Source organism: Colobus angolensis, unplaced genomic scaffold (genome assembly GCF_000951035.1).
Source record: "Colobus angolensis palliatus isolate OR3802 unplaced genomic scaffold, Cang.pa_1.0 Scaffold27, whole genome shotgun sequence".
Lineage (NCBI taxonomy): Eukaryota > Metazoa > Chordata > Mammalia > Primates > Cercopithecidae > Colobus > Colobus angolensis.
The window spans coordinates 4,170,976-4,227,898 of NW_012115932.1; the positions used below are offsets into that span (position 1 = coordinate 4,170,976).

The following is a 56,923-nucleotide window of genomic DNA, read 5'->3' on the forward strand; positions in this document are numbered from 1 at the left end:
CTAGACCCTCTACACCCTCCTCGGGTTCAGGTTGTAGGATGCCTAGAACCAGACTCAACACCAGGGAATGAGGAGCTTTTCAAAAGTGATTTGCCCATACAGTTCTGCCAAGTGACAGGAAACTGTGATGAGGTTGAGGATTAATACCCCGTTAGCCTGTCACCCCGAGGCCCTTGATCTCCATGTCTTGAAGCTCACACATTAAGTGTGTTTTATGGGATAAGAGAGCCCCAAACAGAATATGGACATTTCACATGAGGAAGTCATTTCGGATCGCTGTCAGGATCAGCTTGAAAACCACTTGGGGTGGGGATAAATGAGTGGTGGAAGCTTGCAAGGGTGTCAGCAAAAATAAACACCTGTGATGAAGTTGAACTTGTTTTTAAATCAGGGCCAATCTGAGGCAAAAGTATAAAGTAGATGGAGAATGTTTAAAAAATAAAAACAAATCCCACCATTTTCCAGAGCCATCTTTGGGCTCTTTCTGAGAAATTCTTTTTTTATTTGAAACGGAGTCTCACTCTGTTGCCTAGGCTGGAGTTCAGTGGCACAATCTCGGTTCACCATAACCTCTGCCTCCCGGGTGCAAACAATTCTCGTGCCTTAGCCTCCCGAGGAGCTGGGATTACAGGCAGTTGTCACTATGCCCGGCTAATTTTTTTTTTTTTTTCGTATTTTTAGTAGAGACGGGGCTTCCACCATGTTGGCCAGGCTGGTCTCGAACTCCTGACCTCAAGTGATCCACCCGCCTCGACCTCCCAAAGTGCTGGGATTACAGGCGTGAATCACTGCGCCCGGCCTCCTTCTGAGAAATTCTTTTTGGGTCTCTGTCTCTGGAGTAGGGAGAGAAGACTGTTGGGGAGCCACAGAGTTCGTCGGGAGCACCCTCAGATGCTGTGGTTGAGGAGCTGGGCCTGCAAAGTGACCTTCAAACCCACACTCTGCTCCATTCTCAACGCCACCCCGGCCTGAGGTCAGCTGTGGAAGCGACACCAGGACAAGGCAGGCACACACAATGTTCTCCCTTAAAGGGCAGAACTGGAGTCTTTCCTGTGTTAGTTTTCCCCTCAGCCCGGGCCAGGGCTTGGCAAAGCTGGCTATGGGTTAGAATCGGCTGAGGAGTTTTTATGAAAGCGCATGGCAGCTGTGCCTGAAGGAGGTTCTGCTGCTGAATGAGGTTGTGGTGCCAGATAGATCTGACTCCCCACCTGGTTTGGGGACCCCGGGTGCATTCTCCAGCCGTGCCTCAGTGAGTGCTCAGGACATGTCTGCTGAATTGAAATAGATCTTCAACGGACTGAACAACAACCTGCTTTGTGACAGGGAATCTAGAAAACAGCCTGAGACGAGGGTGGATCTCCCAGCCTCCATGCCGCAGGCCTGGAGGTTTGTGTAGTCGACGTTCTCCCCCTAGTGGCACGACTGAAGATGACAGGCAGGAGGGAAAAAAAGCCTTTCCACCGGCGAGGCCTGGCTGCCAAAGGCTCCAGAGATGCGGATGGACACCAGGATCCAGCTGCTCTTGCATGACTCGCCCTCCCTTACCTCGCCCTGATCCCGGCCTTGTCAGATCTCATCTTTACTTAACATTTTGATATTTTATCATAGAGTTTTTCAAAGTGTGTTCTAAATGAGAAAATACCTCTGGATCAAGGGCGATTTGAGAGCACAAAGATGCACTGGGTTCTGTGGTGCTTACATACGTGGAGACCTACAGGTAGGCCCTGGTTGCTGAAGCCCATGGCAATCAGCCATAGCTAGGAAGAAGAGCTGGGGCCCAGTGCATCTGGGAAGGCCACCACCTTGGAGCCCCTTCCTCATCTGGGCCACCATCCCACATCATCAGCCTGAGACCTCCAAGTGGCTCACCACGGAGGCAGCCATCCTCAGAAGAGTCAGGGGATAAAGGAGAGCTCATCCTTGACATCACTAGCTACCAGAGACCTGCCTCAACTGCATCATCTGCTTCTGCCCACCCTGCCACAAACCCACCATCTGCAGCAACCTTAGACCACATCCAAGGAAGAAAAGACCCCAGCCCTGGGCCCTGGAAGGTCTCTGTTATCATCTGCCCCACCCTCTACAAAAGAGTGCCGAGTCTTCCCCCATCATTCCCACACTCTCCCTGAGGAGTCCCTGGCAGATGCCAAGGGGACATCGGTTCAATATGGGCCAAAAAGTGGCAACCATAGAGCTCTGCGGTCCAGCCCATCTTGCTGAGTTTGGATTTATTACCTGGGCTACAAAGGGTTAAGTCAAATGCCTTCAAATGCCTATATCCCTGGGAGAAGGAAGAGGAAGAAGCAAAAGGCTCTCCTAAAAGTTGTATTTGTAAGAAAAAGAAAAGGAAAAAAGAACTGTTCACTGGCTAAAGCTGACCCCTTCCCACAGGGGTGCTGCAGGGGACCCCAACCCACACGTCAATCTGATTGGATCAGAAAGCCTTTCCTGAATTTTTCAGACCCACCCCAATCCCAAACCATTTATGGTCCAGAGAAAATGGAGTTATTTTAAATAAACCCCATTTTACTTATGGAGATAGCCACTCCTTCCAGAACCATCCCATGCAGCTATTGCTGTCCCTGAGTATCTCTCTAGGCGGGCAGCCAGAGAAAGCTGCTAGGGACCTGTGGCTTCAACTGAAAATTCTCTCCAGCAAATTGTTTCATGGGGCTCTCAGTACCTGCCTTTTTTTTTTTTTTGAGACAGTCTTATTCTGTTGCCCAGGCTGCAGTGCAGTGGCATGATCTCAGCTAACTGCAACCTCCACCTCCCAGGTTCAAGCAATTCTTCCACCTCAGCCTCCCCAGTATCTGGGATTACAGGTGCCTACCACCACGCCTGTCTAATTTTTGTATTTTTTGAGATAACATTTCGCCATGTTGGCCAAGCTGCTCTTGAACTCTTGACCTCAAGTGATCCATCTGCCTCAGCCTCCCAAAGTCCTGGGATTACAGGCGTGAGCCACCACATCCGGCCAGCACCTGGCACTTTTACTGCGGCTTCTTAAGCCCTCAGATCCCTGCATACTGGAAACACCTGGACTTGGGGTGAGATTCATTTGCGTGGGATCCATTCCTGCCATCTTAGAGCAGCAGTTCTCAGGCGTACGTGCATATCCTGGTGTATCTCATTCATTGAGAAGTGGACCTGCAAAAGATTAACTAATAATAAAGTGCTCAAGTCTGTGGCTGACTTGACTCATGCATTGAGCAGATTCAAGATGATCTGCTTATCAGTGTCATGCTCACTTTGCATTCTGATAAGCCTTTGTGAGCGGAAGGAGCTCTGCCAAGGCCTGGGAGGTTCTGTATTATCTTCCAGCCTCATGCCTCTTGCCTTGCTTCTCAGTTCTGACGTTGGCCCCTCCCTCTTTCCTGTCAAAGTCTTTGCACTTGCAGAGTCATTTGCTGGGAGACCTCTTTTCCGAGGCCTTTGCATTGCTCTATTTCCTTCTTTGGAACTCAGCTCAAAAATGGAACTTTTCCAGGTACTGACTTAGAGGGGTCTTAAGAGAGCCTTTGGGGAAGGGAGGTGAGAGGCTGGAAATTGCTTGTTCTTCGATCTACATGGAGGTTTCAGGGTGTGCACATAAGTAAAAATTATTCACTGAGCTGTCAACTTAAAATTTGGAGAGTCACTGTATGTAAATAAACCTAAAAAGGCAAACAAACAAACAAAAATAAACAAATTTCCACCTCTTCCCTGTCTCCTGTTATTCCTATTACTGTCAACCATGGCATGTTCATTTCTATCCTGGCATAATATTACATTATTTGCTTGGTTATTTGTAAATTGTATCTCCTGCTAGAATGTAAGCCGCATGAGGACAGATGCTCTGTCTTGTCCACTGCTGCGCCTTTCAGAGAATAGCATAGTGCCTGTTACATAGTAGATACTTTAAAAAGAAGTGAATAAATAGATGGTTGGATGAATAAAAAGGTTTGGATTTAATGATGGGGAAAAAAAGAGGCAGAGGAGGTCAGCCTGAGGCTAGAACTGCTCACTGGACCCCCCACTCCCAGCCTACAGTTGAGGGGTCTTGCTCTGTAAGCCCAAGTCCAGAAGCTTGCTCCCTGCCTGGAGGACCACACTGGCATGTCTATACCTCGTTGGGGTCATCCTGGTCGGCATAGATTAGGAAGCCCGTAAAGAGGCTGTCTGTCCAGTAAGGGTCGTAGAAGAGCCCATTCTGCTCTGAGTAGAAGATCTGCAGCCAGACTTCGTCACCCTGCTTGAGAGCCAGGATGGTGGAGCCCGAGGCCACATCGTGGTTGCCGGTGTTGGCATCAAAGGTCCGGATGCGGTACTGGCCGTTGTGCACCAGGCCGATGGCCAGGTGCTTGTTGGCCAGCGTGATGTCATAGGTGAAGTAGTAGATCCCAGGCACGCCGCAGACGAACTTGCCGCTGGAAGCATTGTAGTGACCACCCTCGTTCATCAGAATCTTGTCAAACTTGATGGGCAGCCGCTCCCGTGGGTAGCTCTTGGTCACTGCCACCGAGAAAGCTGACTTGGTATGGCCGCTGCCGCAGCTGCAGGGGCCTGGGAGGCCCGGCTCCCCCTTCTTGCCCTTAGGCCCCTTCTTGCCTGGTGTGCCATGCTTCCCAGGGGTGCCGTTGACCCCCTTGGGGCCACGGGGGCCAGCCCGCCCAATGGCCCCGGCTTTGCCCTTTGGTCCTGGCTTTCCCCGGTTACCTGTCCGGCCAGGTGGACCTGGAAGACAGAGCAGCTGATGTTATGGAGGGTCCTCACAGACCTAGGCAGAGGGGTGCTCCTTGGTGTTCCAATCTTGGAGAAGGAGTGCTTGGGTAATGGAAAGAACAAGAAGGCTTTGGAGACACATAGAAGTGGGCGTAAATCCTCATGCTAGCTATCTGGAAAATGGAAATGATGATACTTACCTTTAAAAATCACTGTGGATCAGGGCAAAAACTTCACACCCTTTCCTTTTCCTGCCTTCTAAGGAAGGGTCTGGTCTGTCTGCCAGATCAATCCTTCCATGGGCTGTGCTGGTAATGGGTTGAGAAGAGAACTAGAAAAAGCCTCTTGATTTCAACACATTGATCTTAGTAAAATCCCTGCCTAGTGCATACAAGCCCTGTGCACGTGTACAAGGATTTTATTTTTTATTATTTTTTTTTTTTTTGAGACGGAGTCTCGCTGTCACCCAGGCTGGAGTACAGTGGCCGGATCTCAGCTCACTGCAAGCTCCGCCTCCTGGGTTCACACCATTCTCCTGCCTCAGCCTCCCGAGTAGCTGGGACTACAGGCGCCGGCCACCACGCCTGGCTAGTTTTTGTATTTTTTAGTAGAGACGGGGTTTCACCGTGTTAGCCAGGATGGTCTCGATCTCCTGACCTCGTGATCCGCCCGTCTCGGCCTCCCAAAGTGCTGGGATTACAGGCTTGAGCCACCGCGCCCGGCCTGTGTACAAGGATTTTATTGCGGCATTGCTTACAATAGCAAAAAATAGGAACAACTAAATGCCCATCCAAAGGAAAATGATAAAAAAAAATTATAGTCCATTCATACTGTGGATTTCTATGCAGGAGTTAAAAAAAAAGAAAAGTAGAGTTACGTGTACTCTATGAAACCTTCTCTAACATATACTAAAAGGAAAGAGCAGGTGGCCAGACCCTTTATGTTAAAAGGACGCCAGGCTGAGCATGGTGGCTCATGTCTGTAATCCCAGCACTTTGGGAAGCTGGGACTGGAGGATCGCTTGAGGCCAGGAGTTTGAGACCAGCCTGGGCAATGTAGCCAGACGCTATCTCTACAAAAAATATAAAAATTAGTCAGGCATGGTGGCGTGCACCTGTAGCCCTATCTACCTGGGAGGCTGAGGTGAGAGGATCCCCTGAGCCCACGAGTTCCAGGTTACAGTGAGCTCTGATTGTGTCACTGCATTCCAGCCTGGGCAACAGAGTGAGACCTTGTCTCTAAAAAATAAAAATTAGGAAAACAAAAGGAATCCACAATGCTAAATATTTCTACACCCATTTAAACGCATAGAAGAGTGCCTGGCCTATAGCAAACATTCCCTAAATACTAGCTGGCATTCCCTGCAGAACAATTCCGCCAATTGTGTTATCCTTTAGAACGCTTTTTGATGTTTCATACTCATATTTCATAAAATGCACATTTCTCTCAATACAACATTTTTGGCTATTGATTATATAAAATCAATTTAGTTTATGTCCCTTCAACTCAACATTTTAAACAAAACCTATGTGGATAATGACTTGAGTTCACTGACACAAGGTTATGTCACCCATATGAACTGGGTGGTCAAGGAAGTAATGTTTCAGGCATTTTCCATCCTAACAAGTTACTTTGTTTCTTATACGTATGTATGTAGGCATTTCACTGTGTTTTAGAGTTCTGAGTTAATCTGTAATGCATCTGAATTTTTCCTATTTTATGTAATTCGGAAATAGGTTTCCAAATAGCATTTTGTTACTGAACACTTGATTTTCAGCAACAGAGTGCTTATGTTAAATGCCTGACAATGTCCAGTATTATTAAACACATATGTAAATACACAGAAAAAGGCCATGAAACATACACACCTAACCAATTAATAGTGGTTACCTCTGGAGGGTGAGGGGAGGATGAGAAGGAGTAGTAAGTAAGGAGGACTTTTGCTTTATGTGTATTGTTTGAATATATGACAGTGAGACTGCATTTGTATATTACTCATATAATTAAAAATAAACAAAAAGAATGGGAAAAAATAAAACTAAGAAAAGTCACAAAACTCTTGAAAAAATGAAAATAAACAAAAGGTGGGAAAAGGGACCAACAGAAGAGGAGTAGAGACAGAATCTTTTTTTTTTTTTTTTTTTTTTAGAGATAGAGTCTCACATTGTTACCCAGGCTGGAGTGCAGTGGTGCGATCATAGCTCACTGTAACCTCAAACTCTTGGGCTCGAGTAATCCTCCTGCCTCAGCCTCCTGAGTAGCTGGGATTTCAGGCACACACCACCACGCTTGGTTAATTTTAAAATTTTTTGTCCAGATGGTATCTCCCTATGTTGCCCAGGCTGGTCTCAAACTCCTGGCCTCCCAGTACTCCTGCCTCAGCCTCCCAAAGTGCTGAAATTACAGGCATGAGCCACCATGCAGCCCCCAAGTCATTTTGACTTGGGGTTTTTGGTGGGAGACAAATAGGTAAGAAAGCTTACCGGGAAGTCCTGCCATGAACTATATAATGTGCTTTCCTCTTCATTACCTTTTTCGAGAGACTTCAGGAAAAGTTGACTTTACTCTTGAAAGACTTTTCTGGAGGTGAATTTGTGTGTGTGGTGATGGGGGGCGGTTGGATGTTATCCTGAATTAGCCCCAGGGTGACAAGCTTTGTCTGGGTTACATGTGCTGGGTTCCCAACACCGCCTTCCTTGGTGTGGTGGCTTCCTTCTCTGCAGAGACTCAACACATAGCAGAAGAGATGGCCAAAGGCAGCCCCAGTACATGGTAGAACTTCCTGGTAAGCTTTATCTATTTGGGGAAAAAGTCAACAGCAGAGACTCTGTCTCTCAGGATCCATAGGCCAATCTCAGGGAAAACTCTAGCTGGCCTGCTTGGAGCAGATGTCCAGACCTGAGTCTGCTGTTGTGGTCAGGAAATTGGATATCATGACACCAGTGCCCAGCACGCTGGAAGACCCCCCCACACACATACCGCCAGTCAAAGCTATGATGGTCACTTTTATACTAATCTCCTGGGGAGGAGGTACTTTTGAAGGAATTAGTTTGGTGTGGTAGGAAAAGACCTGGATTTGCAGTCAACTATCTGTGTGTTATGTGAGCTCAATAAGTCAATTACAGGGTGCCTAACATTTATTGTATGTCTACGCTGAGACAGGTGCTGCATACACTGTTGTATTTCATCTTTACCACAACCCTGTGAGACAGGTGCTATTATTATCCATATTTTAGAGATGAGGAAACCATGGTTTGGAGAGAGGTTAAATAGTTTGCCAAAATCAGTGACCAGATTTGTTTCCAAAGTTCATGTTCTTTCAGGGATGATATTTTGCTCTCAACTGAATCACTCTGACTCTCGGTATCCTCATCTGCAACATGGCGAAAATAAGAATCCCTCTGGCACAGGATATGGATGGTCAGATGGGCAACATGCTCAAAAGTGCTTTGTCAATATGAAAATGCCATACAAATAAAAATTATTACATTTCTCTACTGCTTAAAATGTAGGCTTAGGGATGCTGCTGACACTGAAAAGTGCCTGGTTGCTGGGGTGAAAGTTTGGAGATATAAGGAATGTCACAACGGAAAGGTCTGTAGAGTATATCCATTCTGCTTGCCGTCTGCCTGGCATCCCTTCCTTTGGGGAGCTGCCGTTCACCATTTCATTTCATATGGTCCTAGCAGGGCTGTCAGTCACAATGACTCACACACACACACACATACACACACACACACACACACACACATACACACACACAAACATGCACGCAGGGGTGGCCCCATGAGCCTGCCCTGCAAACGGCGGCACCTCACCTCCTTGGTCAAGGGAGTTGGTCCAGGATACACATGTGGCCAAGGAGAATTGGCTGTTCTGAGATTTGCTCTGTGGATGAAGCCAGGAAGATGTGGGCCTGAGCCCAGCAGTTGCTATTTCAGAACTTCCAGCCTTTGTGAGGATGCAACAAACACAGAGAGAAGCAGAGCCCTGACAATGATATTTGAGCTCCTGGACTCAGCTATTCCTGGAGCTCGGCTCTTGGATGCCTCAGTTTTGTTTTGTTTTGTTTTGTTTTTTGTTTCGTTTTGTGTTTTGCTTTTTTTGTTTTTGTTTTTGTTTTTTTGGAGACAGGATCCCGCTCTGTTCCCCAGGCTGAAGTGCAGTGGCGCAATCTCAACTCACTCTAACCTCGGCCTCCCGGGTTCAAGCAATTCTCCTACCTCAGCCTCCAGAGTAGCTGGGATTACAGGCAAGCGCCACCAGGCCTGGCTAATTTTTTGTATTTTTAGTAGAGATGGGGTTTTGCCACGTTGGCCGGGCTGGTCTTGAACTCCTGGCCTCAAGTGATCCACCCACCTCAGCCTCCCAAAGTGCTGAGATTAAAGGTGTGAGCCACTGCGCCTGGCCTGATGTCTCAGTTTTATGAGCTAATACATTCCATTTGGGACTATAAATTGGGTTTCTGTCACTTGCAATCGTCAAGAATTCTGAGTAATATTTTGGGAGACTTTTCCAAAGTCACTTAGCAACCCAAAGGTGCACCAGGGACAGGAACACAAAATTCAATACCCATGTTCCTTTCAGAATAAACTGCTCTGAGGCTGGGCACAGTGGCCCATGCCTATAATCCCAGCACTTTGGAAGGGTGAGGTAGATGGATCACTTGAGATCAGGAGTTTGAGACCAGCCTGGCCAACATGGTGAAACCCTATCTCTACTAAAAAGACTCAAAAATTAGCCAGGTATGGTGGCGTCTGTAGCCCCAGCTACTCAGGAGGCTGAGGCAGGAGAATTGCTCGATCCCAGGAGGCAGAGGTTGCAGTGAGCTGAGATCACACACTGCACTCCAGCCTGGGCAACAGAGCAAGCCTCTGTCTCAAGGTGGGGGGAGGGAATATATATAATTATATAGCTCTGTTTATAAGTAAACAGTAATCTGATTTATAATGAAGAGGATTCATACTAGTTTTATCAACTTCATGACATCCCTTGCATGCCGGATGCTGTCAGCCAGGTGGGAACGAGAGGGGCAGGTGCAGGCCTCTTACCTTCTTCTCCACTGTCCCCCCTGTCGCCGTCCTGTCCATCTTGGCCATCTTTGCCAGGAAAGCCCATTCGTCCCATCATTCCTGAGGGCCCTGGGGCTCCTGGGGGACCGGGTGGGCCCTGGGGGCCAGGCAGGCTGCAGACTAGTTGAGGGGAGCCTTTCCGGAAGTCCCTGCGAGCAAAGGCGCCAAGCAGTGGGTCAGCAGCACAGGGGAGGGCACAGGCCAAGAGCACCCAGGGAATCATGGTGGTCACCTGTGGGAGGCAAGAGAGCTGTGACAGGTGAGTGTGGCCACCAAGCTGGCCTGGGTCTGGTCAGAGGGGGTGCACAGGAGGAGGCAGCTGGGATACACTCAACTGGATTTCTGTCTCTTGCTCTTTCCTGCATCACATACAAGTAGATGTGATGTAGACAGAGTCGTCATAGCTTGAGGAAGTATTTGGGTGAGTGGAGTCATTACCCAGAATACACTTTGAAGGGGTCTCGGGGGTGAGGCACTCATGATCAGACCATCATCCCCCAGAGTGGCTGAAATGGATGCAGACCTTATGACCCAGAGACCGGTGACTGGGAGGAGCTATGAATGGAGAGAAATGATCCATGGTTTCATCCAAATCTATGGCATGAATAGAAAGTTACAGTTCTACAAGCGTAGAAATGTTTGATTTGTAGGTGACTTTGCAAGTAGTCTGCTTCTCACGGGAGACTCAGGGTTGTGCATGAGGAGGGCTGAGGATTCAGTTACTGAGAAGAGGTCAACCATCACCTGAGCGACCTTGGCAGGCCGGTAGCAGCTCCTCCCCCAGGTGTTTCCTGAGCGCCAGGCATGTGCTAAGAGCTTTCCATTCGTTACTTGATCTTCACAATACCCTTAGAGAATAGATACAGGAGAGGAAGCGGAGGCTCAGAGAAGTTGAGCAATGTGTCTACATCACACTTTTCCCACCCGGGGCCTGTGGGCTGCATGCACCCCAGGATGGCTTTGAATGCAGCCCAACACAAGTTTTGTAAACTTTCTTAAAACATCATGAGATATTTTTTGCGATTTTTTTTAAGTTCATCACCTATTGTTAATGTTAGTGTATTTTATGTGTGGCCAAAGACAATTCTTCTTCCGACGTGGCACAGGGAAGCCAAAAGACTGGACGCTCCTAGTCTACATCACGCAATGAGTAGATGGCAGGGCTAAGGTTTGAACCAGGCCATCCAGATCCAGAGCCTGTGTCCTCCCGTCCCAGGCTAGACCGTGTCCTTAAGGCTGATGGCAGCAATAGCATGATCCCACCGGAGACCAGTGTGCTATACACCCAGAGGTATCTACTCCCTGCCCTCACTATGCATACGCAGAAACTGAGACCCAGAGCAGAAATAAGCAACTTGCCCAAGATCTCTCAACAAATCAGTTCCGTTGCTTTGCAATTAACAGCCTCTCTCTCAGGAATGAAACCAGGAGGGGGAACATCCCAGGCATGACTTCCTGCCATGGAGATAAACTATGAAATGGTAACTTGCTTTGTGACCTTAGGCAAACCCTTTTCCCTCTCTGGGCCTCAGTTTCCTCACCTGAACAACGGGCTGGACTAGAGCAGTGGTTCCTAAACTTCAGTGCGCATCACACTCACCTCGAGGGTTTGTTAACACACAGGTTGTTGGGCCTTATCCCCAAAGTTTCTCATTCATTAGTTCTGGGGTAAAGCTGGATCATTTGCATTTCTAATGAGTTTCCAAGTGTTGCTGTTGATGGAGGTTCAGAGACCTTGTTTTGGGAACCACTAGAGTAGATGGTCTCTAGGGTTCCTTCTAGCTGCAGTGCTGAACCTTTCAGACTTTAATCTGTTCTCTTTCCAGATGCAAAGCACTGTGGGCTTCATAGTCCTCACTCAGCCTGTGGCTATCCAATCAGAGCGTTTGAGTATTAGGGGGATCCTCAGCAGCTGTGGTCCTGGTTGCACGGCAGGGGCATTGCTCAGGCATCGACCTTTGGAACTCATTTTTCCTTCCGGGCCTTCAATCTCCTTTCCCTTCAGACTCTGCTTGGCTGCTGGCTCTTGGAGAGCCTGTCCAGGATTTTTGGCTGCCTCTGGCTGTTCCCCTCAGAAACAGGCTGACCATACCTCTCCTCCTGCCGGCTCCAGGATCTTTAACCCTGGAAACAGATGCTGAGGGGAAGGCCTGGGCTTGCAGAGAAAGGAAAATGTTCATTGCCCACATCCCAGCAGTGTGATAATCACAGGGCCCAAAATGGTTGTTTGGAGGAACAGAGGCAAGATGGTGCACTTCCGGGTTCTTCTTCACCACCAGCTCTTCCCGCGCGCGCGAAAATGCAGCCGGCGCCTGGGAAGGTGCAGATCAACTGGGCATGCGCCAGGTGATGTCAATCCAAAGAGACCAAGATTTTCCTGGTCGCACCTGCAGAACGTCCCCCGACATGCCCGTGCCCCGCCTATTGCCCTCCCACTCCTAGAAAAGCCGCTCTCTGCCAGTGAGCCACGCAGCCTTCCTGAGTCCTCACTCCTGTCGGGATGTCGGGACAGCAGGAATTCCGTCCGAGAGCCCCACTGGGGGACTCTGCTGGCCCTCTTTGCCGGAGGCCGACAGACCTCTTTCCCACACCTTAGGTGACCAAAATAAACTTGCAGTTTTGCTCCTACCCTTTGCCTAGTCGCTGGTTCTTTTGCGCCTGCTCGGCTGGTCTTAGAAAAACAAATCAATGGTAACTGCCAAAGAGCCTGCAAAAGGCTCTCACGGAAAAGATAGCTTTAAATGTCTGCCAGGCACAGAGATGCAGAGCAGTCTAGGCCTGCCCCAGTCATGAAACATCTAGAAATCCTCCTCCTGTCCCTGTACCTCCCCTCCCTTCAACTTGGAAGGGGAGCAGATGGCCTTGCCCGTTTCACACCTTCACTGGGGGAGCAGGAAGAAATCTCACCTTCGAATGGAAGGGTTGCCAGGGAGTGGAGACTTCAACCAGGGGGAGAAGGAGCTCCCCTCACTGACTAAATTACAAGTAGGGAGGGGTAGGAAAAAATAAGGATGCAGTTTGATTGTATTTCTGACGTCACACTTGCTCAACCTAGGTTGCATAAATATTAGTAGAGGTGGTAGGCAGATACGGCAAACATCGTGGAAACGTTACATAAATGACAGGTGCTTTTGGAAAACCATGGCCTAGACACTCCCCAGCTCCTGTGAATCACCATTTCTTTCCCTTGTCTACATGATGAGGGTCTTGGAAAACTATTTAGCCTTATTTGTGAGCTGCGGCACAACTGGGACCCCCAGAATAGAAACTGAATTTTTAAAGCAGGTTCGAAATGATTTGGAAAGTTGCACTCTACAAACATTTTGCAGTAGGGAGAGAGGCAGGAAGGAAGTGGAAGCAAGTCTTCAAGGCAGATGAGAATCCTGCAAACAGCTAGCCAAAGACAGGCAGAAAAGAGCCAGCCGGACGAGAGAGAGAGAAAGGGAACCATCTGTCACAGTTGACAACTCCCCTCTCTCTTCTGACCTCAATTCCCAGCCACACAGGCTCCACAAGAGGAAGGTGGATTTGCTTTCTTGCCCACAATGGCCTTGCACCAGCTTCTCTGGACAAAGAGGGAATGCCTCTCTGCAAAAGGTGGTTCGGGGCAGGCCCCAGTGCCTGGGTGGAGGGGTGTGTGTCTGAGACACACAGGGAGGAAGGGTTTTCTGAGCTGGAGCCTGAAGGCTCCTGGAGTCCCAGAGGAGTGCTGGGAGCTACAGCCAGGAAATGTTTTGGAAATAAAGGCGGGGAGACTAGATTCTAGTTCCAAACCTAGAGGAAGGGAGGGAGAGGAGAGTCTCCTTGCCTCCACAGCACCTCCAAGAAAAACAAGGCTCCAAATAGCCCTGCTCCCAGCTTGTGCCCTGCCCCACCCTCACCCCATTCTCTACACAATGGTGTGGAGAAAGCCTAGGGGCAGGGTGCTTCGAGGGGCACTAAGGCCCCGAGGAATCCAGGCAGATTAACTCTTCCAGGGCCTTTCTTTATTTTTCTTTTCTTTTTAGGGATGGGGGTCTTGCTCTGTTGCCCAGGCTGGAGTGCATGGTGCAAGAGCTCACTGTAGCCTTGAACTCCTGGACTCAAGTGATCCTCCTGCCTCAGCCTTCTGTCCCAAGTAGTTGGACCTACAGGAGTGTGCCACCACTGTCAGCTTGCACCTTTTAAATACATTTAGAATCACGAACTTGGGGAGGGCCTCAGGGAACCATCTAATCCAACCTCTTCAGTTACAGATGGAGAAACCAAGGCAGAAGCAAACCCACCTTATTACACACCTACAATGTTCCAGGCACTGTGTGAAGCTCTGTATCTACATTTTTTTTTTCTCACTTTGTCACCCAGGCTGGAGTGCAGTGGCATGATCTCAGCTCACTGCAACCTCCACCTCTCGGGCTCAAGTGTTCCTTCCTCCTCAGCCTCCCGAGTAGCTGGGACTATAGGAGCATGCCACCATGCCCAGCTAATTTTTGTATTTTTTGTAGAAATGGAGTCTTGCCATGTCACCTGCTGGTCTTGAACTCCTGGACTCCAGCGATCTACCTGTCTCAGCCTCCGAAAGTGCTGAGATTATAGGCGTGAGCCACCGCATCCAGCCTGCTGCATTGTTTTATATGAAGCTTACCTAAGTCCTATGAAGCTTACTTGAGCCCTTATTGTCTCTTTTTTTTTTTTTTTTTCAGAGGAAAAACCAGATACTCCAAGAAGTGAAGTTATCTACTCAGAGTCACACAATCAGGGATTAATGGAGATGGCGTTAAACTCATGTCTGTATGCCTCTGAAGACTATGCTTAATCCATGCCCCTTGCTTCCTGCCCCTGCTATTTTCCCCCCATTTTATAGAAGACACTGAAACTCAGAGAGGCTAATTTACTTATGTTTACACAACTAGTTAGTGGCAGAAGTTATATTTGAACTTGGGTTTGGCTGACCCTAGTACCCAAACGCTTTCCATTATGTCAGCATTTCTTATATTTTTCCTCCTAAATATCCCACATTACAGAAAAGACCTTGAAGCATATGCCAAAACCACATGTAGCCATAGAGAAATCTCTCTGATGCTCTGTATTTTATTTTACAATTTTTATACACACACTACATGACTTTGAAAATGTACAAGTGATGCTTTTTTTCTCTCTTGGGGTGCTGCAGTAAATCAATGTTTGAGCAAGACCTCCTGTCCTTTGAGAGGCCCACGCTTGGATTAGACAAGGTGATGAGAGGCATGGAGGGGACAGCCTCCTGGACCCTGGGTCCCCACTATAAGCCCCTTTGGTTTGTTAATGGGGGGTGTTTCCAAGGCCTGAGCCAAAAGATCAGGGTGTCACTCCCCAAGACCCTCCAGTAGGGTGCTGGCTTAAACAGCAAACATCAGAACCCCAGCCACGGCTTAAGAGGCCCCAATGGAGCTGGCTCCAGCCTCCGCCCCAATTTCAGCTCCTCCCTGGCTCCCTCAGCTCCTCTGGCCCAGCACCCCCCTCCCACCCCCACTACCTTTTCCAGGCCAAGCTCCATTCAGCCCCAAGGCGCCAGCCACTTCGCCAGTAACCTCACAGCTCCACCCTCTTGCTTTGCTGGCTCTTTATCTGCTGTATTTCAGTTTAAATGTCACTTCCTCCAGGCATTCCCTGACGTGCCCTCTCAGCCAGCGCCCCCTTTCTGCAAGCTCCCTTTTCCCAGCTCTTTCCACTCACCCATATTCACTTTACTTGGTTGCCTCCGCCATGTGTCTCCACTAAAATATAAGCTCCATAAGTACAGGGACCCCAGCTGGACCCTGGCTTCAAACTTCCTCACACACAGCGGATGTTCAAGAAATATTTGCTTAATTAGTAAGTGTTGGAGACATGGACTCTGCCCTCAAGAAAATCCACAGCGAAGAGAAAACCAGGCAGTGGCTGAAATCCAGAAAAGAGAGCACTGACACCCGTTGATACAAATCAGTTCTTTTTTCCTCTGCTTTTCTAACCCAAATCAGATCAAATCCCTCCTTGCTTTTGACCCCTTACAGTACAGGGGCTAGGTCTTTCCCTCTCTGGCCCGTAGGGTGGGGCCAGCCTTGCAGAATGCCTTACATATAGCAGGTGCTCCATAGAGAGCTGTCCAATTAACCAGAAGAGAGGTAAGTATTAGTCCTTTCTCACCTTTAAAAAACAATCTCAATTCCTAAATTGTCCTTTCTGGGGGTGGGAAGGTGTTAGTTGAATACGGACGCCTTCATTAGAGCCTTCCTGCTAAAGGGATAAAAAATATTAGTTGGTTAAACCCCAGAAATAGAATCACGGGTTGCTAAAATGGGACGAGTTCTTTTTATTTTTATTTATTTATTTATTTTTTGAGATGGAGTCTCGCTCTGTTGCCAGGCTGGAGTGCAGTGGCACAATCTCGGCTCACTGCAACCTCCGCCTGCTGGGTTCAAGCAATTCTTCTGCCCCAGCCTCCCGAGTAGCTGGGACTACAGGCACATGCCACCATGCCCGGCTAATTTTTCGTATTTTTAGTAGAGACTGGGTTTCACTATGCTGGCCAGGCTGGTCTCAAACTCCTGACCTCGTGATCTGCCTGCCTCACCTCAAAGTACTAGGATTACAGGCGTGAGCCACCGAGCCTGGCTGAACATGGATGAGTTCTTAAATCTGGCTTCTCATCTCTCTGTTAAGTAGCTAATGATTCACCAATACACAAGTTCTAGAAAAGCACTAGGAGCCAAAGTGCCACAGCCTGAGTCTACTGTCAGGGAAGTCTTCCTCCTGGCCCACAGGACTTGGCCCCCTGGTTTATTCCCAAGGACCTTCTGACCAGACTGTGATGTGAGAAGGGCCAGAAGTGGGGATGTGGGCCTCTCACTGATCCTTCCTGAATGTGTCTGCCAGTAGAAGTTCCAGGAATACTTGTCTTGAGCAAGCCTGCTAGGCCTGGGTGCTGAACAATCTCCCCTTGCAGATTGGAAGATGTAAATTACGCTCAAATAAATCTGACCTGTTGGTGATCAGGTTTTGACACACTGACAGGTAGGAGTGGCATTTAACTCTGTGGTTAAGAGCCACGGAACACCCAGCACTTGTTTCCCTCAACTATGCAATGAAAATGATAGTACACCTACCTCAGGGAGTTTGTGTGAGAAATGAGTGAAGGAACGCGTTCAAAGATTCTATCTAGTCCAGTGTTTGACACTGTAAAAGCTCCACGGTTGGAAAAAACTGTGCCTGAAATGCCCCCAATCCTTCACCTCCTCTGGGAAGCCCTCAGGTAGCTGCCAGCCTCATCCTTCAAGTCTCAGGTCTCCTGTCATCTCCTCAGAGGGGCCTTCCCTGATCATATGATCCAAAGCATTCCACCTACCCTGCATATGCTCTTATTCCATCCTGTTCTTTCAAGGCATCTGGCCCAATTTGTGATTATGCATTTGTTTGTTTCTTGACTTGTTAACTGTCTGGCTCTTTCCCTGGAATGGAAGGTCCAGGAAAGTATGGGCCCTGCATGTTTCTCTCAGTTGGGCTGCCGGAGCCTAGCGGAGCACCTGCATAGAGTAAATACTCAACACACAGCTGTTGAACAACCTTGAATGAACTGGTCACTCTTACAGAGACAGGAATGATCCAGGGTGGTCACAGGAGGAAAATTCCAGGCAGCAGTTTGACATGACTAGAGGCTATATAGGCCGATAAGACCCTGAAAAACAGGGTGTGGACCAAGCTGGCTAAGACCCACTGGACCCAACGTAGTGATGGATTTGATCGAGATTTCACCCAGGACCTCTTTATACGCTCGTTCATGTACTCAATCACACACCCACCAGTGCCACGACAGCTCCGAGAACACCCATATTTGGTGTAGAAATGGGTGGCACCACAGTTCTGGGAAATCTCCACCTTTTTTCCAGGAATTTTCATGAATATTCCACCTGTTGGTTAAAGAAACCCGTAAAGATAGAAATGCCAAACCCCTCTGCCCAACTCCCTCTTGAGAACGCCCACAGCCCCCTTTCCTGAGTGTGTACTTTTTCCCCTTGCAATAAGTCACCATAATCTCACAATTTTCTAACTCATCCTTGAATTCCTTCTTGAGATGGTGTCAAGAGCCTGGACACTGGCTGGGGCTGAGGTCCCACTGGCGTTTGAGGACCTCCCCATCCCACCGGTATTATTACAATTTATAAAGCAAGGGGATCACAAGGGTCTCAATAAAAGTGTGGATGACAAAGCCTCACTTGGCCACTGAGGAAAACTCAGTGCAATGACTGGGCTTGGATTCTGAAGACCGGGGTCCCAGTCCTAGTTTTGTAACTTACTAATCATGTGACTGTGAAAAAGTCATTTCATCTTATCTGGGCCTTCATTTCCTTACCTGTAAAATGGACATTTGCCCAGTCTGCCTTACAGGGTTATTCAGAGAATCAAAAAAGATAGTGGATTTGAAAACAAAACATGATACAAAAGTTAGAGCCGTATTTAAAATTGTAATTGTCACTAGTTGCAACTGAACTAAGGGATCATAGTCCTGAACTCCCACTGGGAGCCCCTGGAGTATTTCAGGGGAGACCTCATCCTGGGTGGAAGAGGACACCCAAATCTCGCCCAGCAGGGCAATTCTCCCTGTGTTTGGTGTTAAAAGGGACGAGACTTGCTTGCAGATGAAGCTTGCTGAAAATCCGCTTTGATGGGAGAATAGAATATTATAATAAAAAACATTCCACGTCCTCCCTGAATTCCAGGAAGTAAATTGGAAACAGTCCTCTCCAGCTTCTCTGAAAAGCTAAAGAGATCCTTGGAGGGAAAAAGCTGCTCCTCACACAGTGCTCACGAAATGTCCCCTCTCTCCAGATCTCAGGATCAGTGTCCGTTTGGAAACTGTCCAGAATCCAGAGTCTAAATACAGAGGCTTCAAAGTTGTGGGGCCCACTTGCCAGGATGCCTCAGAAAATATTTCATCTGCTATTTTCTCTCTTTCTCTCTCCTCATTTCTGGCTCAGCCTAGAAAATGAGATCCAAGGACACATCATGATCTAACAAGGCCTCGGAAGCCAAGGGTTTGTCTCAGCAAGAATTCTTGAAAGCACACAGGAAATCAGTCCGTGTGTTAAAGCTGAAGACTTATACCTTCTAATATATACACTCCTAGCCTTTACAAAACGACAAACGTGGTGCATAACGTGGTGGGCAGTGGAGCCCACCCCCGGGGCCCTGGCCTGCTGCACCTCTGAGCCTCAGCTGCCTCCTCTGCACACTGAGGGCAAGAGTCAGGCTCTGGAGTGGCCGAAGACAAAGCCATCAAGCTTTGGCATTGTCTACAGCTGTTTTCTGCCGCGTGGAGACCAAGGACTGCCGTGGGAGAGAAGAATGCAGCAGCTGTGAGAGATGTGAGGGGGAGAGAAGGCGGCTGAGGGTGTTCACATCCCTGTATCGCATCCCCAGGGCCTGTCTCCACGTGCCTGACCACAGCAGTGGGGGAGTGGGTGTGAGCAGCTCGGCCCAATAGGAAAATGATGCAAGTCACACGTGTCAGTTTGTCTTGTAGTCACATTAAAAAAGTAAAAAAGAAGCAGGTGAAATTAATTTCAATGCTATTTAGCCCATTATTTCCCAAATATCATCATTTCAACATGTAATCACCATAAAAATTATTAATGAGACATTGTACATTCTTAGTACTAAGTCTTTGAAGCCTAGTGATGTATTTCACACTTGCAGCGGATCTCAAATCAGACTGGAGCATTTCAAGTCTTCAATAGCCGCATGCTGGCTTCTACAACAGCTCCAGCATAGTTGTGTGGGTTCAGATGCCATGAACTAGCTGTAGTACCTTCACATGTTATTTAATTTCTCCCCTTCAGTCTCCTCCTCTCCAACATGAACACGATTATAATAGAACCTACCTTAGACAGTTGTTATGAGAATTTAATATTTCTAGAATAAGACCTGGCATATGGCAAGAGGTATAAAAGCAATTAGCTTCTATTATTTTATTATTTCTTGCCCTCCCAAAAATCAAACAAGGTAATGGATGTTGAATGTGATGATACAAATTTTAAGACCTTGTTTAAAATTGTAATTGCCACTAACTGCAGTTGAACTAACAAAAACCAGTCCTGATCTGCCACCCTGAGTCCTGCATGCATTTCAGGTACAGACTCTGGTAGCTTCTTATAAACTCCCATTTTCACTTAAGTTAGTTTGAGTTATGGCTCTGTCAGGTGCCACCAAAAAAAAAAGCCCTAGGGAGGCTGAGCCTTTGTTCTTGCCCTGCTGTTTCTGCTCTGAGGGAAGGATGGGGTGTTGCCTTGGCTTCACAACTTTGAGCCACCTGGCGTGTCCGTGCTCCATAATACAGAGACCAGGGAAGAAGCGGGATGGTGCTTATCTCATCAAGTGACAGGGCCAAATGGGATATCAGGTGTGCATGTGTGCATGATACTGTGGCCTGGCACATGGATAACCAATAAATAGTATGGCTTATTATTATTGCCTTTGAGGCCGGACACTGGGGATTTGGAGGTGAAAAGATGTAGTTGCTGCTCCTGTTGGGCCCACTCTGATCCCTAGAACTTCCTGGGCAGATTATAATGATCTGCTTACCTGAGCGTCCAGCCGGCACACCTGTGTGACCAGGAAAAAAGAGCCTCACCCTCCTTTTCCTTTGTAATAGGCGCCCAACGGCATCTAGATGTAACAGCATCCAAGACCAGGCAGGCAGCAGGGGAAGGAAATTTTGGGGTTAAACAACAATCCCTGGGAATGACATAAAAGGGACTACAAGATCTAAGAACTGAGGGAGAGAAACAAATTCTGAACTTTGAAGAGGTCAGGGAGAAAAGGCTAAGTTTTCCTTGACTTTTCTGGGTGGGCCCAAGAACTTCCATGGAGTCATTTCTGGTCAGGCCTTGATGGGCGTTCAGAGTTAATGCTAAACTTCTGATACAGGGCCGGGCACAATGGCTCACATCCAGAACGCTGGTATTTTGGGAGGCTGAGGTGGGGGATCACTTGAAGACAGGAGTTCGAGACCAGTCTGGCCAACAAAGTGAGACTGTCTGGGCAACAAAGTGAGACCCCCCCCTCCCCTCACCCCACCAGCTCTACAAAGAAAAAAACAATTAGATACAGGTCTACCCTTAGAGAAGCATGAGCTGGTCTGGTGGTTAAGTCATTTTCCAGCTGTTTGACCTTGGGCAAGTTATTTCATCTCTCTAGGTCTCAGTTTCTTTGTCTGTAAAATGAGAAAAATAATAATGTATGGTCTTATTCGAATTTGAATATTTATTGTTTCACTTTATGTGTGAAATCTGAAATAACCGCAATTTTCCCAAGTTAAAAGTCGTCAAGAATCTTGTAAGGCAGTGTGAACTGTAAACTGTAAACTGTGTTTATGCTATAGCCACATAACAGCACTGTCCTAACAGGTAATCAGAAATACCTACCATTCTTCAGCAGGTGAGCTATTTTTTTTAACTTTTTAAAGATTTCCATAGTTTATTGGGGAACAGGTGGTGTTTGCTTACATAAGTAAGTTTTTTAGTGGTGATTTGTGAGATTTTGGTGCACCGATCACCCGAGCAGTATACACTGTACCCTACTTGTAGTCTTTCATCCCTCATCCCACTTTCACCCTTTCCCCTGAAGTCCCCGAAGTCCACTGTGTCATTCTTATGCCTTTGCATCCTCATAGCTTAGCTCCCACTTATGAGTGAGAACATATGATGTTTGGTTTTCCATTCAGCAGGTGAGCTTTTAATGACACCAGTTTTGAATTATTTGAGGTCTTTAGGAATGCCTCCCTCAAGTAATTTGACTGCTCACACCTCCCTTATAGAGTAATTGTGAAAATTGAATGAGATAATGCAGCAACCAGCTCACAGTAAGCACTCAGTAACAGTAGTGATTTTTGATACAATAATCATTCCTGAGAACAAAGAGAGAGATGATGTCATGGGAAAAGGTTGTCACACTCATGAGAATAAACAAGCAGACCTGGGTAGACCTGGGTCTGCTGTTTCCCCATCCGTAAAGTGGCCGTAATAGTGACCCTGTGAGGAGCTGAACATTTGCAAACTTTGGCATCAATGGCGATGAAGGCAGTTATAATGACTGATGCGATTTTATAGCTTGGCATGAAAGCAAAGAGGTACAGGATTTCTACAGGTGTGCCCTACTTTAAACAAGATTGTAAAATTCAAATTTAGTCATTCAATGGTTAGCTTTTAACTTTTTGTTAATATTACAATGTGTAGGCTGAGTGCAGTGGCTCATGCCTGTAATCCCAGCACTTTTGGAGGCCAAAGCAGGTGGATTTCCTGAGTCCAGGAGTTCGAGACCAGCCTGGACAACATGGCAAAACCTTGTCTCTACAAAAACTACGAAAATTAGCTGGGCGTTGTGGTGCCTGCCTGTAGTCCCAGTTACTTGGGAGGCTGAGGGGGGAAAATCGCTTGAGCCCAGGAGGCAGAGGCTGCAGTGAGCAGAGATAGTGCCACTGCACTTCAACCTGGGCAACAGAGCAAGACATTATCAAAAAAAAAAAAAAAAAAAAAAAAAGAGAGAGAGAGAATAAACAACGTGCAAAGACTGGCTGAGAAGGATTAAAAAGCTATGGAATATGCCCCCGCCACTGAGGAAATTAGAGCCTAGACAAACAGGGATCAATTGGCGTATCAGTGGCCTCACGTGGATCACAGACTACTCTGTACTTTTTGTTTTGGGTTTTTAATTGGAAATTGTTGCCAATGTAAAACTTGGGAGGTTTTATATTAACATCGACGTTTGCAGCTTTTCTTGAGCAGCAGAAGGATCTGGGCAGCACTGAGCCTGCATTTACGCAGGTCACCAGGTAGCTGCCCCTTGAGACAAGGTATTACAGGCTGACTTGTGTCTCCCAAGAATTCACACACTGAAGTCCTAACTCTCAGATTCTTAGAATGGGACTGCATTTAGAGATAGAACCTTAAAAATGGTAACCAAGGTAAAATGAGTCATATTTTACCTTGATATGGGTAGGCCCTAATCCAGTATGAGTGGTGTCGTTACATGAAGAGATCAGGACACAGACACATACAGAGTGACAACCATGTGAAGACACAGCAGATCATGGCCACCTGCAAGCCACGGAGAGAGGACTCAGAAGAAACCAACCCTCAGACACCTTGATGACGGGCTTCCAGCCTCTAGGGATCGTGAGAAATAAATGTCTATTGTTGCATGTCCCCAGACTGTGGTATTGTCATGGTGCCCCACGCTGACTAGGACAGACAGCCTGTGTTCTAGAGTGTTCACAGTCCTCACCACTCCCAAATATCATGCATCCCATTCCCATACACATTGTGCACAGCCCCTGTCAGTATCTGGGTTTGCAACCCCTAACCTAGAGGAAAAGAATGATGATTCTCCATGTATGTTGTGTGTTCTTATTTCAAAGTTTTGATGTCCATATCTCCCTTAATTCTCCCCACACTTCTAAGAGGCTGATACTGTCATCCCCACTTGGCAGAAGAGAAAACAGAGCTCAGAAAAGGGAAAAATTACTTTTCCTAGGTCAAAGTTTGGGTGGAACTCAGTCCTGCTGGCTAGGAGCCCAGAGCTCAAGTTCCTCTACCATGGCCCCTCAGCTAACAGGGGAGTTACTAACAGGGTAGTGATGTGTATGCACATGTGTATGTGTGTTACAGGAGTAAGCCACTTAATAGAAGTGAAAAAATCCACGGGAAGGTTATTTGCTTGAATAAATATTTGGCACAGAATTCCTTTCAAAAGAAAAGCTAGAATGGGCCGGGCACAGTGGCTCATGCCTGTAATCCCAGCTCTTTGGGAGGCCGAGGCGGGTGGATCACGAGGTCAGGAGTTCGAGACCAGTCTGGCCAATATGGTGAAACCCCGTCTCTACTAAAAATACAAAAATTAGCTGGGTGTGGTGGCGTGCACCTGTAGTCCCAGCTACTCAGGAGGCTGAGGCAGAAGAATTGCTTGAACCCAGGAGGAGCGATGGTAGTGAGCCGAGAATGATCCACTAAACTCCAGCCTGGGTGACAGAGCAAGACTCCATCTCAAAAAAAAAAAAAAAAAGAAAAGCTAAAATAGAATGTAACTAATAGAAGTTTGATTTATGCAAGAGTTCATCTCATAGAGGCAAATTAAGGTTGGCAGGCCTTTGACCCGGAAGAAGGAGTGGGTGAAGCTGTGGGTGTGGAGAGGGACTCTGTTACCCCACAGTGAACATTCAGGAGTAGGGCGCATCAGTGATTGAGACAGCAAGAGAGACTGTCTGATCAGTAGGGTCAGGATAAGAGAAGGAATAGAGAGACAGGGGAGAAGAATAGGGAGATTTGCAGAGAAAAAAGTGACATCTTGGAGAACTTGCTGAATATTCGATGGAGACAGAGTGGCTTCAAAGATGACTCCAGCCTTGTGAAAAATAATCTCAGTTCATCCATACAATGACACACTATGACAGCATTAGAAGAACGAAGTAGGCCTGTATGTGTAGATATGTAAACATGGCGAAGACACACTGTTAAGTGAAAAAAGCAAGTTGTACCATGGAATGTAAAGTATGCTTCTCTTTGAGTTTAAAAAAAAAAAAAACCAGCACAAATATAGAGTATATACATGTACAGAAGGGTTGGGGAAATACTTTCTGAAAAGATACAAAATCTTGTTAAAGGGGTTACCTTTCAGAATTGGGAGGGAGTCTGTAGGCTTTTACTTTTCTCTTTCTAACTTTTGAACCGTTCGAATTTCCTGTGATGAGCATTGTTACTTTTATAACATTTAAAACAAAAGGTAACCCTAAGGTTTAAGGATTGGAAGACAGGTAAGTGTGGTATCCCTGCTAGGAGATGGGGAGAAGTCAGACCTTTGGGAGGAAACAAATTCTGCAGTGAATCTGATGTGTTACAATGAAGGGCTGTAGTGATGCTTGGAAATGTGTGGAGAGTCTGAGGATCGGGCAGTTGAAAGCAGGAGTAATTGATATAATTACTCCAGATGACAGAATAAATTAGAGAATGGTGCAGAGGGAAGGCAAAAATAAGGATGTGAGAGGACAGATTTTTAACAATGCTAACTGAGCACCAGCCTTGGGTTGCCTTATGTAGGACATTGTCTTTCTATTACTGCTACTTCAGCATGGTGGAAACACAGGGTCTCTGAGAAAAGGCCAGTCTAAGGAAGGGACCGCTGTAGGCTTCCAAGCAGGGCAGTTTTGTGGTCAAGGAGCAGAGGAGGATCACAATGAGGTAGTAGCAAGGGACTCATGGTGTCAGAGGAGAGACCTGGGCTGGGAGAGTATTAGGGCCCACTGCAATTGTTTAGCTGAAAAGCGAGGTCCCAGAATGCGGCAGCAGCAGTGGGGATGGAGAAGTAAGGACAAAGCATATTAAGACAAGTAGTTTAGGCAGGGAAGGAGAGTGAAGAGAGTTAAGAAGCATTGGGTACAAATCTCTGCCTGCCGTTCAATACCTTTTGAGCTCAGTTTGCCAGTCTGTATCATATATTTAAATAAATGTGAAGATTAAATGAAATAATGCATTCAGTAAATGTTAACTGTGATTGTTAGCTCGGGTATTGGACTCAGATTTACCAGACTTCAAGTCCCTTTTTCATCAGTTACTAGCTGTGCAACCCTGTCCAAATCATTAATGTCTCTGAGCCCAGTTCCCCTCTTGTAGACGGGGATAATCTGTTGTCATGAAAATGAAAGAGCACAAGTAAAGTGCTGGCAGGACTTGACACAAAGTAGGCGCTCAATAAATGGCAGAGCTACGGGTATTACTATTGTAACGGGTAAATCACTTGGCACAGAGCCTGGCACACAGTAAGGACCCAAAACATGTTAATTTGTGTTATAATACAGAAGACAGGAGTCGAGAGGCAGGAATGCGGGAGCTGCCCAACCCGCAATAAAGGCGCGCTGGCAGCTCTCCCGCCTTCCGCATCCTGCCCCGCCCGCAGCAGTGCGAGTCCTCCTCCTCCCCGCGCGCACTTGCCGCCCCCGCCCGACCGCGGTGCGGGCCACTCACCCTCGCGGCTGCCCGCCACGTCCAGGGGCGTCCGGAGCAAAGAAGCTCTCGGCGGGGCTCCGCGTCCCGGCTTTCCTCGGCGGCAGCAGCCGGGCCGAGCGCCGGCCCCAGGCATAGTTTTCCCATCCCGTCATGGGCGGGAGAGCCTTCCTCCCGGTCACGTGGGCTGGCCCGCAGGGCAGCATTCTCTTTTTAGCAGCTGTTTGGAAAAACTTGCAGTGCTGATGACAACTCGGGTGTGTCGATGCATCTCTGCGTGGGTAGAGCTTGTTAGTGTATTTGGAGGTTTTGTGCACCAGAGTGATCAGAGTGATTGTTTCCCAGGCGTTTGCAAAGGTGTGCATGGACTTGAGTGTGATGATAAATCATATGGATGTGTTTAGTTGTGTGTGTGCATAAGTGCGTTTATCCAAATTTTTCATCAGGGCTGTTCGGTGTATGCACACATGCATGCACATGTCCAAGATGGCAGCTTGGTGTACAACTGGAGTGCACATCAGTGGCTGGATGTACACGATAGTGGCTAGACATCTGTATGTGGGGTGCATGTTTAATTGTGTGTATGACTGTGCAGTGGCTCATTCTGTGTTGATTTGTATGCATGCCTTGGTGTGGATTTTGTCCAGATGTGAGTGTGCACATACACACTAGTGTGGGTGAGTGCCCCGTGTCCCAGCTCTCATTTCTCTCCTCCCCAGAAGGTGAGGATTCACTGGCCTCACTCGCTCTCTGACCCAACCTCAAGTCATTGAGAGACTTGTGGAGGGTCTCATCTCCCAGGATAGACAAAGCAATCCTGTGTAGGAATCAAGCAGGCACTGGAGGAAAGGAAATCCTCCAAGGCCTGGCTTTCACTTCTCCCTGTTCCTTCCACTGCTCTCTTCCACTAGCTACCCATATTTCGCTCCACGGCCAGAGCATCTGGTTAACAGCTGGTAAGTGACACAAAATTTATAGTCAGAATTTTAATACAGATATGCATTTGAATTCTAATGTTGGAACCACTGCCTTAATCAAGTCAGATAACCTCATAGATGATGTTTCATTTTCTAAAAAATTGGGAGAATATTACCTGCACTGCCTTTACCCCAAAGTTGGAACACTAACTCATAAAGATGTTTGGTAAGCCATTGAACTATGTAGGAAATTATTACTAATACTACATAAACACCATTTGAGAATGAAAGTTTGTAGGCTCAACAAACATTCATTCGACAAATATTTGATAAGCATCCATTATGTGTCAGTCCCCAAGCAAGGTGCTGGGGATATAGAGGGAAACAAATAGGCTTGATGCCTACCCTCATGAAACTTAAGAGTCCTCCAGTTGGGGATGACACAAGTGGTTACAAGTGAAATGAGTGTTATAGAAAACAAAAACTTAAAGTATAAACTGGGCAGTAAGGGGAAGGCCTGGGAAAGTGATGTTTCAGGTGAACCCTGAGAGATCAGTGAGACTTGTCTGAATGTAGGGGAAGTGTGACCTTAGAAAATGAGGGAGTGGAGTTTAGGGTGTTGATACACAGATGGCTGGAAAGGAAACTTCTATCCACTGCCCCTTGGGTCAGATGTGTCAGCAATCAGAAAGTTGAGGAAACTGCTTAAAATGCCTGGAAGTCATTCAGAATCTAAAGGGCTCAGGAAAGCCCCTGTCCTAGGGTAGAGTGGTAATATCTGTGTGTTATCCATGTGGCTCCATTATGACAGAGGTTGAAATCACTGGCATGCTCTCATTGGTTAGAAAAAAAAAAAAGGTTAATGAAAAGTATAAGAAAGGCAGTGGTGCTATACCTGGCAGTGTGAAACATTTAGTAAACACTACTGACTGAATGAATGGGAGCAAATGTTTTCCCAACTTTTGAAGGATACCTGGAACCTAGGTTTCCTAAAGCCTAGCAGAGTTCCTGGGTCCTTGTCCTATGGTTCCTTGCAGTGCTGATGGCTTCATGTAGCAGGCAATCCAAAATATTTCTGAAGTGGCAGTTCTGTGAGCTGTGAGAACTGTGTCAAGCTAGAATGGGGCTTAGAACTTCCTCTCCCTAGCCTCTCTCTGTCTTTACTCTCTGTCTTGAATTCAGTCTATGAACATTTGTTTGTTTGAGATGGAGTCTCGCTCTGTTGCCTAGGTTGGAGTGCAGTGGTGCAATCTCAGCTACTGCAATCTCCACCTCCCAGGTTCAAAAGATTCTCCTGTCTCAGCCTGCTGAGTAGCTGGGACCACAGGCACGCACCACCACACCCGCCTAATTTTTGTACTTTTAGTAGAGATGGGTTTTCACTATGTTGCCCAGGCTGGTCTTGAATTCCTGGCCTCAGGTCGTCTACCCGCCTTGGCCTCCCAAAGTGCTGGGATTAGAGGCGTGAGCCACCGCACTGGCCACAGTCTATAAACATTTATTACCTATTATGAGTATGGGGACAAAGGGCTGAACTTCTGAATGAGAACACAAATTACACTAGGAGGCAAAATACAATTAAGTGCCATAGGAAAGGTGCAAAGTGTGAACATGAAAGAGGAGGATTTTCCCCTTCGATTTCATTCATTTCACATCCACTCACATCTAGAGAACATGCTAGTATCCATCTAGAGAAGATGAATGATATTACGACATTGATGGCCACAGAGTGGGGCAGCCATGAGGCAGATGTGGCAGATTGGCTTGTTCCACAATTGTCCAAACTCTTCTTGGTGTGCCTTCCTACACAACAGAGACTAGAAAGCTAAAAATCCATTTCTCAGACTCTTTGCTGTTGGGGCTCCCATTATAATTTAGGTTTAGCTAGTCCTATGCACCTGGGAAAGACCTGAATTCAAAATTGTGTTAAGAAAAACAAAAAACCAAAACCAAAAACAGTTACGTGAAGAGGAGGCAGCAGCCTGGGAGGAATCCACTTTGCTGGTGGTAACCTGGAAGGTGCAGTGTGACTCTGGAGTTCTGCCAGTTCCTGATCCCCAGATTACACCTAAGATGTTGTGTTCCTGTAGTCAGACTGGGCCAGTCGCTGGCCTGCTGACTGTGGCAGAAGTACCTGTTCCCTTGGGGTGGTGGGGTTAGTACGACAGTGGGCTTTGGGTTTTGGGACTCATTCCTGCAAGCCCAAGTCAGAACTTGTTCTGCAATGGTTCTGAGTTTATTTGATTCTTTTTATTAAATTCATGTCTGCTTAAAATCCTAACTGACATGTCATGTTGTGAACTATAGGTGCTGTGAAAGTCAGGGAAAGGAGATGAGTGTGGATCAGAACAAGCAGAGAAGAAATCTAGAGGACTGCCTTCTTTCCTCTTTCTATCCACCTCCTATGCTCAACCTCATTTCAATCCTACTATCAACCTTCAGATTAATCAGTTGATTAAATATCAGCAACAATGTACCAGGCACTCTGCTTGATGTTGGGGTCACAGTGATGAACGAATAAGGAAGGTCTCTGCTTCCACAGAGCTTATGAGACAGATGTGAAACCAGCAACCAAATAAACATATAATTCAAAATTGTGGTGAAAATAAGAGGAAAACATGGGAAAGAACAATGGTATGAAGTCTGTAAGATAAACTATTTTGATTGAAAAGTCTAGATGATCTCTTCAGTAGGTGATATTTAAGCTGAGTCCCAAAGGACAAAAAAGGGCTAGTCGGCCGGTGGACGCGGTGGCTCATGCCTGTAATCCCAGCACTTTGGGAGGCCGAGGCGGGCGGATCACGAGGTCAGGAGATCGAGACCATCCTGGCTAACACGGTGAAACTCCGTCTCTACTAAAAATACAAAAAAATTAGCTGGGCATGGTGGCGGGTGCCTGTAGTCCTAGCTACTTGGGAGGCTGAGGCAGGAGAATGGCGTGAACCTGGGAGGTGGAGCTTGCAGGGAGTGGAGATTGTGCCACTGCACTCCAGCCTTGGCAAAAAAAAAAAAAAAAAAAAAGGCTACTCATACAAAGGTGGCCAAGGTGAGGAGAGGTGCCAGGCAGAAGAGGCAGGGTATGCACAAGCTACCTTAGTCTTTCTAAACATCTTTCTAATGCTTCCCTGTGTAACAGAGGATAAAGCCTAAACTCACCCTCTTTTTGGTTGAGGGGACAGTCCTATGCATTGTAGGATTATCAGGATCTCTGGCCTCTACCCACTAGATACTACCTGCTAGTAGCAGCCCCCCTGAACCTCAGCTAGGACAACCAAAAATGTCTTCAGACTTTGCCAAATCTTTCCAGAGGGGCAAAATTGCCCTCTATTGCAAAGCACTGTCTTACAGGTAAGCTCTGCTTTGGTCAGGGTGGTTTTCTCACTGACTCCCAAGTGCACCATCAATGTTTACATTTCTGCACCTACATATGCCGTTCCCTCTAATTACTATATCTTCTTCTGCCTCTCTACAAAGCCTTACCCATATTTCTACCACAAATCCATGGCTTTTTCCATTGGGGAACTCTGTTTGGATGACTCTCATGTGTTTTGGGTGGTAGGGGAAAAAGGTCCATCCTAGTGCTCTGTCTGCTCTCTGGCTACAGCAGCAGGGGCATGTGAATTATGTACCCTTTCCTTTTCTGCCCAGTTAGGAGTTGAATTGGTGGGCATGAGACCCAAGTGAGCCAATCAGCGTCTTTCCACGTGATCTCCATAAGAGTGCATTGCTTTTCTTTTGAATTGTTGACTGCAAAGAGGTAGCCCCTGGACTGCCACTAGCCATGTTTCTCTTGGCACTTGGAGAGAGCCTGCTTATGGCAGGAGACAATGACATCAATACACAAATAGAAGTAGATCCAAGAAGAACTGAAAGGTGGAGCAAGTGCCGTGACTACATTATTAAAGCCCTTTTTTCAGATACTTGTGCTAAAACAGTCTCATTTGCGTATTCTTTTTCTCTTTCTTTAAGCTAGTTTGAATTGTTTCTGTCAGTTACCATGGAAAATCCTAATCAATATCCTTCAATGCCTAGTTCAAATCTTTCCTCTTTTATGAAGTCCTCTCAGCATAATAGTATGAAGAAAATGCCTTATTTGCATTTTTAACTGGTGGTTTGGTGGATCCCAGCAGCCATGCATCTCTTCCCAACTCTGAGTTTAGTGATGTAATGTTGGTCATGTGAAAGTAATCACACCATGAAATCAACAAATTCTACAAATCAGGGCAGTTCCCTCTACCGCAGCCCCCAGCCTGTTCACCAGCACATCACTGTCTAAATCCCTTCATAATTGTATCACCCATTTGGATAGTAATCATGTAGTGATTTGTGACACTTCTTGCATTTTGAAAAAGGTGAGATTGGGAGGACAAGTACCATTTATGCTGCATCTGAATCTTCAGAATCTCAAAGGAGGAAAGGTCCTGAGAAATAATTTGGTCCACAGTCTTCATTTCATACTCAAAGACAAAAAGGTCCAGAGATCTTCAGTGACTTAATGGTTGTGGAGCCAAGAAGAAAGTCTTCTGACTTACACTCATTATTTAAATGTAGGCTTTTTTTTTCTTCCATTTTCAGCCTTTTATTTTCTCCAATTTTGGTATAAAATAGTATTTTAGGCCGGGCGCGGTGGCTCAAGTCTGTAATCCCAGCACTTTGGGAGGCCGGGATGGGTGGATCATGAGGTCAGGAGATCAAGACCATCCTGGCTAACCTGGTGAAACCCCGTCTCTACTAAAAAATACAAAAAACTACCTGGGCGAGGTGGCGAGCGCCTGTAGTCCCAGCTACTCGGGAGGCTGAGGCAGGAGAATGGCGTAAACCTGGCAGGCGGAGCTTGCAGTGAGCTGAGATCCGGCCACTGCACTCCAGGCTGGGCGACAGGGGGAGCCCCCACCAAAAAAAAAAAAAAAAAAAAAAAATTAAAATAAATAGTATTTTAAAACTATTGTTGAATCATTCCAAACAGCTGATAGCCAAGATCCAACTTCTCAGATGCTTACTTTTAGTAAGGGTCTGTGAGCTTCTCCAGAATGAGATAATTCCAGAGGGTGCTCACCAATATGGCAGTATCGGGGAGACAGCTATTCATAGAGAGGACTTGCTGCCATTCTACAGACTTCTAAGCCCTCAAGCCTGGAGAACTGTACTCACTGTTGTAATGCCATATGAGGGAAAAGATCAAAATAGCCCAGGTTTAAAAGACCATGTCGAAGTGAATGTTGGCTGCTTTGTGTATTGTTACTTAGAATGAAACAAGATCAACCCAAATGAAAGCTTGCTGATTTATAAAAAATTAAAAATACACAATTAATTTTTTGATATAGCCATTCTGTTTCCAGGAACTTATACTGGAAATGTGCATATGGATATTCATTGCAACCTTGTTTAATAAAGGATTGGAAATCATCTAAATGCCCAGTAATAGGGAGCTGATTAAATAAATCACTATACATATCCACACAGAGGCAGAATTCTATGTCTTATATGGAATGATCTCTGAGATATACTGTTTAGTGAGAAAAATAAGGAGCAGAACAATGTACATAGTTTGCTACTATATACCTTAATAAAAGAAAGGCAAGGAAAACACACATGGGTATAAAAACAATTATTTCTGGAAGGATATACAAGAAATTGTAACCCATGAAGTTGTCTCTGGAGATGGGAACTGGAAAACAGTTGTCAGAGGGAAGCTTATTCACTGCTTGTCTTTTGGAATGATTTGATTTTTGAAACCATGGGAATATGTTACTTATTCAACATCCCTCCCTACAAGAAAATAAAAAAAAAAAGTCTATGCTGTGTTGTAGTTTTTCAAAATTCTTCTTTTGCTCTTATGGATGAGCTGGATCTGGGGATGTGCCAGAGTTTGGATAGTTAATAATAGTAATCCCTCTACAATGATATACTTTCTTTAAAAAAATTTTAAAATAGCTTTTTTTCCATCTTTCAAATTCGGGACAAGTATTTCCCTCATTATACATCTGAAGGAACTGAGTGAGGCACAGAGGCAGGTCATCTTCCCAAGGTTACACATTGAATGAGGATCGGAGTTGGGATAACCAAAATCTTGTACCCAGCTATAAGTTCTTTCTACTAGACTATATTGAGCTGGGCAGAGGGTATCAACAAGCGAGTAGTTTTCATGGGAAGGAAAAGAAGAACCAGAGAGTTTTCAGAGGCTCTTCTTGCTTTAGGTTGTTTTTGTTTTGTTTTGTTTTGAGATGGAGTTTTGCTCTTGTTGCCCAGGCTGGAGTGCAGTGGAGTGATCTTGGCTCACCGCAACCTCCGCCTCCCAGGTTCAAGCGATTCTCCTGCCTCAGTCTTCGAGTAGCTGGTATGACAGGCATGTGCCATCATACCCAGCTAATTTTTGTATTTTTAGTAGAGACAGGGTTTTCACCATGTTGGTCAGGCTGGTCTCGAATTTCTGACTTCAGGTGATCCACCCACCTTGGCCTCCCAAAGTGCTGGGATTACAGGTGTGAGCCACCACGCCCGGCCCCGTTTCAGGTTTTAAGAAAGTTAAAGCTCTGACCGGGCGTGGTAGCTCACGCCTGTAATCCCAGCACTTTGGGAGGCTGAGGTGGGTGGATCACCTGAGGTCGGGAGTTCAAGACCAGCCTGACCAACATGGAGAAACCCTGTCTCTACTAAAAAAAATACAAAAAAATTAGCTGGGCGTGGTGGCGCATGCCTGTAGTTCCAGCTACTCAGGAGGCCGAGGAAGGAGAATCGCTTGAACCTGGGTGGCAGAGGTTGTGGTGAGATTGCACTCCAGTAGCCTAGGTAACAAAAGTGAAACTCAGTCTCAAAAAAAAAAAAAAAAAAAAGTTAAAGCTCTGAGACAGAGTCCTAGTGCAGATGAAATCAGACCAAAATAGATATCACTTGCATTCAACAGGAATTGACCCAGAAAAGCTCCAATCGGTTTCCAGATGTAACTCGAAGGACCTCAGCTGGAAAGACTTCATTTTGGAATCTGATGCAAAAAGCTCTTGATGAGGTTTCTCAACTCAGTGTGTGGATCAGAAATGAACTAACATTTGATTTGAGAAAATGCCCTGCTAAGTTCTAGAGGCTTTCGCTTTGTAGAATCAGGTTCTGAGGAAAGTAGCCTATGAATGAGTCCAGAAACAGGCTTTGCCACATTTTGCCAGCATGATTTTAGGACGAAATATAAGAAATAAAGGATCCATCTTTGCCTTTTGGCTGGGAAGAAGAGTCCCACATTAAGGAAATGAGACATGATTAAATGACATAAATGAGATATTGATAGCGGCTGGAAAGGGGTATTTTATCTGTTAGCTGTTCTGAAGTAGAAGGAGACTAATTTCTCTAAATCTTGTATTTCAAAAGACTTCTACAGATGTCCTTTAAATAACACTCAGAAGACTATGTCTCATCCACTTAATTTACATCCAGTAAATTTATTTTATTGACAGTAAATTAAAAATCTTCAAGTATTCAAGAGTGTCTAGTGTGCTACTACTTGTGAAGTATTCAAGAGTGTCTAGTGTGCTACTACTACTAGTGTGCTACCAATACACACACACTATTGGTTATTAAGCTATAGTCTCTCAGTTCCAAACTCAGCTACGTGATGCCAGGGCTGGGACTTTGCAAATCACATTTCTTCTTTACCAGCCGGCCTTCTGACAGCCTGCAAACAGGGAATACTAGAAGAAGACTGGAAGTCTAGATGAGTGGCAAGGAACTTGGTCCTTTCTGTTTTGTTCCTGTTACTGTCATTGTCACTAAGCAACAGTTCCTTACTCTGGCAATGACAGTTATTTCCCATAGGAGCAGCTGGTTCAAGTTTGCATTTTTTTTCCACAATCTCAGTCTCATTATGCTTCTTCAGACAGCCGGTATCAGATGGCAGATGCTCTCTCAGTCCCAGCTCCGTGGGGCCCTCCATCAAAGCTTCTGCATTTTAATAATTCCAAATTACTCTCCATGTTCTCCCAACTGTAGGGCTGGTGGCTGCTCTGTGCATTTATGATAGTATTCCTTTTGCCCCTCCAGTTCTCCAATACCTGGTTAACACTTCTTTACGTTAACTTGTCCCTGTGAAAGTAACTGGTATAGCTTATGTATCCTGACTGAACCCTGATGATTCAGAAATTGGGATCAGGAGTCCCAGGAAACAGACTCTCAAAGATGGAATTTTTGAGGTGTTTGGGTTTGTCTTTAAACTTGAACAAAATGTTGAGCTCTTTGTCATGAAATGGGATGCTGGTAATCCATGGGATGGAATGGCACTGATATTCAAATTATTTATTGTAATAAAGAACTCCCTGAAGCAGGTGCCTTGAGGCCCACGTGGTTGCTTGGAATGAAGATGACTATAAACATTGTGAGGTGGGATGTCTGCTTCTGAGTGCATGGAGTGCTTACAGGAAGAAAATGTCATACTCAGCTCTTTCAAATCTTATCTCAAGTCTTTGTCAGAGAACTAGAGAGCATCTGTGGCAGTCCTAAAAGTATCTAAATGAGATTTAGATACATTTGATAGCCTACATTTCCCAGTGAAAGTTAGAGTGAGAATTTGGAAAGTGTCCCCAAGACTTGGAATGAGGACATCTTCATGGACTTGGATGAAGCTGAAAATCTTCCATGTCTGAGATTAGCTATCTTTTGCTTGAAGACCTTGTAATAACCTCACCTGAGGCAAGTGCCTTTCAAGGAGGTGCCTATATTTTCTAAGACATAGCCTAACTACTCCTTGTTGCCACAGACCATAACTAGGGTCGAACCCAGCATATTCCAATGGAACAAGTACAAAGTCTGATTCTGAGGGAAAGACTTTATAATCCAAAAGAACTGCAAGATTTTTCTAATTTCTATATGCAGAAACCTGGTCAATATATATTGGAATTGGATTCTAAGAGTGTTAGACCAAAGAAGGTGGAATATAACAGGCCAAATTTACTGATATGAGAGTACTTATCAGGGATTCTGGGTGTTAGATTATATTAAGAATTTACTTACTTACATGACAGAAACTTGGACTAAACACTGACCTACATATAATGAGTTTGAGGTCTCAGAACTTTCTGGTATAATGCAGAGAAAAGAATCCAAAGTCTTAAGAAGCTCTTAGTGATAAGGCAAATGGTTTTTTCTCTGTACCAATTTGCAATGAACACCAGAAACAGTTTGTCTTTACCTGACAGAGCCAAGAGATCACCTTCATAGACTTGCCTTACGAATATATTAACTTACCTATAATACAGTCTGCACAGATTTTGATCATCTTGACATTCCATAGAGTAACTGATCTGATAAGAAGGTAGTAGCAAGTACTTTAGATGTCTTAGCAAAATGCATGTGGGTCAGAGAATGGGAGATAAATACCATAAAAACAGAGAGACTCATGACCTTAGCAGAGTTTCTGATGTGCTAATAGTCTGGAGTATATTGCAATATCCCCTTCAAGGTGAACAAGAAGTTGCTGTGCCTTGCATGACCTACCACTACAGCAGAGGAACAGTGCTTGATGAGCTTTTTTTAAAATCTGGAGGCAACATATACCGCATGAGTGATGTTGCTCTGACCCATTTACCAAGCAATCCATAAGACTGCCACTTTGGAGTGGAGACCAGAGCCCGAAAAGGCTCTGCAGCAAGTCCATGCTGTAGTGCTAGCTACTCTGCTACATGGAGCTTAAGAGCCAGCAGATCCAATGACACTTGAATGTGGCAAGTAGGAATTCTTTATGGAGGCTTTGGCAAATACCAATAGGAGAACTGAAGCATTGACCTCTGGGGTGGTAGAGAAAATCCACACCCTCTTCTGTAGATAACTACTTTTCTTTTGAGAAATAGTCACTGGTTTGCTACTTGGCATCTAACCATGGGACTGGGTGCTATTTGATTCAGCAAGTCATAAATTGGAGTGAGCATAGCAGCAATCTATCCTCAAGTGGAAAGAAGTATAGAAGAAAGAAAGATTAAGCCAATTTGGAAGGCACAAGCAAGTGGCCTGAGTAAGTGGCTTAACTCCTTTGATACCTACTTGTGTTGCAAACCTTCTTTTTTCTCAATCTATAATTTGGGCTACATGGGGAGTTCCTTACGACCAGCTGACTAGCAGGAAGAAATTTAGAACTGGTTTATAATTTATTCTGACCAATAAGCTTGTACAAGCTGGTTGCTGCAAAATCTATTGCAGCATTACAACCTCAATCAGGTATGTCTTGGAAAAATCCTAATGAAGGGAAAAGTTCCTAGAGAAAATTTTGAGCAGTACATTTGGTTCTCTACGTCTGAACTGAACAATATCCAAAAGTATGGATCTAAACTGCAGTAGTCAAGGGAAGTTACTAATGGTTTGATGGGTGATCAGGGACTTGGGAAAAACAGATTGAGAAGATAAGTGACAGGAAGGTGTAGGGGAGACGTGTATGAATGGACCTCTCAGAACAGGCAGAGAATTAAAGCTAATTGTGCTCCAGAGGAATACTTACCAAAGGATGCTGTGTGCCCATGAGAATGCACTTTGCAGCTGTCAACTACAGGCAACATAACTAACCAGGGGCCCCAGATGCTGAAATTAATACACTCTGAATTTCATCACTGCACTTGTGCAGGTTCAAGCTTCCTGGGAGCTCTCCCCAGCAAATGTCTGAGTGTGGCAGGAATACTTAGCCATGCCTGTTCCTGGGATATATGTGTCTCTTGTGACAGCTGACTTTGGCTTGAGGTCTTCCGGACTGCCTTGCTGAACCTAAACTAACACAGACATCCATCCACCGCAGAGGAAGCTCTCAATAAACAGTAAGACAAGATGACACTCTTTCACATAGATTAATGGAAAAGATAAAATAACCCAGAAATAAATCTACACATTTATAGCCAACTCATTTTTGACAAAGGCACCAAGAACATAAACTTAGGAAAGGGTGGTCTCTTTAATTAGTGGTGCTGGGAAAACTGGATATCCACATGCAGAAGAATGAAACGAGATCTCTTTTACAACATATCAAAATCAACTAAAAATGGATCAAAGACTTAAACCTAAGTCCAACAACTATGACCTAAGTCCAACAACTAGACAAAAACAGAGAAAACACTACAGGATATTGGTCTGAGAAGAATCTTTTGAATAAGACCTCAAAAGCACAGGCAGCAAAAGCAAAAATAGACAAATGGGATTACCTTAAATGAATAAGACTCTACACAGTAAAGGAAACAACAGAGTGAAAAGACAACCTACAGAATGGGGGAAAATACCTACAACTATCAATTTGACAAGAGATTAATAGCCAGAATATATAAAGAACTCAAGCAACTCAATAGCAAAAACTAAATAATCCAATTTAAAAATGGGCAAAAGTTCTGAATAGATAATTCTCAAAAGAAGATATATGAATGGCCAACAGGTATATGACAAACTGTTCAACATCACTAATCATCAGGGAGATGCAAATCAAAACCACAATGAGATATCATCTACCCCAGTTAAAATGCCTATTGCCAAAAAAGACAAAAAGTAATACATGCTAGTGAGGGTGCAGAGAAGGAGAATGCTCATACACTGTTGGCAGGGATATAAAGTGGTCCAGTGAATATGGAGAATAGTGTGGAGGGTCCTCAAAAAAACTAAAAATAGAACTACTATATGATCCAGCAATCCCACTGCTAAGTATGTGTCCAGAATAAAGGAAATCAGTGTATCAAAGAGATATCAGCACTCCTATGTTTACTGCAGCACTATTCACAACAGCAAACATATGGAACCAACCTAAGTCTCCATCAATGGATGAATGGATAAAGATGTGGTATATATACACAATGGAATATTATTTGACCTTAAAAAAAGAATGAAATCCTATCATTTGCAGCAACATGAATGAGACTGGAGGTCATTATGTTCAGTGAAATAAGTCAGGCCTAGAAAGACAAATATCACATGTTCTCAGTCATTATGTGGAAGCTAAAAACATGGATCTCATGGAGATAGAAAGTAAAATGGTGGTTAGCAGAGGCTGCAAAGAGTAGGGTGGTTCTGGTGGTGGGCGGGGGAGGATGCAGAGAAGTTGGTTAATTAATTAAAAAAAAATACAGTTATATAGAAGGAATATGGGGCTGGGCGTGGTGGCTCACACCTGTAATCCCAGCACTTTGGGAGGCCGAGGTAGGTGGATCACTTGAGGTCACGAGTTCGACCAGCCTGGCCAACGTGGTGAAACCCTGTCTCTACTAAAAACACAAAAATTATCCAGGCATGGTGGCAGGCACCTCTAATCCCAGCTACTCGGGAGGCTGAGGCAGGAGAATGGCATGAACCAGGAGGTGGAGGTTGCAGTGAGCCGAGATCTCGCCATCACACTCCAGCCTATACAATAAGAGCAAAACTATGTCCCCCTCCCTGCAAAAAAAAAAAAAAAAAAAAAGAAGGAATATGTTATAGTATTCAATAATACAGTAGGGAGACTACAGTTAACAGTAATTTTTTGTATACTTCAAAATAGCTAGAAAAATTGTAATGTTCCCAACACAAAGAAAAATATTTGAGGTGATGAATATTACAATACCGATTTGATCATTACACATTGTATACATGTATAAAACTATCACATGTACACCCCAAATATGTATAACTCTCAAATATCAATTTAAAAAAAGAAAAAAATGATGACATGCTCTGTGGGTATCAGATGGCCTCTTTTCCCAGCCTTCCCAATGACTGCCCAGTGGGTCCAAGTACAACAGAGGCCATGCTGGCAAGGATGGAGACTTACATTTAGGCTCAATGACATGGACTTCCCCTCACCAAGTTTGATATGCTGAGTGCCTGACCTGCCAACAGCAGGGACCAACACTGAGCGCCTAACATAGGTACTTGGTGGCAGGTTGATTACAGTGGGCACTTTCTATTTACTGTCACTAGAAAATATATATATTCTGGATATGACTTTGCCTTTATTATCTCTGCCAGCCTCATTAACTGTCAAGGCATCATGCACCACATTACTTCTTATCAAAGATTAGCAAAGGGGTATGTATTAGTCTGCTTGGGCTGCCACAACAAAATGCCACAGACTAGGTGAATTAAACCACATAAATGTATTCTTTACAGTGGAGGGTGTGAAGTCCAAGATCAAGGTACTGGCAAGGTAGGTTTCATTCTAAGGCCTCTTCTCTTGGCTTTGTGGGCAGCTGCTGTCTTGCACAAACCTCTTGGTATCTCTTCTTATCTTCTTATAAGGGCACTAATCTCATTGGACCAGGGTCCTGCCCTCATGACCTCACCTAACCCTAACGACCTCCCAAAGGCCCCATCTCCAAATACTGTCATATTGATGGGGGTTTAGGCCTTCAACATATGAGTTTGGAGGGGAAACATTCAGTCCTTAACAGAGTGTGGCAATAGACTGATGCCCACGGAATTTATTGGTTTTGTCATGTACCTCATTACCCAGAAACATCTGCTTTGTTAGAATGATTTACTTAAGACTCAGTTACTTGCAGCTGAGAGAAAATAACCTAAAAGGATTAGGTTCTGTTTCACAGGATGCAGTATGTGCTTTGAAGTGATAACCAAAGATAGGTAACCCTAACTTCCAAGGTCAAAATATGAGCCCAGAAATCAAGGAGTGAACATCAGAGTGGCTCATTTCACTATTGCACCTAATAATCCACTCACAGAATTTGTACTTCCCATTGCTGCATCTGTGAACTCTGTTATTTTGGAAGTCTTGTTTCCCAAGAGAGGAATACTTCCACCAGGGGATATAACAGTGGTTCTACTGAATTGTAATTTGAGACTGTCACTGCTCATTTTGGGGTTGTGCTGTGAGGATGAATTCCAGTGGGCCTGAAATTGGCCTCAGTTGTTTGCATAGCACCAAATCCTGGTCAAGGCATAATATATCCTGATTAATAATGTTGTTTTGTAACCTTATGTATGAGGAGTTTCAGGGTAGTTTGTACCAGTTTGTCAACATTGTTTATTGTAATAGTGAGATGAACGATTTATACCTAGAGACCTCTGCCCCTCCCTCTGTTCTCCTTCCTCCAAAGGACACAAAAACTTGGTTGCTGGGGCTGGTTATGTGCCAAAAATATGACTGTGTGAACAGCAGTGTGTAAGAAACCCCAGCTGAGGCTCCATTTTGAGCCCTCTGGTTCTGAGGTGTTCCATGCTCATACTATTGGTCAGATCCAAGAGTGCGTCCCTACTGCCCTCTATTAGTTTCCTATTGTTGCTCTAACACTTTACCACAAAATCAGTAGGTCAAAACGACATAAATTTATTATCCCACATTCTATAGGTCAGAAGTCCAAAATCAGTCTTATGAACTAAGGTAAAGTTGTCAGTCAACAGGCTGATTCCTTCTGGAAATTCAAGTGGAGGATCTGTTGTTACCTTTTCCAAATTCTAGAGGCTGCCTGTATTCCTTGGCTGGTGGCCTCTTCTTCCATCTTCAAAGCTGGCAGAGTAGCATTGTCAAAACTCTGACTCCCTGACCTTTGCGTTTATCCTCACATCTCCTTCTTTGACTCTCCTGCCTCCTTACGAGAGGGACTCTTGTGACTACAATGGGCCCACTGGATAATCCAGGACAACTTCCTATCTTGAGATATTTCACTTAATCACATTTGTGAAGTCCTTTTTTGCCATGTAAAGTTACCTATGCACAGGTTTCAGGGATAAGAATGCAGACACCTTTGAAGGACCATTTTTCTGCCTACCACAGGCCCTGACACTTAGTGCTCAAAATTGTCCTCTCCAGATCTCTTCTTATGAGGCAGCCTTTGGGTATGATGCATATCTGTATTTTAATGCTGATACTATACTATGTCCTTTTCCTGTAATAAATTATAGATTTGTCATTTTTGGTCCCTTTATCTGGCAAATGAATTCTGTCCATCACCATTAGTACTGGGCTCATGTCTCTGAACCAATAAGCAAAGAATGGGAATATTTTACTGGCTAGGGCAAGCAATAATGATCACCAAGGAAAAATTGGGTTGCTGCTACACAATGGCAGCAAGAAAGACTATGTCTGGGACACCAGTGGATGCCCTGAGTACACTTCTTAAAGCTTCCATGTCCAATAACAAATGTTAATAAAAAGTAATCTTCTTTTTATTGCCTAATTGCCCTGGTTAGAACCTCCAAGTACAATGTTAAATAAAAGTGGTGGCTGGGAGCAGTGGCTCACATCTGTTATACTAGCACTCTGGGAGGCCGAGGCAGGCAGAATGCTTGAGCTCAGGAGTTTGAGATCAGCCTGGGTAATATGGCAAAATCCCATCTCTACAAACAACACAAAAAATTAGCCTGCCATGGTGGCTTGTGCTTGTGGTTACAGCTACTCAGGAGGCTGAGGCAGGCAGGAGGATCGTTTGAGCCTGGGAGGCAGACGCTACAGTGAGCCATGATTGTGCCACTGCACTCTAGCCTGAGCAACAGAGTGAGGCCTTGTCTCAAAAAAAACAAACAAGTGTGAGAGTAGACAGTTTTGACTTTTCCTGACCTTATGGGGAAGGCTTTTTTCACCACTAAGTATGTTAGCTGTGGGTTTTTCATATTTTCATAAATGCTCACCAGGTTGAGGATGTTTCCTTCTATTTCTAGTTTTTTTTTTTTTTTTTTAAATTAAAGGATATTGGATTTGTTAAGTGTTTTTTTTTTTTTTTTTCTATGTCTGCTGAAATGATCATGTGGTTTCTTTTACTCTATTAGTTTGATGTATCGTACTGGTTGACTTTCACATTGAACCAACCTTGCATTCTTGGAATAAATCTCACTTGGTCATAATGCAATTTTTGTTATACATTGCTGGATTGAGCTTGTAGTATTTTACGGAGGATTTTTATAAGCATATTCATAAGGAATACTGGTCTGTAGTTTTCTTGTCATGTTATTTGTCTGGTTTGATATCATGGAATGAGGTAAGTGTTTCTTCCTTTTCATTTTTTTGGAAGAATTTGTGAAGGATTGGCATTCTTTTAATATTTGGTAGAATTCATCAGATGACAGTGAAACCATCTGGTCCTGAGCCTTTCTCTGATTCTTTGGATTGTTTTGGATTACTGACCCAATTTTTTCACTTGTTATGGGTCTATTCAGGTTTTCTAGTTTTTCCTGAGTCAGTTTTGGGAGTTTGTGCCTTTCTATTAATTTTTCCATTTCATCTAGGTTATCCAATTTGTTGGTATGCAATTGTTCATATTTCCTTCTTTGATTCTGTAAGGTTATTAGTAATGTCCCCTCTTTCATTCCTGTTTTTTCTAGGTCTAACTTAAGGTTTGTCGATTTTGTTAATATTTTCAAAAGACCAACTGTTGATTTCTATGATTTTCTCTATTGTTGGTCAGTTTCATTTATTTCCACTTTAATCTTTATTATTTCCTTCCTTCTGCTTGCTTTGGGTTTAGTTTGCTCTTATTTCTCTAGTTTCTTTAGGTGGAAGTTTAGGTTACTGACTTCTTTTTTTTTTTTTTTTTTTTGAGACAGAGTCTTGCCCTGTCCTCTAGGCTGGAGTGCAATGGTGCGATCTCAGCTCACTGCAACCTCTGCCTCCTGGGTTCAAATGATTCTCCTGCCTCAGCCTCCCAAGTAGCTGGGATTACAGGTGCCCACCACCACGCACCAGTTAATTTTTTAATTTTTAGTAGAGACGGGTTTTCACCATGTTGGCCAGGCTGGTCTCAAACTCCTGACCTTGTGATCCACCTGCCTCAGCCTCCAAAGTGTTGGGATTACAGGCGTGAGCCACCACGCTCAGTGGACTTTTCTTTTTAATGTAAGCATTTACAGCTTACATTTGTTCTCTGTTAGAACAAAGCAGGCAGAAGGTGGAATAGCTTTTCCTTGCTGGGTCTCCTGGCTTCCTTCTTTTTCCCATGCTGGATGCGTCCTCCTGCTCCTTCCGCCCTTGGACATCAGAGTCCAGCTTCTTCAGCCTTTGGACTCTTGGATTTACACCAGTGGATTGCCAGGGATTATAGGGCCTTCAGCCACAGACTGAAGGCTGCATTGTTGGCTTCCCTAGTTTTGAGGCTTTCAGACTGAATCCCTACTGGCTTCTCTCATCCTCAGCTTGCAGATGGCCTATCGTGGGACTTCGCCTTGTGCATCATGTGAGCCAGTTCTAATAAAATCCCTTTCACACATACATACATCCTATTCGTTCTGTCCCTCTGGAGAACCCTAATACAGGTAGCAAAACTGACCACTGGAAGTCCAGACACACCGTATTAGTTTAGCATGTATAGCATCTTTCCCATTAATTCCAGCAAAAGTACTACAGCTAACTAATTAGCCAGGAGGGGGTAATATGGACTGATAGTGGGGGGAAAACAGTTCCTCAACAAAAATCAGGGTGTTATTATTAAAAGAAGGAAGTGAATGAATGAATGGTGAGCAGGTCAAAACAAGATGATCAGACTGTCAGATCTCTTGATTCCTATATGCCAAGAACTACAAAGTTTATACGGCTAGTAAGTAGCTGAGACAGGACTCAATCCATTGCTGAATTATAGTAAGATTTACAGCAAATTTGTAAAACAAAAGTAAAATAACCTGAGGTCTCTCTTTATTCTTAGAAGTACAAATTACAACAGACAATAACCTTACACTGTCCCTCAAATTAAGGTAGACTTTGAAAGCTTCAAATTTGATGTTTCTAAATGCCTGGTAGATATTAAAGCCATACTCATAGTATTTGATATAATTTAGTGCTAAACAAAAACAAAAACAAAAACAAACCTGTATACCATACTATAAATATCCAGGTTTTTTTTTTTTTTTTTTTTGATATAGGGTCTCACTCTATTGCCCAGGTTGGAGTGCAGTGGCATAATCACAGCTCACTGCAGCCTCCACTTCCTGGGCTCAAGTGATCCTCCCAGTTCAACCTCCCAAGTAGCTAGGACGATGAGGCTGGTCTCTAACTCCTGAGCTTGAGCATTCTGCCCGCCTTGGCCTCCCAGAGTGCTGGTATAACAGACGTGAGCCACTGCTTCCAGCCACCACTTTTATTTAACATTGTACTTGGAAGTCCTAACCAGGGCAATTAGGCAATAAAAAGAATTACTTTTTTGGGGAGTGCATGCCACCACATCGGGCTAATTTTTGTAGAGAAAGGGTGTCACTTTGTTGGCCAGGCTGGTCTCGAGCTCCTGGGCTCAAGTGATCCTCCTGTCATGACCTCCCAAAGTGCCAGGATTACAGCTGTGAGCCACTGTGCCCAGTCTTTTTCTTTTTTTTCAGACAAGGTCTCACTCTGTCACCCAGGTTGGAGTGCAATGGCACCATCATGACCTATTTCAGCCCCAACCTTTTGGCCTCAAGGAAACCTCCTGTCTCAGTCTCTTAAGTAGCTGGGACTACAGGTATGTGCTACCATGCCCAGCTAATTTTATTTTTTTGTAGAGATGGGGTCTTGATCTGTTGCTCAGGCTAGTCTTGAACTCCTGACCCCAACAGCCTTCCTGCCTCAGCTTCCCAAAGTGCTGGGATTACAGGTGTGAGCCACTGCACCTGGCCTCAGAGCCTATTTTTAAAAATTGAGGCTGGGTGCAGTGGCTCATGCCTGTAATCCCAGCATTTTGGGCGGCCAAGGCAGGTAGATCACTTGAGGTCAGGAGTTCGAGACCAGCCTGGTCAACATGATGAAACCCTATCTCTATTAAAAATACAAAAATTAGCCAGATGCGGTGGTGGGCATCTGTAATCCCAGCCACTTGGGAGGCTGAGACAGGAGAATCTCTTGAACCCGGGAGTGGAGGCTGCAGTGAGCTGAGATCATGATCACACCACTGCACTCCAGCCTGGGTGACAAAGTGAGACTCCATCTCAAAAAAAAAAAAAAAATAAAAAGATTGAGATATAATTCAAGTATCATCAAGTTCACTCTTTAAAAGTATAAGTCAGCTGGGCGCAGTGGCTCACGCCTGTAATCCCAGCACTTTGGGAGACCGAGGTGGGTGGATCACGAGATCAGGAGATAGAGATCATCCTGGCTAATATGGTAAAACCCTGTCTCTACTAAAAACATAAAAAAATTTGCCAGGCGTGGTGGCGGGCACCTGTAGTTGTAGCTACTCAGGAGGCTGAGGCAGGAGAATGGCGTGAACCCGGGAGGCGGAGCTTGCAGTGAGTCGAGATTGCCACTGCACTCCAGCCTGGGCGACAGAGCAAGACTCTGCCTCACAAAAAAAAAAGTGTAAGTCTATTTGGTTTTGCTTTTCATTGGCTCATGCCTGAAAATGCTGACCTATTATTTACTAACTTTAAGCAGCTTTTGGTGACTTAGACAGTGAGGATGTCAAAAATCCACATGCTTGTATCACAGAAAAAGTCATTAATATTTTCTCTTTCCCACCTCTGTTTCCCAGTGATTTCTTGCAGTCTTGTGATTACTGGCTCTAACAGAGTTCTGCCTGCCCAATTTTGAGTCCACAGAGGCTCAGATGGGGAATTTTAAATTTGAGCCACTAGTACCTTTTCTAGAGATGTTTAAAATCAGCTATTTGGCAAAATCTGTAATGAGAGTAAAGTTGCTTTCATTCAAACCTACACAGAGAGTGACATCTGCTGGTCATGAAGATTGTTATTTTATATTTTATTCCTTTTCAAAATTTATCAATGATCCTAAAATAAAACGTAAGAAAAATAATTATCTCTTCTTTGGGAAAAAAGAAACCAACACGTGACTAAAAATTCCAATATATGTACCATTGTGGGACATTTTTAAACTAAAAAAAATTGAAATTCCTTCATTTTAGAAAACACTGCAGCTCTTTCATTTGATCAAGAGAAAATAAATTGTTGTAGAATTTGGAAATGAATAAAAGTCCTAGTTAGCCATTTCCTTAAAAATGTCCTTTGAGTTTTTGTTTCAGAGCAGCAATAACTAATTTAGTCTAAGACCTAATGAAAGACTGGCTATCAAAGGTCATTTCATCCTGGTCCTTCTATTATACTGTTAAATCCTAGGTTTCATACATGCCCATGTCCCTATTCCTACTTCCTTCCTACTTTTAGAATTGCATACAGATTAAACTTTATATATACACATCTAGATTTTTGTTTTGTTTTGTTTTGAGATGGAGTCTCACTCTGTCACCTAGGCTGGGGTGCAGTGGCACGATCTCAGCTCACTGTAACCTCTGTCTCTTGGGTTCAAGCAATTCTCCTGTCTCAGCCTCCAGAGTAGCTGGGATTACAGGCGCATGCCACCATGCCTGGCTAATTTTTGTATTTTTAGTAGCGGTGGGGTTTCACCATGTTAGCCAGGCTGGTTTCGAACTCCTGACCTAGTGATCTGCCCACCTTGGCCTCCCAAAGTGTTGGGATTACAGGCGTGAGCCACCACAGCTGGCCTACACATCTAGATTTCCATATTAGCTTTGGAAATTTTTCCCACTGTCTTTGAGGTTAGATTGTAATAGGAAAATTAGGACCTATATTGTTACTACATTTTTAAGTGAAAAAAGGCATGTATTTATAATTACTGATAAAATATAAACTTTGATCTGTGTACTAATGTGGCATCTAAATTTGGTAGTCAGGTTCCATTTTCCTTCAGGTTTATTTTTTATTTTTCAGTATTATAAAAATGCTGTGATTAGCCACCTTATAAGTAAAACTTTGAGACATTCCTGATTCTTTCCATATGATAAATTTATAAAGGAAAAAATCTTAATCAAAGAACTATAAATAACCAACAAAGAGCCTAACATTAGTGTAATAATAATAAGAAATTGAGGGGAGCAGAAGAGATGGATATTTTATAAATTCAATCCTTACTTATTATCTAGGGGAGTCAATATATAACTTTTAAAGCTGATATAACTGCTATATCTTATGGTATGAACATACTGCTTAAGAGATGTGGGTAGAATTACAAGAAATTACAGAAGAAATGGGTAACTGGGCAGGAAGGGGACTGTGGCTTTTCCTTATAGGACTCTCTATATCATTTTTTCCCAGCCTTCAGCATGCAGTACTTTGATAAAACATTAATGCTTAAAAATATAAATGAAAATGTATTTAAATTAAAAAATATTTTGCCAAATTTTCATCCAGAAAAGTGTGCTAAGTTAGATTCCCATGGGGAATTTTGTGATGGTCTTGAATTACTCCATTGATTTCATGTCAATTTAATTAAGATTTATACTCTGACATTTTGAACTTAGAAAAATACATATAAGATGTAATATAAGTGACAAAATTAGGGTAAAGGAAAAAATAAGTGTAGGAAAAATTGAAACCAGAGGACACAAGAATCCAAGAATCCATCAGAACAGTCTGGAAAGCTGGTTACGAATCAGGATCCTTGACCTTATCAAAGACCCTGCTAATCAGAATCTCTAGGGTAAGGCTCAGGAATCTCCTTTTCAGCAGCCTTGATAACCTGGAGTTCTGAAGTAATTTAAAGATGACAAACAGTGATTAACATATTAGGCTATTTATTAATATGATATGATATAGCATAGGAGCTAGGGGAATGGACATTGTGAGACTAACTCCAAAGAGCATATTTAAAAATAAGTCTTATATAAGCCAGATCATTCCTTTTCCCATTGTATTTCATAATCCTCTTCTGATTTCATTAACCTCTCCATAACAAAGATGGGCGAACTCAATCTGTCATTTTGCCTTTTTGACTTCTGGGATATTTCTCTTTTCTCCTGGCTCAATTCCTAGCCTACTGCACCATTTAGCTGGATATTCTAGTGCTTAGGTATCTTTTTTACATACCATATGAACAGATTAAACAGATACTCAGAATTAGGAAAATCTCATGATAGCAACTAGTCAGTAGTACTTAATCCTTTCTGTTGTTTGTGTTTTTATTCTCAAAACACATTTTCACATGCCTCATTCAAAGTTAAAGTTGTTAAGTTTTTTAGATAAAGAATTCAGTATATCATAAATATGAAAGAGAAGAAACAGAATTAGTTTAATTTTACAATGATATTAAGATTAAAATTATACATTAAAAAAGTATATCAGCTTACAGTGACTTCTGTAGCTGCAGCTTTTGTTCAATGATGTCTGAGAAACGAGGAACTTTTTTTGAAATAGCCACACGGATATCATCACTCAGATTAAAGCAGCTTCTGGACTTTGTTCTGAAATGTAAAAGTGATGAAAATCCCAACTCACAAAGGTATGTAGTTGCAAATGGCGTAAGGATTTCTAGAGCTGTCTTTGCCAGGTTTGGAAACACTGTGAATTGGGCACACCAGAAATCCTCAAGCTTCATTGTCTCAAATTCCATTAGGATTTGGCCACTAGCTCGTAATTCAGCAAGATCATTTTTCATTAAATAACTATCATCAACAAAATCGATATTAAAAAGAAATGGATCCAATATCCATTTACTTGCCTCATTAAGATCTCCAACGGAAAAATATCCATGGAAGAAGTTGCTCAATTGTTGCAGATGCAGTGTTATTTCAGCTGCAATGAATATTCCTTCATTATCTGAAACAATTATTTCTTCAAGGAAAGGAAAATTGGTAAAATTTCTTTTCTCAATTCGTTTTTGCCAAAACGGAAACTTCCTAACAAAAGCAGATAACTTTTCTCTAGCTGATACTGTGTTCATCCCAGTCCTCTGCATAGATGCACAGAGTTCATTTAAGTGTTTGAATAAATCTGCCAGGTATGCTAGGTGAATTTTAAACTCTTTATTTTCAAAGCCATCAACTAAATTACTGCTTTTGTGGTGAAGAAACTGATTTATTTCTTCATACATTTCAAAAATGTGAGTAAGTATTTGGCCTCGGGAAAGCCACCTCATTTCAGTATGGAAAAGGAGGACACTATATTCTATGCCAATTTCTTCAAAGAAAGCCTGAAATAGGCGATGATTTGGAGCTCTCCCTTTGATGAAATTTATTACCCTCACCACAGTAAACAGAGCATCCCTCAGTTTTGTAGGCAATGTCTTTATGACAAGTGCATGAGGATTCAATAAACAATGTGTGATTATGATATGAGGTATCTCTTTTTTCACATAGGCAACAAACTCGGAATTTTCTCCTAGCATAGAGGAGGCACCATCAGTACAAACAGAGCCACATACATCAAGTGCTATCTTATGCTTCAGAAAGAAGTCTCTGAAGAGATTGAACACATCTATTCCTTTCATGGATAGCTGCAATGGTTCACAGAAGAGAAATTCTTCTATGATCTCTCTTTCTTTTATATATCGCACAAATGCCATTAGCTGACCGCAGTCATCCATGTCAGTTGTCTCAGCAAGCTGAATACCCACTTTAAGAGGACTGGCTTTGATATCTTCTAGAACTTGCTGTAAGATATCTTGGCTCATTTCATCAATTCTAGAATGGATCACGTCATCTGATAAGGGTACCTGCTGAAGCTTCTTTTGTGCATCTGGTCCCAAAACTATTTGTGCTATTTCCAGTGCACAAGGTTTCACTAACTTTTCAGCTACTGTATGAGGATTCTTCTCTTTGGCACATAAATATGCAAATTGATATGATGCTTGTAATAAAGTATCCTCATGAGATGCAACTCCAAATGCTTTCAAGGTTTCACTCTGATCAGACGGTGTTGGCATATGCTTCAGGCTATTGAGATCATGCCCAGCTACACCACCATGCTGTCTGTTAAAATGGTCCGACAGTTTTGATGGTCTGAGGTCAGCATTTGAAAATACTGAGTTACACAACACACACTGTGGGCGCTGAGTTCCATCAACTTCCGTTGTACAGGTGAACCAGTAGCGAACATAGTCATCATCCCATTTGCGTTTCTTCGACATGGCACACAAAAATTCTCAGGCAGTATTCCAGAGATGCCACAGAATTTTGCTTTGGGAGTAAAATATAACCCACACATTAAAAACCAGTGGCTAACTGAATTAAAACAAAGCCACATCACATGCTATATTGTCATCACATACTACCTTGTATATGTTAAGATATAGCCTGCAGCATGTCAATTCAAAGTAAGCCACGACAGGATATAGTTTAACTTAAAGCTAGCAACTCATAGCTAATGCCCTGGAATAAATGATTTGCCAGCAAGTTATATACGGAAGATTTGAGCTTAGACAAGTTACGCATACCTGTAAGTCCTTTATTGGTGAATTACAGTTATGGCTTAACTTGTTTTCAATAATGTATGTTACAAACATATCTAGCACATTTTGTATCCCTAGAAAGGGCATCTCACTACCACCACCTTCTTCCATTCAGCCCCAAAGATGTATGCATACCCTCAGTTAAGAATCACTGAATAAAGGAGCAATTCACTAAATAAGGAAGGGTGGATGCTGACATGGAGGTTAAAAAAATTATATATATTTATGGGGTACAAGCACAATTTTGTTATATGCATAGATTGTATAGTGGCGAAGTGAGGGTTTTTAGGGTATCCGACACCCAAATAACATACATTGTACTCATTATTTCTCATCTACTCCCTCCCACCCCACCCTTCCTCTCCCCTACCCATCACTCCATTATCTGTTCATGTGTACACATTATTTAGCTATGATTTATGAGAACATAGTAGTTCTTTTTAATAGTTAAGGATTAAATAGGTCTGTAATACTATTTGAACCTTGAGCAGTTTTGAGTCCAACTTAGGCACAGAATTTCAAATAGGTCTTTAAGTCTGATTAAGCCACCCTTGATGCAAAAGTAGGCTACAAATTGGCTCAGAGTTTCCTTACTGCTAAGTGTAACACACTATTGGTCCATGATTCATACTATCCACATAAAAAAGCAAAATGGCTGGGCGTGGTAGCTCATGCGTGTAATCCCAGCACTTTAGGAGGCTGAGGTGGGTGGACTGCCTGAGCTCAGGAGTTTGAGACCAGCCTGGGCAATATGGTGAAACCCCATCTCTACTAAAAATACAAAAAATTAGCTGGGCATGGTGGCATACGCCTGTAGTCCAAGCTACCAAGCCAAGATCATGCCACTGCACTCCAGCCTGGGCGATAGAGCAAGTCTCTGTCAAAAAAAAAAAAAAAAGCAAAAAAACTTGTTCAGGGGAAACACAACTATTCTTCTTACCGAGACTTCAGCAAAATCCCTCTCATATGAGAACACCCTTAAGTACAATAAGGAATTTCATGATGCTTTTCCACCTAAATACCTCTAAGTGAAGGCAGTCATGAACACACACACACACACACACACACACACAGACACACACAGTAGCATTCCTAAGGTTTGGTTTAACCCAAAGACAGGATGTAGAAGGCCCTACCCATAGAGATTCTGATTCTTTAGCTATGGAGTAGGGGCCTAGAATCTGTATTCTAAATAAGTATTTTAGATAATTCTTATAAATAGTAACTAGAACAGTGATCTCTGACAAGAGATACCATATCATCACAACCACTGGGAAACTTTGAAAATATACATGTCCCTGCACTACCTTAGAACTAATACATCATCTTCTCTAAAAGCAGAACAAAAGAATATGGGGAAATAATGTTGTTCAGGCAATCCTGAAACACATCCTGGTTAGGTAGTCAGATTTAGGGGAATGAAAACATATCCCTCAAACCAATCCTTAGCTAACAAATATTCTAGATTTCTAAGTGAATGGTCCCAATGCTTGAATAGATATTTAAATTTTCTACGTTTTCTGAGCTTATGACATCCTCCTGTGAAAGTTGAAACCTAAAATGAAAACCATGTCTTTTCTCTTTCTCTCCCTTTAGCAATGAGTAAAGGCATAATCCACAGGTAGGCTCAAATAGACCTTAGAAAACATTCTATCTCCAAGATAAATAAGTGATCCCCAAAGTTTCCAAAGTTCTGTGCCAGAGAATGTGGCTGAAATAAAGTAACAGGTATACATTTAAATCCAAATGCCCACTTTGGCCATTAAAAGAAAAATCACAAGCCAAGAATATCTACTTAAAGCATTAGCTTTCAAGTGGATCTACCAAGATGAACTAGTTGTAAAGTGTACTCCAATAAAATAAGTTGATCTGTTACACGGTTGTTATGAGCCTGTTAAACTGGAGGATGTCTGCCAATCAAAAAAGACAATCCGAAGTTTAAAGAGCTGATCTTAAGCCTTCATTTGTCAAGTAATGAGACTACATGGCCACTTTTGCTTAGAACCACTTCTAATTAATGACAATAAAATTATGACATTACCATAAAATGCTTATTTTCCTGTATTCTATTAATGTATATTTATCATGTAATATTTGGGGAGGCAGAGGGAATAAAGGAAAATGTTTTTAGTCACATTAGAAATCTTTACAAGAGGGGCCTGGCGTGGTGGCTCATGCCTGTAATCCCAGCACTTTGGGAGGCCAAGGTGGGTGGATCACTTGAGGTCAGGAGTTCCAGACCAGCCTGGCCAACATAGTGAAACTCTTGTCTCTAATAAAAATACAAAAATTAGCTGGGTGTGGTGGCGCATGCCTGTAATCCCAGCTACTCGGGAGGCTGAGGCAGGAGAATCGCTTGAACCCAGGGGGCAGAGGTTGCAGTGAGCTGAGATCACGCCACTGCACTCCAGCCTAGGAGAGACAGACTCTGTCTCAAAAAAAGGCCGGGCATGGTGGCTCATGTCCATAATCCCAGCACTTTGGGAGGCTGAGGAGGGCGGATCACCTGATGTCAGGAGTTCAAGACTGGCCTGGGCAACTTGGCGAAAACTCGTCTCTACTAAAAATACAAAAATTAGCTGTGCATGGTGGTGGGTGTCTGTAATCCCAGCTACTGGAGAGGCTGATGCAGGAGAATCGCTTGATCTGGGAGGCAGAGGTTGCAGTGTGCTGAGATGACGCCACTGTATTCTCCAGACTGGGTGAGAGTGAGACTCTGTCTCAAAACAAAACAGAACATATCAGAAATCATTACAAGATCTGTTAAGAGTCCATTTCCTATCCACCTTGACTATGTCTCTCAAGTATATTTTAATTTAAAATTTATCTGCTTTGAACAAAAGTTTTAGGAAAATCAATTTATGGTATTCTTCTCCATCCCTCTGAAAAAGGGAGAATAAGTGGCAAGAATTTTCCAGAGCCTCAAAGATGAACTTACTGCCCAAGAGGCTTGTTTTAGAACTTCACAATTTGCACTTGTGCTTTTTGTGGTATTTAGGAATTACAATATTCTAAAATATGTAAACATTAAAAAGCATCATCATCATAAGGAGATATTGTTAAACAGGCATGATAATGGTATTGTGGTTGTGTTTTTAAAAAGTCCTCATGTGTTCGACACAATTATTTACAAGTGAAATAAGATGTCTGGGATTCCTTTGAAATACTATACTTCAGCACACTCACAAACATGCACAAAGCAGGGTGGAGATAAAAGAAATGACTGGCCTTAAGGTGGTAACTCTTGAAGCTGGATGATGGGTACACATCATTACACTATTCGATTTTTATGTATTTCGGAAACTTTCCATAATAAAAAAGCATTATCTTAAGATAGATAGATATCACTCATTTTAAGAATGATTCTTTTGAGAGATTATCTTCAGATGCTTAATGAAAGATCTAACAAAGTAAAATGTTTTGGCAAGTTTATGAAGGGTAGATATGAAAAAGTATTACACTTGAGAAAAATCAGTTAAAAGTGAACACTCACAAAACATTTAGGGAATGCTAATATACATATATATATATATATATACACACACACACACACACATATATATATTTTCATTCCAGCAGTGAAAACACCAAAGTGCAGTTGTAAATCTGAAACTCCAAACCAAATACAATTCAACCTCTATCCAGCCACTGAGTATGCAAGATCATGGTAGGCGCAGGTGTTTGGGGAGGCAGAGCATTTAAGCATTACATTTTGCAGTTAAAATTAATAGCCAGGAGAAAGGGGGCAGGAACTTGGTGGCTGGGCAGACGCTCCAGGGGCAAACGCCTGGGATCGTGGCTTTGTCACTTACAGGCAGGGATCTTTCCAAACCTCAGTTCCTCCAGAGGGGATAACAGTACCTACCTTACAGGGTTGTTGGGAGGTTTAACTATAAGAATGCATGCAAATAACAAGCAGCTCTTAACTGATAGGACCTGATGGTGTTACTGTTAAGGACGGAGATTTTTACAGCCTCCAGGGTGAGATAAGAACGCCAGCGGCTAGGAAAAAAAAAGAAAAAGACACAGCACTGTCTCCGCCCGCCCGTCTCCGAGCCTGAGGCGCAGGCCCATGGGATGCTCGGGCTTCTTTTAGGCGCCTGTTTCAGGCTCCAGTTCCGCTCTCCGCTCAGCCTAGGGCTCAGCCTCTGGCCGTCAAAACCAGTAGAGACGGCGGTTCCTCAGGTCCGACCCCCGAGCAGGAATCTGCGGTGCGCCTGAAGAGACCAGCATCCGCAACAACCTCCGCCTCAGCCAGGCCCGGGTTCCATCCGGGTTCTCCAGGGTGCTTCCCGCCCGTAAACTGGGCGAGGCGTCTCCCACACGCAGGCGCAGTAGCAAAGGGCTGTGGGATGGGCCGGCGGGCTTGAGTACTGAGCATGCGCGCTGGCCCTCCCCCTTTCTTTTAGGTTGTGTGCTTGGAACACAAAATCGTTTGTTTATTGCGTCTACCAGAGAGGATGAACCGTACAATTTCAGGAATGGAAGGGGCTGCAAACTACACATAGTTCTTTTTAACATGCAGAGCACTGAAACTTTTATATTGTGTTGGGCTTTGAGCTTGGAGATAATAAAACGCGTGATAATTACCATGTTCCATGTGGAATAAATGAAAGAAAAAGAGAAGGAAGCTCATTGTGATCTCAGATTAGACATTTCAGCAGTGGAGGATGAGCTTCCATAGCTTGTGTACTGTTGCCCATGCAGGGTGATCCCCCCCCTTCCTTAAGTGGGAGCATGGGGATGAATTTCCTTATCATCATCCATCTCAGAGGAAAGATTGTTATTTAAAATTCTTTAAACAACATGATTTCAAAGAAATAAACCCATATTAGAGAGGTTTTAGGGAAAAATCCCAAGTAGAAACTAGGAAACGTTGTTGAAAGAAATAAACCGGAATATAGCCCTTTCCGGTTTGGGGGTCTTTCCAGAATTCTTATAAACTTAAATGAGTTTACTCATTTTTGTACAATATTGTTAGAAGCATTCTATGAGGCTAGTGTGTGTGAGGAGTGGTGGGGCGTCAAAGAACGTGGGCCAGATACATCATTTTCAGGTGCTGAGGGTGAGCCTGGTAAATATTGAGGGGCTGCTTAAGTTTTTGTGGATGCAAGAAACTGCTAAAGACCAGCCTTGTTGGTCGAGAAACTAGGGCCTTAAATACTAGAGAACGGGGTAGGCTTCAGAATCCGAGACAGCTAGCTTCATGTCCTGACTCCAATACTTACAACGGTTAGGATTTGTGCAGATTACTTGGAGTTAATTCCATGTGATTTTTGTAAAATTGATAGATCATCCATTACCCCATGAAGTTCTTTTGAGGAAGGAGGTAACATTATGACAATTACAGTACATAATTCTCGAAAAGGCAGCTATTATTGAGATAATAAAATCAAAGCTCAATATGAATAATGTCCTAGGCATTATAATTTTGAGACAGGTCTTATTCTGTTGCCCAGGCTGGAGTGCAGTGGTGCAATCTCTGCTCACTGCAACCTCCACCTCCCGGGTTCAAGCAATTCTCATGCCTCAGCCTCCTGAGTAGCTGGGATTACAGGTGTGTGCCACCATGCCCAGCTAATTTTTGTATTTTTAATAGAGATGGGGTTCTGCTATGTTGGCCAGGCTGGCTGGGCATGACTTTTCCAAAATAAAACAGAAGACATGATTCTGGATATTATAGAATTCTTCCTGAATCAAAGTAAACTAGGCCTCATAGAAGAGGGAAAGAGGTACAGAAAGGTTAGGTGACAGGATGCTGAAATTTTCTTAAACTCACGGAAGCTAATCCAGGTTCCCCTCTCTGTCCCATAAACAACTTTTCTGCCAAATATTAGATATAATGCTACAAACCACGCTCAGTTTTGTCATTTATTTATCTTTAACAAAAGATAAAATACAAAACAGACACAACGTCAGCCTTTATGTTGAACCACCCTGTTTGGATAGGAAAATGAACATTTTTTTGCATTCTTGAAGTAAATAAAAATTAAATCTATTTGCATTGTTAATTTCATACCAATCTAAAGCTAGACACTATGTATATCCAAAGTACTTGACAATTTGACTCAGTTACTCTCACACCACCCTTTCTGAGATGCAGTATCCTATAGGTGGTTTTTGGTAGTTTAGAAAAGCCAGTGAGCTGTTAAAAGTTGA

General features: G+C 43.9%; 2 protein-coding genes across 3 annotated transcripts; both read right to left on the minus strand.

The window, feature by feature from the left end:
• Nucleotides 1–2,693: 2,693 nt before the first annotated feature.
• Nucleotides 2,694–25,913, minus strand: C1QTNF2 (C1q and tumor necrosis factor related protein 2). The gene is made up of 3 exons (XM_011947704.1): nt 25,784–25,913; nt 9,756–10,008; nt 2,694–4,716 (listed from the first exon to the last, which is right to left on the minus strand). Exons 1-3 carry the CDS (start codon nt 25,907–25,909, stop codon nt 4,103–4,105), a joined length of 993 nt encoding a protein of 330 aa, XP_011803094.1. The 5' UTR covers nt 25,910–25,913; the 3' UTR covers nt 2,694–4,102.
• A 22,183-nt stretch (nt 25,914–48,096) lies between these two features.
• ZBED8 (zinc finger, BED-type containing 8) lies at nt 48,097–55,089 on the minus strand. 2 transcript variants are annotated; one of them, XM_011947706.1, is made up of 3 exons: nt 54,630–55,089; nt 52,402–52,475; nt 48,097–50,492 (listed from the first exon to the last, which is right to left on the minus strand). In XM_011947706.1, the coding sequence occupies exon 3, from the start codon at nt 50,441–50,443 to the stop codon at nt 48,662–48,664; it is 1,782 nt and encodes a 593-aa protein (XP_011803096.1). In that variant the 5' UTR covers nt 50,444–50,492; nt 52,402–52,475; nt 54,630–55,089; the 3' UTR covers nt 48,097–48,661. The 2 variants fall into 2 exon arrangements, with proteins under 2 accessions (XP_011803096.1, XP_011803095.1); XM_011947705.1 differs by lacking the exon at nt 52,402–52,475.
• Nucleotides 55,090–56,923: the final 1,834 nt, after the last annotated feature.

Coding starts and splice junctions, on each gene's coding strand:
- C1QTNF2 (XM_011947704.1), bottom strand. CDS start 25,909: ATGGGAAAACTATGCCTGGGGCCGGCGCTCGGCCCGGCTGCTGCCGCC. Junction 10,009..25,783: donor CGTGGCGGGCAGCCGCGAGG/GTGAGTGGCCCG, acceptor TGCCTCCCACAG/GTGACCACCATGATTCCCTG. Junction 4,717..9,755: donor GGGGGACAGTGGAGAAGAAG/GTAAGAGGCCTG, acceptor TCTGTCTTCCAG/GTCCACCTGGCCGGACAGGT.
- ZBED8 (XM_011947705.1), bottom strand. CDS start 50,443: ATGTCGAAGAAACGCAAATGGGATGATGACTATGTTCGCTACTGGTTC.